Here is a 63,563-nt window from a genome sequence, read left to right as displayed (position 1 = left end):
CAACATAGGTACAATCATGAAGAAACAGAATATCTGAATAGACCAAGTGTTACTAAGCAGATTGAATCAGTAATCAAACATCTCCCAACAAAGAAAAGCCCAGGACTAGGTGGCTTCACTGGTGAATTCTACAAAACATTTAATAAGGAATTAAAACCAATCCTTCTCAAACTCTTCCAAAAAAACAGAAGTGGAAGAAACACTCATTTTATGAGGCCTGCATTATTCTGATGGCAAATAAAATTAGAGGTCCAAATCCTTGAAAAACACAGACACAAAAAAATCCTCAACAAAATATTAGCAAACCAAACTCAACAATACATTAAAAAAAGATCATATACCAGGGCACCTGGGTGGCTCAGTGGGTTAAAGCCTCTGCCTTCAGCTCAGGTCATGATCCCAGAGTCCTGGGATCGAGCCCCGCATCAGGCTCTCTGCTCAGCGGGAAGCCTGCTTCCCTTCCTCTCTCTCTGCCTGCTTCTCTGCCTACTTGTGATCTCTGTCTGTCAAATAAATAAATAAAAATCTTAAAAAAAAAAAAATCATATACCATGACCAGGGACCCAAGGATGATTCAACATTTGCAAATAACTCAATGTGACACCCAACTTTAAGAAAATGAAGGTTAAAAATTATACAGTCATCTGAATAGATGCAGAAAAGCCATCTGACAAAATCTGTCATTCATTCATGATAAAAACTCTCAACAAAGTAGGGACATAGGGAACGTACTTCCACATAATAAAGGCCATTCATGAGAAGCCCACAGCTAATATCCCACTCAGTGGTAACAGGCTGAAAGCTTTCCATCTAAAATCAGGAACAAGATAAGGGTGTCCATTCTTACCACTCCTATACAACATATTAGAAGTCCTAGCTAAAGCAGTCAGGCAAGAAAAAGGAATAAAAGGTATCAGCAGGTGCATGAGTGGCTCAGGTCATGATCCTAGGGTCCAGGGATGGAGCTGTACACTAGGCTCCCTACTCAGTGGGAAGTCTGCTGCTCCCTCTGCCCCTTCCCTTGCTTATATTCTCTCTCTCAAATAAATAAAATCTTAAAAAAAAAAAAAAGAGCATCAGAATTGGAAAGGAAGAAGTAAAATCGTCTCTATTTGTAGACAACATAAGTTTATAAAAAAATACTAAAGACTCAACCAAAAAATGATTACAACTAATCAATGAATTTGGTAAAACTACCGGATACAAAACAAAATTAACTTACAAAAATCAGTAGCATTTCTATACAGTAGAAAAAATTTTCTGAAAAATAAAGAAGTAGATCCCATTTGAAATGACACCAAAACCAAAATACCTAGGAACAAATTTAAGGAGGTAAAAGAGCTCTACTATGAAAACTACAAAACACCAATGACAGAAATAGAAGATACAAACAGAAGAGTATCCTTTGTTTATGGACTAGAAGAATTAATATTGTTAAATGTCAATACTATTAAAAGGCATCTACAGATTCAACGTAATCCCTATCAAGATTCCAATGGAAGCTTTTAGAGAAACAGAAAAAGAATTTCTAAAATTTGTATGGAACCACAAAAGACCTAAAATAGCCCAAAAAATCCTGAGAAAGTACAAAGCAGTAGGAACCCCATTTCCTTATTTCAAGCTTTACTATAAAGCTATAGTCTGGGGGGCGCATGGGTGGCTCAGTGGGTTAAGCCTTTGCCTTCGGCTCAGGTCATGATCTCAGGGTCCTGGGATTGTGCCCCGCATCAGGCTCTCTGCTTAGCGGGGAGCCTGTTTCCCCCTCTCTCTTTCTCTCTGCCTGCCTCTCTGCCTACCTGAGATCTCTGTCAAATAAATAAATAAAATCTTAAAAAAAAAAAACAAAAAAAACAACAATAAAGCTATAGTCTGGATCTAGGAGGGGCAAGATGGTAGAGAAGTAGGAGACTCTGTTTCAACCAGTCCCCTAAAGTGAGCTAATTATCTACCAGAACACTCTGAACACCTATGAAATCAGCCTGAGATGTAAGGTTATACACTTCTGGATCTCTACGAGGGTAGAAGACATCAGTGGAGAGGGTGCACCTTGCCTGGATTGTGGTTGGTATTTCAGCTATACATCCGCTCAACTGCCTCTTACCAAAATGACTAGGAGAACACCAGAGGAAAAATTCAGAGACTGTGCCCTCTGCCACAGAACTACTAGATATGGACATAAAGAGTATGTTGGAAAGGGAATTCAGGGTTACAATTATCCAGGCAATGGCCAGGCTGGAGAAGACCATTAGTGACAACATAGAATCTCTAAGAGCAGATCTGGCAGAAGTTAAATATGCTATCAGTGAGATCCAATCTAATCTAAAAACTCTAACAACTAGGGTAACCAAGGCAGACGACAGAATTAGTGATCCAGAAGAGAAACTGATAGAAAAGAAGGATCAGGAAGAAGCCTGGAACAAACAGCTTAGAAGCCATGAAAACAGGATCAGGAAATGAAACGTTCCAAAGTCAGAATTATTCGGATCCCTGAGGGAGTGGAGAAAGAGAGAAGATATAGTTGAACAAAATCTGGGTGAAAATTTCCCTACTCTGGGAAATGGAACAAGTGTTCGTGTCCTAGAGGCAGAAAGGACACCCCCCAAGATCGAGTCTAGAAAGACATCCAAACACTTAATTGTGAAATTCACAAATCATAATTTCAGACAGGAGGTCCTAAGGGCAGCTAGGGGGAAGAGATTCCTTATGTAGAAAGGAAGCACCGTCAGAATAATGTCAGACCTGTCCACAGACACCTGGCAAGCCAGAAAGGGTTGGCAAGACATATTCAGGGCACTAAATGAGAAGAACATGCAGCCAAGAATACTTTATCCAGCAAGGCTGACATTCAAAATAGATGGAGAGCTTCCAAGACTGGCAAGGTTTAAAAGGGTATGTGACCACCAAACCAGCACTACAAGAAATATTAAGGGGGGGGGGGGTTCTATAAAGGAAGAAAGAACCCAAGAGTGACATAGAAAAGAAATTTGCAGAGACAATCTGTAGAAACAAGGACTTCATAAGCAACATGATGTCAATAAAAACTTACCTTTCAATAATCACTCTCAATGTGTATGGCCTAAATGCTCCCATAAAACGGCAAAGGGTGGCAGACTGGATAAAACGTCAGGACCCGTCCATATGCTATCTACAAGAGACATATCTGGAACCTAAAGATACATCCAGACTGAAAGAGAAGGGATGGAGAAGCATCTTTCATGCCAACGGGCCTCAAAAGAAAGTTGAGGTAGTGATTCTCATATCAGATAAATTAGATTTTAAGCTAAAGACTGTAGTCAGAGAAATAGAAGGACACTACATCATTCTTAAAGGGTCTATCCAACAAGAAGATCTAACAATTTTAAGTATTTATGCCCCAAATATGGGAGAAGCCAACTACATAAGTCAACTGTTAATCAAAATAGTCATGCTGATATGAATACATTAATAGTAGGGGAGCTTAACATGTCACTCTCAGTAATAGCTCATCCAAGCAGAAAATCAATAAAGAAACAAGAGCTTTGAATGACACACCGGACTAGATGGACCTCACAGATACATACAGAACATTTCACCCTAAAACAACAGAATACTCATTCTTCTTGAGTGCACATGGAACTTTCTCCAGTATAGAACACATACTGAGTCACAAATCAGGGCTCAATCGATACCAAAAGACTGAGATTATTCCCTGTATATTCTCAGACCACAATGCTTTGAAACTGGAACTCAAACACAAGAAAAGTTTGGAAGGAATTCAAACAGTTGGAAGCTAAAGACCATCCTGCTCAAGAATGTCTGGATCAACCAGGAAATCAAAGAAGAACTTAAATAATTCATGGAAACCAATGAGAATGAAAACACATCAGTCCAAAACCTAAGGGATATGGCAAAGGCGGTCCTAAGGGGGAAATACATAGCCATTCAAATCTCACTCAAAAAAAACTGAAAAATCCTGAATACACCAACTCTCTTTACACCTTAAATAATTGGAAAATCAACAACAAATTAAGACAACCCCACGCACAAGAAGGGAAATAATCAAGATTAGAGCAGAAATCAATGAGTTAGAAACTAGAGATATAGTAGAACACATCAACAAAACTAGAAGCTGGTTCTTTGAAAGAATCAATAAGAACCGAACTAATCCAAAAGAAAAGAGAGAGGACCCAAATTAATAAAATTATGAATGAAAGGGGAGAGATCACTACTAATACCAAGGAAATAGAAATAATCATCAGAAATTATTATCAACAGTTATATGCCATTAAGTTAAGCAACCTAGGAGAAATGGAAGCATTCCTGGAAACCTACAAACTTCCAAGACTGAAACAGGAAGAAACTGACAACCTGAATAGACCAATATCTAGTAACAAGATTGAAGAAGTGATCAAAAATCTCCCAAAAAACAAGAGCCCGGGACCTGATGGATTCCCTTGGGAATTCCACCAAACATTCAAAGAAATAATACCTATTTCTCCTGAAGTTGTTTTTCAAAAAACAGAAACAGAAGGAAAACTTCCAGACTCTTTCTATGAAGCCAGCAGTACCCTGATCCCCAAACCAGGCAAAGACCCCATCAAAAAGGAGAATTTCAGACCAAGATCCCTGATTAACATGGATGCCAAGATTCTCAACAAGATCCTAGCTAATAGGATCCAACAGTACATTAAAAAGGTTATCCACCATGACCAGGTGAGATTTATCCCTGGGATGCAAGGGTGGTTCCACATTCACAAATCAATCAATGTGACAGAACAAATCAATAAGAGAGAAGAACCGCATGGTCCTCTCAATTGATCGAGAAAAAGCATTTGACAAAATACGGCATCCTTTCCTGATTAAAATTCTTCAAAGTATATGAATAGAGGGAACATTCTTCAACTTTGTTTAAGATCCATCTATGAAAAACCCACAGTGAATAGCATTCTCAATGGGGAAAAGCTGACAGCCTTCCCATTGAGATCAGGAACACAAGGATGACCACTCTTGCCACTGTTGTTCAACATAGTACTAGAAGTCTTAGCAACAGCAATCAGACAAACAACAACAACAACAAAAGATATTCAAATTGGCAAATTAAGAAGTCAAACTCTCTCCACAGATGACATGATACTTTATGTGGAAAACCCAAAAGATTCCACCCCCAATTTACTAGAACTCATATAGCAATTCAGTAATGTGGCAGGATACAAAAATCAATGCACAGAAATCCGTTTTCTTGTACTCTAACAACGAAACTGTATAAAGAGAAATTAGAGAATCGGTTCCATTTACAATAGCACCAAAAGCCGTAAGATACCTTGGGATAAACCTAATCAAAGAGATAAAGGATCCATATTCTAGAAACTATAGAACCTTCATGAAACAAAGAAGACACAAAATGATGGAAAAACATTCATACTCGTGGATTGGAAGAATAAATATTGTTAAAGTGTCTACGCTGCCCAGAGCAATCTACACTTTTAATGTCATCCTGATCAAAACACCAGCGGCATTTTTCAAAGTGCTGGAACCAACAATCCTAAAATTTGTATGGAACCAGAAAAGACCCCGAATTGCTAAGGAAATGCTGAAAAAGAAAAACAAAACTGGGGCATCACACTGCCTGATTTCAAGCTTTATTACAAAGCTGTGGTCACCAAGACAGCATGGTACTGGCACAAAAACAGACACATAGACCAATGGAAGAGAGTAGAGAGCCTAGATATGGACCCTCAACTCTATGGTCAAATAATCTTCAACAAATCAGGAAAAAATATCCAGTGGAAAAAAGATAGTCTCTTCAATAAATGGTGCTAAGAAAATTGGACAGCTATGTATAGAAGAACGAAGCTCAACCATTCTCTTACACCATACACAAAGATAAACTCTAAATGGATGAAAGACCTCAATGTGAGACAGGAATCCCATCAAAAATCCTAGAGGAAAACATAGACAGTAACCTCTTCGTCATTAGCCACAGCAACTTCTTTCAAGACATGTCTCCAAAGGCAAAGAACAAAAGCGAAAATGAACTTTTGGGACTTCATCAAGATCAAAAGCTTCTGCACAGCAAACAGTCAAAAAAAAAAAAAAAAAAAAAAGAGGCAACCCACGGAATGGGAGAAGATATTCGCAAATGACGCTACAGACAAAGGGCTGATATCCAAGATCTCCTCAAACCCAACACAAAAAACAGATAATCACGTCAAAAATGCCAGACAATTCTCCAAAGAAGACATACAAATGGCTAACAAACACATGAAAAAATGTTCATCATCATTAGCCATCAGGGAGATTCAAATCAAAACCACATTGAGATACCACCTTACACCAGTCAGAATGGCCAAAATTAACAAGAAACAACAAGAGTTGGAGAGGATGTGGAGAAAGGGGAACCCTCTTACACTGTTGGTGGGAATGCAAGTTGGTGCAGCCACTTTGGAAAACAGTGTGGAGATTCCTTACGAAATTAAAAATAGAGCTACCCTATGACCCTGCAATTGTACTACTGAGTCATTTACCCCAAAGATACAGATGTAGTGAACAGAAGGGCCATATGTACCCCAATGTTCACAGCAGCAATGGCCAAAATCGCCAAACTGTGGAAAAAGCCAAGATGCCCTTCAACAGACGAATGGATAAAGGAGATATGGTCCATATACACAATGGAGTATTACTGAGCCATCAGAAAGAAAGGATGAATAACCAACTTTTCCATCAACACAGATGGGACTGGAGGAGATTATGCTGAGTGAAATAAGCAGAGAAAGTCAATTATCATATAGTTTCACTTACTTGTGAAGCATAAGGAATAACATGGAGGACATTAGAAGAAGGAAAGGAAAAGTGAATTGAGGGAAATGGGAGGGGGAGAGGAACCATGAGAGACTGTAGATTCTGAGAAACAAATTAAAGGTTTTGGAAGGAAAGGGGTGGGAGGTTGAGTGAGCTTGATGATGGGTATTAAGGAGGGCATGCATTGCATGGAACACTGGATGTGGTGCATAAACAATGAACTTGGAACACTGAAAAAATAAAAATAAATAAATAAAGCTATAGTCCGCAGAACTGGTACTGGCATAAAAACAAGTACACCAAGACAAATACAGAATTGAAAGCCCCAAAATAAAACCAAGTGTATATCGCCAGCTAGTAATTACCAAAGATACTCAATGGAGGAGTCTCTTCAATAAAATGTGCTGGAATAATCGGATATTCACATGTGAAAAAATAAAGCTGGTCCCATTAAGAAAATTCTGAATGACCCAAACAGTGTTGAGAAAGAACAAAGCTGGAGGCATCATACTTCTTGATTTCACACAGCTATATTAATCCAAACTATTTGGTACTGGCATAAAAAGACACATAGAGGAACTGAACAGATAAAGAGCCCAGAAATAAAGTCACGTTTATGGTCAATTAATTTTTGACAAAGGATACGTGAGTACACAACAGGGAAAAGATAGTCTCTTCGTAAATGGTTGCAGGAAAACTGAACAGCCACATGCAGAAGAATGAAACTGGACCACTATCTTGTCCCATACACAAAAAGAAAAACAACTAAAAATGGATTAAAGACTAAAATGTAAGACCTAAAACTATGAAATTCTTAGAAGAAAACATAGGAGATAAGCTTCTTGACATCAGTCATGACAATGATTTTTTTTTTTTAATTTGGTACCAAAAGCAAAATCAACGAAATAAAAAATAAACAAGTGGAACTACATCAAACTAAAAAGCTTCCATACGTCAAAGGCAGCAATCAACCAAACAAAAAGACAACCTATGGAATGGGAGAAAATATATGCATATTAAATATATCTGATAAAGGGTTAATATTCAAAATATATAAAGAACTCCTATAATTCAACAGCAAAAAAAAAAAAAAAAAAAATCTAATTTAAAAAAAGGGCAGAGGAGCTGAAGAGACCTTTTCCCCAAAGATACAAATGGCCAACAAGCACGTGAAAAGGTGTTCAACATCAATAATCTTCTGTGAGGATCTAGCAACAATACATACTAAATTACAATATAAGTCTTCATGCTAGCCTATCTCTAACAACCTAAAATGCTTAGCTCATTAGGGTGGCAGAACCCACATGAGACCATGAATATTTCATGTATAGATTTGAGTACAAAAAGCTTGTTCTACTTCCCAGAACTTAATGCATCAGTCCTTAAGAGTTGATAAAAAGTCTACTATACTTCTCATATACAGCCAAGTTGTCTACATTACAAAATTTGAAAAAAGACATTTTTTTCTTACCATCTTCCTTTAACAAAAACAACAATCTTAATTTCTATTTTTCAGATAGGAAAACCAGAACTAGTTCAAGAGATACACACCCAGCTCAGTAAGACCACCAAATAAGTCTTCCCATTCTAGTAAAATCCAACCACAAGCTTGATGAAGTCTTCCATACTGTCTTTTCTAGTACTAGAATAGGTGGGTGACATCTACACCCCTGAAATCCATTTCACTTGGGTTACTTCAGCGTAAGGAAGACTATGGTATAATGGGGGAAAAAATGTATGCTCTGATATGTGTATGATCTATGATCTTCCAATCGATTCGGCAAAAAGGAGCAAGGTGCAGAATACTGTGTATGTTACGCTATCATTTTTGTAGGAGATTACTGGAAAATAATATGCATACAAATTTTAAGAGGCAACAAAAATCTCTATAAAGACTCATAAGAAATGAGTATCATGGATTTTATCAGAGGAGGGGAACCACAAAGCTAGACCAGTGTTAGAAGGGAGATTTTTTCATTTCTTATCCTTCTAAACTTTTAGAATTTTGAACTGTGACTGTATTAAATATTCAGTAAATAAAAAGCCACATTTAGAAATGAAAAAATTACCATAAGAGATGAGATGACAAAGACTGAAAACTCAATAATACTGTCACATACAAAAGAAATGGCGTTTTGTGCATTTTATTCAACAAATTTAGGTCATAAAACCTTTGTAATTTAAATCCCCTCTATATACTTAATGAATGTATCCCAGAGGAAACTTGATGTAAATACTTGATAGGAAATATTTCTCTGTGAGCGGCTCCTTTATGAAATCCTCAATTATCGTCTCCTTTTTACATTAGGATTGTATCTGCAAAGAAAGAAATAAAGTTAAAGGGCTTTTAAAACATAGTCACACCTTGGCAAACACAATGAGAATGCCAATTTTATCCTTAGGATCCAGTATTAAGCACTGACGTTTTTACTTTCATTTACCGTTTTGATGTTGGTTTGGTGAATATTTGGTAAAAATAAAATATCAACAATAGAAAAAGTCCAGTAAAAGCATCAAAATAATTAATAAAAATGGTTTAAAAATACATGTTTACACCTATCCCAATACAGATTCAAACTGCTTCCATTCCCAACTACAGTATAACATTTGCATAAGATGATCCTAAAATAGACATACTTTATAAAATTTTCTCATATAATAATTAACAAATTTAACTAGCAACCAGATATTCTTAACTACTTATGAAAAATGAGCACCATTTGTCAACATTTTCACCAATGATATACTGTCAATAATGAAATTAAAGAATCAAATTGGCAGCAAAACAGATTAAAAAATACAGTACTTCTTGGTTCTGCCTTTACATAAACTTGGGAAAATGTTATTCTCTCCTAGTCAATACCTACCTATAAGTAGATAAATTAATTTTATTTTATACTATTTGTATTTGAGAGCTAATTATTGTAAGGTTTGGGGCCTGCAGGAATGTTGGATATGTGTTAAATCAGAATTAAATTGTACCCACCCAGTATAACTCCTCTAAAACCTCCCACAAAAACCTGGTGTGAAACTCTAATCCAGCCTCTTCTTTTTACTCTTGTGCCAACTAAAACTGAGCAAATGCTTCGGTATTTTATTTGTCTTAATTCAAAACCCATTCATTCATAATTTAACGCAGAACTGGAAATCTCACAAATGTATCAGCTAAATTCACCAGTCCCAAACCTCGAAGATACATGCAGCACACCCCACTGAGAGGTACTCAGGTCGTAAAAAAACAAAACAACAACAAAACAACAGCATTAAAAATAAAATATTCTTTAGATGAAGGGACTAAGTGTCTATTTTTTTTTTTTTAAGATTTTATTTTATTTATTTGAGGGAAAGAGAGAGCTCATATGTGTCACGGGAGGCACAGAGGAAGAAGGACATGCAGCAGACTCCACACTCAGGGCTCGATCCCACCACCCTGAGATCATGTCCTGAGCTGAAATCAAGAGTCAGCTGCTTAACCAACTGAGCCACCCAGGCATCCTGCTGTGTCTATTTCTAAAGAAAGAAGACATGAATATTTAATCTCTAAGAATAAAAGAAGGATGAAATTAAACTTTACCTGAAGAGATCATCAGCAAGAGACTCTTCTTTCGCATGCTGATTTTGCACCTGTCAAAATTTACATAATTTCAAACATGTGTTCAATGATGAATGTATGGTTAATCAACTGCTATACTGGGTGGTCAGTCATCCTGGAGATTTCCACATCCAGGAATTCACCAGGTCTATGAGTTCTTGCCTCTACGGTATTTCCATCATTCACCAAATCCTCTCCATTTTCACTTCATGCCAAGATTACTGCAAAAGTCCTCTAATTAAACACTTTCTTCAGCCAATCCCCTCTCCATCAAAGGTAATCAATATATGTATAAACTGCCAGCTTGTTGAGTTTTTAAATATATTTTCCAGAAGAACCCTTTTACTAAATGAAGTATCATTGTTTTGAGGGAAGGGGCTGAGAGGGCAAATACTACCCCACTTTCAACTACAGCAGCTCTACAGGTGAAGTGGTTCTCTTCTCCAAGGTCCCAAATCAAGGCTCTGAAGGTGCTGCTTAACTACTGCCCTGACAAAGTAATTTTAAACACAAACCAAACTCTTAATGCATGTCTGAGTGTTAAGACGAGAAAAACTCTGTGCTGGGTGCATCCTTCTAAAGTCTAGATCCTATCATGCCATTTAAAACCCTTCAATGATTTTTTTTAACCTACCAAAGAAAACGAAGTCTTCAGTTTGACCTCTAACATGGGAAAGGCTCTTCATAACCTGGCTCCATTCCACCACCTTCTCAATCACTTCTCATGCCCCTCTCCATGAATACTGGATGCCAGTTAAAACTGAATCACCAACACACCAACCAACCAACCACACACACCTCTTAATAAATACCATTTTCCTCTGCTTGTGTTCACGTTTTTCCCTCTGCCCAGAAAATTACCTTTTTTCTCCTTTTCCCATTTCTGACTATCTTTCAGTGCACCTTCATTTCAATAATAATTGTGCCTACTATGTGTCCAGCAACATGTTCTTCACCTCTTTACCAATAGTTTTTCAATCCTCTTCATTTAAAAATATAAAAACAGCATCTGCTATGAAGAACTCCCATAAAACTTCAGCTATACAACTCATAGATACATATCGATTTCCCTCTGTTATAATTCTGTATCTTTGCTAAAAGACCATTAAGTCCCTTGAATGTACATACTATTTATTTTTACTGTTAATAGCTTACATTTGTCTATTTCCAGATATTATCTTAAAACTCCTTCTAAATATATCTCACTTAATCTTCATGTAACTTCATTATTACTATTAGACTATTATCCCAGCTTTAACCACCAAGGAAGCAAAAACTTAAGTAACTTGCGGAAGATCAAAAGGTTGTCATACAGAAGAAATGGGATTTGACCTGGTCTCCCTGAGTAAGAAGACCCCCACCAGGTCTTAACACCTGGTCTTAACCAGGCTTTTACATGGACTTTGAGTCTTCGGAAAGGGCTGAGAAGAACGACTTGCAGGGATTAGTACATGATTTTCTACTCATATGGTGAAGTATCAAAATGACATTTTATCTTTCTACACTAATAGGTATAAGCAGAACATAAATGGGAAGACAATGATTTTCAAAAAGCAGCTGTCAAAAAAGCAGCTGGTATTATTATCGTAATTACTTTGAAATGCTTCCCAGCAGGGGATGCTAATTTTAAAGTTATAATACAGTAAAGAAAAACCAGTAAGGAAAAGTCAGCTTTATTTTATGTGTCTTAGTAAAAAATGTTAAGTAAAATAGTTTTAAGAAATAGAAATCCTCATATTACTGGCATTTTTTAAGGGTTGGGAAGAATTACATATCCAGTCTTTCAAAATTCAAATCAGGTTGGATACTGTCTCAAAGAATTATTATGTTTAATGCACAAAATGAAAATACCCTAAATTGAAGAAAACTTCAGGAATGGATTTGGTGATTATCAAAATGAAGACTGGTCTGCAACAGACGTAAAGAAAGAAAAACTGAAAAAGAATGAAAGGCAAAAACTTAAGAATAGCTGGCATAAGCCTAGGGAAACAGGACATCGAGGCAATAGCAAACTTATATACAGACACTGTGTGCATGAGAAAGTCAACTCTATTTTTATTTTTTTAAGATTTTTATTTATTTATTTGAGACAGACAGAGATCACAAGTAGGCAGAGAGGTAGGCAGAGAGAAAGGGGGAAACAGGCTCCCCGCTGAGCAGAGAGCCTGATGTGGGGCTCGATCCCAGGACCCTGAGATCATGACCTGAACTAAAGGCAGAGGCTTAAAACACTGAGCCACCCAGATGCCTCAGGTCAACTCTATTATCTGAAAGAGTAAATCCTACCTTGTGCACCTAAAATTGCTCTAGCAAAAAGAGAGATTTGGTGGAATAAATCTAGAACCCAGGCTCTCAACTAATTCTAATCAAATAAACAAAAAACAGAAAAAAGTCATTAGCGATACTTGTCATTCTCTCAACTCCTCTCTAGCCAAAAACAAACAAAACCTTACAGCCATGATAATCAAGAAGCCACCTACTTGAGAAGAGTAGCCTGCAGAGAACCACAAGATTGCTGCAACACGTTCCTCACACTGCCCCAGCCCATTAAACAAACTAAAACCAAACGTGAGAATGCTTAGTAATACTACAAATTTGGGGAAAAGTATCCTGAGCAGAAAAGAGAAAACATGCTGGTGGACTACTGGAAAGGGACAAATACACAGGGAAGTGAGTGGGACAGACACTGACCAAAGGCACAGGCTGCATACGGTCTTGACAAATGAGGTAAACAACTTAAAATGGCAGGTTGTTGTCTTCTGGGATAAGATACACCCCCGGTATACATTTCATACCAGTTCCAGGAAGGAGCAGCACACAGCTCCAGCTGAGCCCTTCCTTTCCTGCATTCAAGGTCTAGGGACAACAGAAATTAAATGGGATATGCATATTGCCTCTGATTCAGCACACTGCCATACTAATGATATAGAGCCACCAAGACAATTCTGTTCTCTACCAGAACACTAAGAGCTTGGGTAGTAGTAATTTTGACTACAGTCACTTTCGCCTCAAACTGTCTTTATTTTTTTTTTTTAATTTTTTATTTAAATTCAACTTAGTTAACATAGTATATTACTAGTTTCAGAGGTAGAATTTAGAGATTCATCAGTTGCATATAAAACCCAGTGCTCATTACATCAAGTGCCCTCCTTAATGCCCATCATCCAATTACCCCAGTCACCCTGCCCTCCCCTCTAGCAAGCCTCAGTTTGTGTCCTATAATTAAGAGTCTCTTCTGGTTTCCCTCTCTCTCTGATTCATCTTATTTTATTTTTCCTTCCCTTCCCCTACGTTCATCAGTTTTGTTTCTTAAATTCTACATATTAGTGAAATCATATGGTATGTGTCTTTCTCTGACTGACTTATGTCGCTTAGCATAACACACTCTAGCTCCATCCATGTCATTGCAAATGGCAAAATTTCATTCTTTAATGGCTGAGTAATATTTCATTGTGTATATATACCACATCTTTATCCATTCATCTGGTTTTTTAAAAATTTAAATTCAATTAGCCAACATATAGTACATCATTAGTTTCAGATGCAGAGTTCACTAATTCATCAATTGTACAAGTCGTCTTTATATTGTAATCCCTGCACAAGATAGCATACGATGATTCACAAGCAAACAGTACCTGGACATGGTATTTTGCTCTAAACAGCTTCAAGATGAAAGAAAACCCCAAACTATTTCACATACCAGAGGGGGGAAAGAAAAGGCAGCAACTGGAATAGAACATGCAAGACAGATGAAAAACCTAGTCCATAAGAAATAATAACCGAAGGACAAAAAAATGAAGTTACTGAGAACATGAAAGCAATAAAATAAAAACCAAAAAGTCAGATGACAAAAACCACAATTGACAATGAAAAGGGAACAAATGCTAAGTACACAAACTGAGACTTATAACACCACTTCAGAATCAAATTAGAAATACCTAAATAGTGACTGTTTCCACTGTTATAAATGCAGTTTACAAGTAGCATCTTATTTAATCCTCACAAAACTTCTGGGAAACAGAGGTATTATTATTATTATTATTGTTCCCATTCTACAGGCATTCTACAAGGAAGAAATACAAGCATAAGAAAGTAATTTGTCCAAGATCACACAGCTGATGAGGTAACAGAACAGACACAAATGAAATCTGAATTTCTGACATAGTGAAAGAGCTCAGGAAAACCACAGTGAATGCAGAAGAAATGGATGTGGAAGGCAAAGGTGATCTAATAAAAGGACAGTTACATCTTAAATGTAGAGAACTGAACAGACATAAAAATGCTTTCAAAGATGTACTGAAGAGTTCCTTGAAATAAAAAGACCTGCATCTGCAAATCAAAGTAACATACTGCATTCCAGGAAAAATGAATGGAAAGTTGATCAACACTGAGACATACTCTCAACTTTACTGACTTGCAAGCCTAAGAAGGAACTGGGCAGGCATGCAAGGGAGAAAAGAAAGGACTGCCATAAGATGGTGGCATGTGGAAGGAGGGGGAACAGGGAAGGGAGGAAGTACAAATATTCTCACTATTTACAGCAGGGAGCCAAAAAATTTATCTAAAATCAAAGTAGGCAGTTTGAAACAAATACTGACTCTAACCTGACAGTGGTTTTTGTTTTGGTCTTACTTATCACCGCTTGGTCTTAGAGGGATCTCAGGAAATAAAATACCGTGAAAAGAAGAAACATGTCCAAAAATTCAGCAATGCTTTCAGCTTTACTTCCTTCTATCAATCTCTCTCCCTCTCTTCCTACTCTGTCCTGGGCTATTACTCCTCTTCAATAAAGAGAAATCTGGAATAATTCACTTCATGTTTAAATGGGTAATTTCTGGACTTCAGGATTTTAACTTCATCATTCTTTCATGTAGTATCATAATTCTTTGAAATGCACATTTTAAATAGGGCCATTTAGTCTTCCAAAAAAAAAAAAAGTGGAGGAAAGGATGTGACTTCCATTCTTTCATTTTTTTGACACTAAGTATCGTGAGTGACCTTAACAACCCTACTTTTTTTGGTGCCCTTCCTAACAAGTTTTTGATTAAAAAGCATTTTTAAACACAAATTGCTGAAGACTACATTAACCCAAAATGAGGCAAAGTAAAAGCCCTGAGAAGTGAACAAGTACCACGGCCAGCTTTTGCCTTGCCCTCTGGATTTCTGCAAAGCATAAAAAAACTGGGCTCTGCTTTGATGTCTATACGGGGGATGAGAAATATGAAAGAAAATCAAAGATGGGGAAATCTAAGAAAAGACCCCAGCATTAAAGAGAGAAAGAGGAATAAACTGTACAACACAAAAAGAAGGCAGACACTTGCCTGCCTCAACCCCAACACAGGGTGAAGGAAAAATAAAAAAAACTCAAGTTTATAGTGACCAGCTGGCCTTCACTCAAGCTTCTGGTCCAAATACATATTAACTACCTAGGTGATCCAAAAAAAAAATCACAAGTGGAGGCTAAAGTGGTCTCGTATTGGTAGAACAAGACAGGCAGACACAAAAGTATTTTTTCTAGAGGAAAGAAATTTAAACTTAGGACTCAATGAATTCCCACAGATCAAATTCCAAGGGAAATGAGCAGTTCACATTCAACTATCACAGAACATACACTTGGAAACAAGATTCCGTAAGAGAAGAGTAGCAGAAACTTATCAACACTTTAGGCAAAGAATACAGGAGGAGCTTAAAAATATCATCAGGGAACAGTAAGACCTAGAGATGAATGAAACAGACAACCAGAACTGAAAAAATACAATAGGATGAATGAAAACTCAGTGGATGGGTGGGAATACCAACCAGAAAGAACAGAAAGGAAAAGTACCAAACTAGAAGATAATCTGGAAAAGTTACCAAAGAATACAATCCAGAGAAAAAAAGGGATAAAATGTATAGAAAATAAGATAGAGAAGAAAGTGAAATTTGACTTCTGTCAAACCAGAGTTCAAGAAAGAGGTAAGACCCCTAACTGCCCATTACTGAACAGTTCTACTTCCAATAGCCTGCTGAGAGGACCTATCTGAAGCCCACCTCTGGGTTCTAGGAGCACTGGATAATCACACAACACAAAGGCTAAGAAGAAAACTTACTAATCTTGGACAAGACCTTGGTTATCTCTCAATTCAACTGTCATGTGAAATCTTAACTTTCATGCAGTAATTTCCTCTACAGAAAAAAGGTGACACTTTACTGAATTTTATTAAATTCTCCAGTTAAAAATAAGTAAGAGGTAGAAAGAATTATGAATCAGGTAGATGGCTGTTTTGCATAATAATGACTAGGACTCAAAACACCCAAGAAGAAAGTAAAAAAAGAGAAGCATATTTGTATAATCTTCCCTGGGAATTTTCATTACAGAGTAGATGAATATATTTAGCTAATACATGTAAATAATGTATTCTTAAAAATCACATTCTAACATGGAGAGCTATAAAGCAGGTCGTATCTTCCCAGAACAATGTTATAACTGAGATCTGGTTTCCTGAGACTTAGGCAACATATTACTTATAGATATGATTAAAGACATGCCATAAAGCAAGTAAACAAAATTATAAAACTCTAAAGCAATCTCAAGTGTCAAAATTATGATGCCGGTCCTAGTCTAGGATTTAAATCAACATGAACTGATTATATAAGTATCCTACTATAAAAGTACACAGAAAAGCACACTCTGACATAATACATACAATACATACTTGATCAGAAATCTGTTTATGTTTGAACATATAAATATAAATGAAATGATAAAATGACAAGAATTTGCTTTAAAATACTCCAGAAAGAAAAAAAGTTGGGAAAGAGAACAGAAAGCAAGATGTGCAAATGCTAATATTTGCTAAAGCTGTGTTTTGGGTTTGTTTCACTACTCTATTTTGTATATGTTTGGAAAGTTTTCATAATAAAAAGGTTAAGAATTTGAATTAAATAGAAATAGTTACTACTTAATAATTTAGCAACATTATTTAATAATTTCTCTTACTTTCTTAAAACTTAAAAAGACTCTGGGAAAAAATGAGATAGATCAGTAACTGCCCATGGGAGGAGGCATTATGGCAAGTTTCCCACAGCAAGCAGTTGTCAATAGTGTAACTGACTTTAGACTCCGCCATCCCCCCACTTTGAGATGGTGTGCTCATGAATCATTAAACCAAAGTGTAAAAGTATACCACAGAGAATGAAGTCAAACTCTAACCTTATAACACCTATGGAAATTAACTCAAAATCAATTCAAGATCTAAATATAAGAGCTAAAACTATAAAACTCTTAGAAGAAAAAAGGAAAAACTTTCTGACACTGGATCTGGCAATGATATTTTGGGTATGATGCCAAAAGCACAGGTATCAACAACAAAACTGATAAACTGAACTACACCAAAATTTAAAGTTTCTGTGCATCTGTAAAATACACAAACAACGGAGTGATAGGCAACCCAGAGAAAGCGAGAAAACATCTGCAAATTATATATCTGATACGGGACTATTATCCAGACTACATAAATAACACCTCTAATTCAACAACAAAAAATAAACAATCTGAATAATAATGGGAAGAAATTTTTGAATGGGTGTGTCTCCAAAAAAGATACACAAATGGCCAACAAGTGTATGAGAAGATGCATGACCTCACTAATCATTAGGAGAGTGCAAATCAAAACCACAATAAAGTTCACACCAGTTAGATGCCCCTATTACAAACAATAGAATAACAAGTGCTGGAGAGCATATGGAGAAGTTGGAACCCTTGCGCACTATTAGTGGGAATGTAAAATGGTGCAGTTACTTTGGATAACAATATGTCAGTTGTTTAAAAAACTAAACATAGGAAAAAAAAGATACAAGAGAACAGGAGAAGGTAATAACTCAATAAAATAATGACTGAGAAATTCTCAGGACCACTAAAAGATAATTTCCAGATCTGGAAAGCCCAGTACATTCATATACTATGTAGCTGATATTATTTGCAATAACCCCCATATGTCTGTATAACCATCTTTTGATTGTTATCCTTTAGCTTTCTTTTACATTTTTGTAGGTTAAGTCTCTTTTCTCCCCTTTATATTAGGATACAAACTTAATTCATTTGTTTAACAAATTTAAAAGCCTCTTTAATAACTTTAATAAGCTTAAAAGCCTCTTAAGCGTTAACAGAAAGGTACAAATTAATATTAATTCTCTGTAACTTAGGATTCTTCCTGAATGAATGACCTCAGGTCAATTATCTTAAAATTTGGTTTTAAGGATTTGCTCTAAGGAAACCATGAGGGACAAAATGTAAACCAAGCAAATTACCAGCCCTTAGTTCCTACTAACCTCCATCTCCTGCCTTAACCATTCTTCTAATTCAGTATTCTTCTGAGAATGATGAGCTATTAGATCTGATCCTCCAATGATGTGTGGAAGTTTTCCTGCTCCAAGAAATGTGACCTGTTATATAGTAAAAACAGTAAGGTTAAATGCATTAACAAATTAAGACCGTCTCATTTTTTTAAAAAAGAGAGAGTGTGTGAACATGGAGGCTGGGGTGCAGAGGGAGAGGAAGAGAATCTTAAGCAGACTTGCCACGAAGGCAGAATCCGACATGAGGTTCAATCTCATGACCCTGAGATTATAGCCTGAGCTGAAATCAAGAGTCAGATGCCTAACCAACTGAGTCAACCAGGTACCCTCAAAACCATCATTTTCTAAAAAAGCTTAATAAAAAAGCACAATATAAATCATGTATTACATAAGTGCCAAAGATGTTTATTCCTACAAATAGAAGTGAGAGAGTAGTAACTATGCTAGCCCCATGTTTCTGCCCTATTTATTTTTGGCTGTTGCTATACCCAGATTTAGATGTCACTGTACCAAGAATTTATTTGAGATTTTTAATTGGGAGTTTTTATTAAAAAATGGCCTTACCTCATCAGTTAGCAGTTAAAGCAACTTAAGGTAAATACAGAGACTGTAAAGTATCATATTTTGTTCTAAAGATTTCAAAGTTTAAGTCTTGTCTAGTACTCATGAAAATTTATGTCCTCAAAACTTTCTAATTTATAATCTCTAGCAATATTGGAGATAGCAATAGTTTATATTTTAATTAAAATTTTAATGGGTTATAGGGGCGCCTGGGTGGCTCAGTCATTGGGTGTCTGCCTTTGGCTCAGGTCATGGTCCCAGGGCCCTGGATTGAGGCCCGCATCGACCTCCCTGCTCAGCAGGAAGCCTGCTTCTCCTTCTTCCACTCCCCCCTGCTTGTGTTCCTTCTCTCACTGTGTTTCCCTCTGTCAAATAAATCTTTTTAAAAAATAAATAAATAATAAAATGTAATGGCTTATAAATAAAGAGGTGCTAAAAATATTGTGAAAATGCAAATCAAGCCACTGTTAATATTGTATTTAGGAAATAATAAACCCTTAACATCTATGGGACATATATTTAAAATGTCAATATATGAAGTGGAAAGGGAATTTTAAGACTTTTAAATTAAATTTATTTATGAGAGAGAGAGAGGAGAGAGAGAGAGAGAGAGAGTGAGCACGCACGAGCAGGGGGAGGGGCAGAGGGAGAAGCAGGCTCCCTGGTCAGGGATGTGAGCCAATTACCCTCTTAATCATGACCTCAAAATCATGACCCTAGCTGAAAGCAGACACTTAACACACTGAACCACCCAGGTGCCCTGGAAAGGGAATTTTAAAATAGTTTTCATCGTTGAATACAATTTTAAAAGCACAAATAGAGCCACGTCATTAGATCTGGGCATATAAAGAAAAACACAAACTCTTTAATTAGAGCCAATTTAGTTAAATCATTCTGCCACATAAATTTTGGTTTGAATTTCTTTTACAGTCTCAAATAAAATTCCTTAATCAAAGATATTAATATTTTTAAGAATTTTAAATTTTTTCAAGTTACTTTCCAGAAGTTTGTATAACTCTATGCTCCTTCACCATGCCTGGGTCAACAGTGAGTATTACATCACTTTATCTTTGGTAAATTCATTAATAACAAAAAATACTATGTCTTTTGAATTTTGATTTAACAATGAGACTCAGTAACATGATCCTCAACATGAAGTAACCATATGGTTAAGAATGACCCTGTGGTATTCATGAGCCACACCTTTCAGATGGAAAAGAGAAAGTGGGTGCCATCTAAGTGGAAGATATCTCCATCTTTCACTCCAAGTACAAGAGATGGGGTTTAGAACCTTTTACACATTGTCATAGTATGCAAAAAATTAACTGACAAATGTTAATAGTAGCTCACATTAGAGAGAAAAACTACAACACCTCACAGTACAGCAAGAATCACACAGATTATACTCTAGTGAAAAGCAGTCTACCACAGAAATCACCTTGGACAAAATTACTGTATTCTGATCAAATGCTTAAGCAAAAGGCAGCAATCAGTAATAAAAATGGGATAAGAAGCAAATATTCCATAAAAGACAACAAAAGAATACAGAGTAGATCAGAAATATTCTTTTAACCATACTGATAAATTAAACATCTTCCCAGTTCCTAAGAAGAACAAACTCAGGTCTGATGATAATACTCAGCGTACATATTTATATTTTTTATATATACATGTAATAGTAAAATGCCTACTTTTCATTATTTAATGTGCTCAGCTATTTTCAACAAAACTCTCATCTTCATAAAGCCTTGAGTTAAGGAACTCCTTCAGGTAGACATAGATGATTATTAGAAATAGAAGACCCTATCAGTATAACCCAAAGCCTGCTGTTTAAGGTGGTGAAGGCCAGGTAAACAGCACCCTTTAAGGAATTCAGTCTTTTTTTTTTCCTTTTTAAAGATTTTATTTATTTATTTGCCAGAGAGAGAGAAATCACAAGTAGGCAGAAAAGCAGGCAGAGCGGGAGGGAGAAGCAGGCTCCCTGCTGAGCAGAGAGCCCGATGCAGGGCTCGATCCCAGAACTCTGGGATCATGACCTGAGCTGAAGGCAGAGGCTTAACCCACTGAGCCACACAGGCGTCCCAGGAATTCAGTCTTAATGAAGTTTGTTTCCAAGTATTCATTATATATTCATCATACATTTACTCACATATTCACTACTTGTCAATTCATGCCCTTCCTAGAGTAATTTTAACTGTTTTAAGCAGAAGAAATAAGAGTTTTCAATATGAACTGCTTTTACTATTTAGCACCAGTGGTATTTCTAAAAACATTTCAAACACTACCCTCTTGTGATATTTTAGTTAAAGGAATACCATACCTTTTTGAATTTCTTGAAATTCTTCAGTTGACCATAATCATTATTTACACTGGATGCATTTCTGGAGGGAGAGTTACTAACCACCAGTGATCTAAATTCAGTTAATAACACCTTCCTTGGAAGCATATCACTGTCATCCTGAAGTCCATCTTTGATCTTAAATAGGGTTAAGATGGATACATAAGCAGAAAAAAATAAGGAAAAAGAAAATTACTCGTCATTTGTGAGGCTACAAACAAAAGTTCAAATACATGAAAAAAATAGTAAAAAGGGTTTATTTCTGGCACCTGAATTTTGTATTTGGAATCAAATCATATCTATGCCAAATAAGAAAATTACTCAAATATTAACTGTAGAAACATTTATAACTTCTTGCTAGATGACTAAAAGCATATAGCATTTTAATTTAGTAGTTTATTCTAATACATATCATCTCAATATATAATTTATCTTCTTGCATATATTTTCTTAGCAAAAAAATCTCAGTATTCTTTACTTTTCATTAAAACCATAAACTAGCATTATTACAACAATCTATTTTATAAGTTCTCATCTAATATATTTAAGCTTTCTTGGATTTTCAGTAATTTGTGTTTTATTATTTTTGACACCTCCAAAAATTTATTAATTCTGGATACACTACTTCATTAACTGAAAGCCACTTTTTAATCACAGATTAATAGTTATTAATAGTTATTAAATCAGCCTCAAGATTCCTTCTTGTTGCTGGGTAAGTTTCTTTATGTCATTCACTACCAACTGGTTAGTTACATATCAACATTGCTACAGCTGCTCAAAGCTGACCATCTTAGTTTTTTAAACTCTTTTACTATATATTAAATGGCAAGTGGCAACAGGACTAAAATGAAGATGGAAACAAAGGAAAAAAGTGAAAAGTCAAAAGACGGTTCATCTACTAGTGAGAGAATGTAATTAGGAACTCTTAGTTAGCAACGACCTAATGCTTTTGCATTGTGTTTTATCCATTCCAAATATTTTACATTCATTACTCTATTTGATATAAACAGCCACTCTGCTGGAACAGTGTCTACTTGATTTCATAAAGACTTGAGGTTCAGAAATGTGAAAGTGACTTGTTCAGGATCACACATCTATGCAGTGGAAGGAAGGAAATTACACTTTGGCTTTTTTCCATACTCTTTCTGTTGTATCATGGTTTTTTTTTGTTATATCATGGGTTTGATTTACCCATTTCCAGAGGAGGCATAATTATGAAACAGATAAAGATTACAGATAGGGAAATAATCCTAAGAATGTAAACTGACAGAAATTGATGAGATGTTAGTTCTTAAGTCAAATCTTTATAAAAATTAAAATTTCCTCACAGATAGTTCTTCTTTAGTTGACCATAGTGAATCTTTCTTGAGTTCACTTTTCTTCCCAATTTCATTTTCTTGCTAAAGAAATAAAAATAAAAAGAAATTACAAAATGATACCTTTAAAGATATTTATGTTCTTGACCCTGTTAATTGATTTTCAAGTATCTTTCCTAGAGAAGCTATGAGATGAGAATAGAAATATACAGAGAAAAAGACATTGTAGTATGAGATACAAAAATAAAGATTTGGAAACAATCTAAGTTCATGTAAGTCATTTTACAATATGAGAAATAATCATAAGCGAATATAAAATAGTACAGAATAGCATTAACAGTTGATTCTAAGTTTGCAAAATAAGATTTAAAAAAGAAAATACCAAAATATTATGGTTATCCACAGACTGTAGGATTATCAACAAATTGTTAAGTTGTCTTCTATATTTCTACACAATTACGTATTACTGTATTTTTTAGGATTTTATTTATTTGACAGAGAGAGAGAGATCTCAAGTAGGCAGAGAGACAGGCAGAGAGAGATGAGGAAGCAGGATCCCTGCTGAGCAGAGAGCCTGATGCAGGGCTTGATCCCAGGATGCTCGGATCATGACCTGAGCCAAAGGCACAGGCTCAATCCACTGAGCCACCCAGGCACCCCTATGTATTACTTCTATAGTCCAAAATAAAAAATTATTAAAAGATTCTATCTAAACTTATGTTTAGTATTTAATTTTGAATCACCCTTAATCCAGGAAAAAGGAAACAGGGTTACTTTAATTGCTCAAGATATTTTTCTGCAGTAAAATGGAAACTGCTTTGTATACAGTCATACTATCCCTCACATTCATATATCCAGACCAGGTTCCAGGTGAAAGCATAGTACATAGATAGCTTTCTGATACTTCTGATACTTTCAGTAAAAAATACAATCCCTAGGGTTTGTAGGTAAGCTTATTGTTTTACATCAAATTTTCAATGATTCAGTAAGAAAAATTGTAGTAAGAAAATTAGAAAGAAAAGGGCAGAAAAATCAATGTAAATACTTTGTGTTTGCCTAGGGACTAAGGAGAATTAATGTTTTCCTTTTTCAACAGTAAGATTAGGAGAATAAATGAAACAAGATGGGAGTGGGAGGGAGACAAACCATAAGTGACTCTTAATCTCACAAAACAAACTGAGGGTTGCTGGGGGGGAGGGGGGTTGGGAGAGGGGGGTGGGGTTATGGACATTGGGGAGGGTATGTGCTATGGTGAGTGCTGTGAAGTGTGTAAACCTGGCGATTCACAGACCTGTACGCCTGGGGATAAAAATACATTATATGTTTATAAAAAAAAAAATTTATAGTCCAAGCCTATCATGTGCTCTTTCACTACTTTCATATACATCATCCTACAATCAGAACAGTTTACTCCCCACACCTTGTCCCCAACCTGCCCTACTCCCTCGAACTTGCTCATCCTCTTGAGCAAGTGATTTCCTATCTCAGAGAATCATATCATAACCTACCAGGCCCTCAGACTCTAAGCCTGGGAATTATCCTTCTACTCTTCCCTCTCTATTTCTCATGCTGAGCAATCACCAAGTCCTGGACAGTCTACCTTTTAAAGGCCTATCCTACTTACCCTCTCAGACTGCCTTTCATGTCAGCACGCCCACTGCGTAGAGTAACTGACTATATGACGCTCTGAGAAAGCTGACAAAAGGAACAGCCAAAAGAGCAGAGCAGTCCTTTGTTTTCATCCCAGTTCAAAACCCAGCTAAGTGACATTGCCAAGTTACTGAATACCTCCTACCGTCAGTTTCTTTTTTTTCTTTTTTCTTTTCTTTATTTTTTTTTTACTGTCAGTTCCTTAACCGGTTCAATACATACAGTACTGCTGCTTCACTGCAGGGCTGCTGTAAAGAGAATGATGGTATCCAGTTAAGTGGTAGGTATTACTACTAGGCTTTGGAAGATGCTATAGTTAAGAGAGAGGAGGAAACCTTTAGAATAGGAGGGTGTAGAATGAGGTGAAGAAAAGATGCTCTGTGGACAGTGGGTGCATTTAAGAAGAGGAATATAAACAAAGATGATGAGTCAGGTTTACATTTTATGGAGACTAGGAAATTTTAAGGCCAAGATTCAGGCACAGGGGTCATATTTTTTAGAAATCTATATATATATCATTTATAACATTTAATTTATATATATAATTATATTATATACAGATATATCATTTTTAATATATTTAATATATATATATGGATATATACCTAGCAGGGGTATCTAGCAAACAGCTTTCAATTTCAGCTTATAGGGGTTCCTGGGTGGCACAGTAGGTTAAGCGTCTGATTCTTGGTTTCAGCTCAGGTGATGATGTCAGGGTTCTGAGATCAGGCCTCATGATGAGCTCCATGCTCAGAGCAGGGAGTCTGCTTGTGATTCTCTCCCTCTTCCTCTGCCCTCTAGCCCCCACTCTCTCTAAAATAAATAAATCTTTAAAAAAAAGAAAAAATTTACAGATGTGCTAAAATCTATATTAAATCCCAAAATAGAAAAAGAGTAGTTCTACCATCAACATATTTTAGAAATTACTTTTCTGAAATATATGTAAGGAATCCAATGTTAAAGGGAAGTATCACATTTTTGACTTAAAATTGCAAAAATGTTTTTTAAATAAAAGGACTGAGAATTTTTTTCTGATCACTTACAAAGCTAGAAAAATTAAGTGCAATTTCTTTAATTCATGAACATCTAGAAGGACTTTCCAACAAAATGATAAAAATGAATTAAAAATAATCTCCCAGGGACGCCTGGGTGGCTCAGTGGGTTAAGCCGCTGCCTTTGGCTCAGGTCATCATCCGAGGGTCCTGGGATCGAGTCCCACATTGGGCTCCTTGCTCAGCAGGGAGCCTGCCTCTCTCTCCACCTCTGCCTGCCTCTCTGCCTGCTTGTGGGCTTGCTCTCTCTCTCTTTCTGACAAATAAATAAATAAATAAATAAAATATTTAAAAATAATAATAATAATAATCTCCCATTGTTTGAGTAAGATTGATGAACTGCAACAAGGTCAATTTCCTGGCTGTGATACTGTACTGTGCTTACATAAGCTGTTACAATTAGGGCAAACAAAATGAAAGGTATATTGGATCTCGCTATATAATTTCTCACAACTGCATGTGAATCAACAATTATCTCAAAATACAAAGTTGTTGAAAATTATCTTACACTGAAAGCAAAAATACTTTTGTAACAGGTTCTTACTAAAAATGTACGGTGCTAGAACAGTGATTTAACTTTTAGCATACCCAAAGTGTCTCACAATCAAATCACTATTCACTCTCCATTCTTCTGCAACACTATTTTTACTCAGAATGTTATTAATTCTAAAATCGTAAAATAAGGACAAAGGAAATTTATGCTTCAGAACCAGAGAGCAAAATAAAATGGCTGTATTCCCTGGTATCATTACAAAGCATGTAAACCTTGGCTATTATGAAAGGTCTTTTTAGATGACAAAAGACTGTTTAATGGTTTCTGTATCACTGGTGTATAACGCTCACTTCCTGGCTCTTCCACTCTGGGATCTAATGCCCAGTTGCTTGGGTGACCATGAGCCCTGGGAAAATGTATAATCAATGTAGAGTATTCAGGAAGATTAATCAGCAGTCATACAGGAGGTATCAAAGAGTTCTGTTATTAAAGTCACAGTCATTTCCAGATAGAGCTGTAGCCACTGTGCGCAAGGGACCAATCCGGAATAGAACTTAAAAAAAAAACAAAAAAGGCTATTAAAAGTTAAAGCAGGTAGTAGGACAAGAAAACTAGAGAAAGAAAAGAAGAACATGTCAGAAAAAACTAGAATTAATGCATTTGCAAAGGTATAAGCAAAATAATATAAATAGAGTCTAACTCTCTGAAGATTAAATGCTTGTAACATTAAGTGGTCTCAACACAGATTCTGGAATAGTCCAGACCTAAAATAACACCATCAAGTTGTAATACAAGCAGAGTAAACACAACTTTAAAAAGAGATAAATAAATTTATTAAATTTATTAAATAAATAAATAAATTTACTAAAGATAGGAAATCAACCCTTGGATTTCACTAAATCTCACATTAACTTCCACTATAGTAGAAACCACTAAACTTATAGGATAGTAACTTGTAAGATATATAAACCCACTTAACTCCGTTTACCTCTTCTGTAAAGTGCCAGCTAATCTTTGATAATAAAGAATACTTCTTTCTCTGAAGTTCTCAATTGACTTAAAGATATCTCAGTATCCGATCTTTCTTACTTATCTAATGCTTAGCTTGCTACAGACAGCAATGTGCCAAGCCTGAAACATTTCCCATACTCTCTTGTAGACTGAGGGTGAGGGATGGGGAGTGGTGCGGGCCAGGACTAAATTCTGGCCAACGAGCGAAGTTATAAAGTGGGGTTTCTGACAGAGCTCCTTACAAAGTGAGGAGGAACTCAGTGGAAAGGTCTTTACCCTGTCCCCTCTCCACCGTTTTCCTCCCTGTAAAGCTGACATGATGGCTAGCGATGTAACCTTGTAGAGAGAAAAACAGATGCCTAAGAAACTTATACCACAGAACTTCCAAGCAGCTTTGGTTACCTACTTCCGGACTTCTTTTATAGGAACAAAATAATCCTATCTTCTTTAAGCCACTAATTTTAGAATTTTTAAAGACGGCAAAACGAATTATTAACCCATAAAATGAGGAAACTTTTTCTGGGAAAAAAAAACTGGATGTATTACATCAGGATCTTCTGGGGTTTTGGTCTGGGTATCTCTATTTTTAGATAAGCTCACCAGCTGATTCTGACACAGCTGGTCCACAGAAGGGCACTCAGGATTCACTCAAAAGAAATAATGAGGATTCTCTCCTTCACACAAAGATGCCAATATTTTGGCTAAACAGGACATATACTTTGTTTTTTCAACAGTAGTTATAGATTTATAGTGCTTGATACATACTCAATTCTCAACAAATACCTACTGAATCACTGTACTTTCCAATCACTTAATCCTTATCCTTCTACTTAGTCCTATCCTTATGCAGTAGCCATTTATAGGAGGGGATGACCACAATCATGAATGAGAGGGAAGCTAACGGACCTATATGAAAGATCAGAATATTACCTTTTAACTTCATGTGGTCAGTGCTCTCACCTAATGACCTAACTATTCTACAGAGAGTAGGCAACTTACTTACACATAAAATAGAAAATAATCTGAAATGGTAAAACAAATTATCAACATTCAGGAAAACAGGATAGGATATTATATATCAAAATGAAAATAAAAATTCCTGTGATATTATACCTATTTCATGCTAAAAATTTATTTAGTAGTTTGTTTTCCTAATTTTCTTCATTTTTCTGTGTTTGTTTTCCTCTATTAAGGCATCTCCTATACTTACCATCGAGGCCAAAGGTCTGATATAGTAGTACAATAATAGTACAGCCTGGAAATCTATTAAAACAATCATGAATAATAATAAGCATGAATTTATTTTTTGTTGATTATATACTCTAGAAGAAACACTATTTTTAACATTTACCTTATCAACCAACAAATTCTTATACTTAATACTAGATATTGAAGATATTAATTTTTTCCTCAAGGAAATAGAATGAATGCTTATACAGTCACAAATTTCTTTTTAACATTCTAAGTTTCTATTTGTAGTACTTCTCATTAAAAAATGTTACTTACAGATATTCTGTTATTTTCTGATATTGCTTCATTAAAAGTGCCATTTGTTTCTATATCCAATCTTGGCTTTTTTCTAATATTGACAACTTCCTCTTGTTTTTCAACTTTCACTCCAATTTCTAACTCTGATTTTGTGTTCTTGAATAACTGATCTAATACTTCATCTTCTATGGCTAAATCATCAATTTCTTTTCTTTTTTCTGATCTTAGTTTTTCTGTAGAAAGAGATTTATTGGCAAAATTTTTCACAGTGGATTTTAAATCTGTATCTGTAAGTAAATTATCTGGTTTCTTTTCCATAGGCTTATTCTGAGATAGATGCTGCTCCTTATTTTTCCATACTGAGGGTGCAGAAGGTTGTGTTTGTTCTAAAAGAGAACAAGACATTTCTATTCTTCCTGATTTGGGTGAAGAAATTTCTTGATTTTCTTCATCTCTTTCCCTTAGATTTAAAAAAGGAGAGAAGAAAGCAAAAACAAAATAAACACAGCTGAGTAATTTTTTGGTTTGACAATATTCACTCCTCACTGAATTCACAACATTCTTAATTTAATTAATTAGTATCACTGGAAATTAAAAAATGGGACATCTGAAAAAAAAGCAACATGTAGGGACACTAACGTTTTTGTAGGACTGTCAAACCAATGGCTAAAACAATAAGGAGAGGTCTATCTTCTCTGCCAAGGCAGCAGTAGCTGGTAAATCAATGCAGAGGAAAAGGTAGAAAGATATAAAAATACAAAGCACTTGTTGCCAGGAAACAATAGCTTACTTTACAATGTAGGTAACTTGTAGGCAGGGAAAAACTACCTTGGGAATAAAACCTGATGGATTAATGAGAGCTAGATTCAAGATAGTAAGTCAGAGTGGCTAAATCCAGAATACAGTACAGACTATGTATTGCAAGTAATATATGAATATATGACTAAGAATTTTCTGTACAATATTGTTTCATTCATTAAGTACTGAATAAGTACTTTACTCATTTAAATTGCACTAAGGTCCAAAGAGAACATCTCTGCTTCCAAGAAGTTAACCAAATTCATGTTAAAATGGAATAGTCAAGGTGGTATTTTAATAATACTAATCTACTATCAGTGTGCTGGACAGACTGATTAAGAAGATTCTGTAATAACTCAGGTGGTCAGAATGAGTCAGAGGTCTGGCAAAACAAACAGATGAAAAGGGAAGAATTTATAAAACAATGAAAATAAGAATCACAGTGCTGTTTTGGGGAGGTAAAAGAGAAAGAGTCCAAGATTTTGACAAAATGAACTCCTAACAAAAATAACACATATTCAGTGACAGAGGGGAAAAGGTTTAGGACTATTATTTGGGAAAACAGCAGAAAATTCCTGTAGAAAAGTAGAAGTGACACTTAAGAGGTAAGTTAGGACCAAATATATTGATCATCTGTAATAAAGTCATGAAACTCTAAAGGTACAGTATACAGCATATAAAAAGTAGTGGTAGAAAAAGGGAAAGTCCCCAGAGGGGGCAAAGGGGAAAGTGGGAGAGGCAAAACAACCAGAAGAGGCCCACACTACAAAAACTGAGGAGACACATACAGAGAAGAAAGGTTTAAAAGAACTGAATAGCACCGAAAGGCCACTAGAATTGTCAACTATGTCAATGGCTACTTTCAAGGACATCAAGTCAAGGCGAAATATTGCTGGTTAAGAAATATTTCATACAGAAATGGGAGCAGTAACAATAATCTCCTTTTCTGAGAAGTTTAACAATGATTGTGAAGAACAAGAGGCAATAGCTAGAGTTAAGAACCAAGTCAAGAGAAGGTTTTAAAAAATAAAAGTGAGATAGAGCTTCTGAATAGAGAAGGACCTAGAGTAATTAAAAGTGCTAGAAAAAGAAAAATTGAGGGAGCATGGTCCTAGAGGAAGTGAGAGAAGTTCAAAGAACTGAGGTGAGGGAAAGCTCTTCTTCAAAAGGAGTACAGCAAAGTGAAACAACAGAGAAGCTTAAGGTACACAGGAAAAAAGGGATGAGGGAGATTCTATCCATAATGACCTTGGTGAAGAAGGAGATACGGACGTTTCTGAGAGGGAATGAGGTCAAAGGGTCCGTTTTCTACAGAAAGCGTATCCAAGCAGAACACAGACTAAATGCCATTCTATTAATATTTTTCAGAGACACAGAGAGGTTTTATTTAAAAATATACCTTTTTTTGGTAGAAGGCTGAAAGTAGTTTTTGATGGAGTTGGTCTGCAGCCGCTGAAAAGGTTGATCTCTACTTTTATTTACACCTGAGAATTTAGTTGGTGAAAGCTGACAAGTTGGGATTTTCATCCTTTCCAGAGTATCTGATACTGCATTATTATCATCAGAGCTTATTTTGGGGAGCTCCTTCATAGTGGATGTTTCTTGTGAAGGCATTCTGAATTTCTGTTCCACTCTGGAGATTTTGATTTCTTTAGGTCTTTCACTAAAATCCATACTGTAACAAAAGAAAAATGCAATGTAAAAAATCAGATTGATAGCAATTTTTATCAAGAAAAAAAGCCTTCTGAATAGTACTAATGAGATACAGCTTTAGAACATAATTATCTTTAGACTATAATTAAGGGGAATGTATTTCACTATACCAAAAATGTCCCTCCTTTTTCATCAAAGCTCCGTAAAGACAAATGATAACTTTTTCTTCTTCATTCCCTATAGCATACAATGTCTGGCATACTCTGCTATAAGAAACTGTCATACATATATGGTGTATCAACCTAGTATTCTATAATAAATTAAACCGAGTGATAATCTTAGATAATTTTTGCTTTAAAATTTTACAATTATTTTCATGCAAAAAATTAATAAAAAAAGGAAAATCAAAAAAGAACAATCTCCTATAATTCCAGCATCATACATAATGAGATATTTAGATCCCATTTAGATCTAAATGAGATGATTTTAGATTCAGATGAATTGATATGGTTATATTCCAGCCAGATGGCAGGAATATAGATAAACTGATACGGTTACATTTCAGCCAGATGGCAGTCCTTAGAATAGAACATAACTCTCTACTACCAGAAAAATATTTAAAATAAACACACACATACACACACACAGTTCCACAATGTATGGTTACATAAACTGCCCTTAATATTCTTCATTTCACAAAAACCAAGTAAACTGGTGATATACATGACTCTCAAAACATTAATAGTTTCTCTCTAAAAACTTACATCTGAAAAAAAAAAAAAACCTTACATCTGGCCTCAATATAAAAAAAAAAGTATTAAAAATTTAAGTATGACCTAAAAGTGATATCACAAGTATTTTTCAATATGAGTAGCTCATTAATGTATTACTTAAAAATACAATATGCTCTCTTAAATGAAAAATACCACAGAATACAAATGACCTACCCTTGTTCCATGAAACCCTCAAAGAACAACAACAAAAAACCTCCTCGAACAGTGAAACACTAGAAAACCATCTTTATGAACAAATATTAGTTATTTAGATAGCCAGGTAGACACATAGAAAGTATCTCCAAAGTTATACTCAGATAAAGGCAATATTATAGTACAAATTTATTTCAAACTTGCTTCAACAATCACAAATAAAGTACTATAATTCTTTACAGTCTTCTATGTACATTTGTAAGGAACAAAAACAAAAAAGCTTTATCATCAGACAGGGGTTAGCAAACTATGGCTTACAGGCCAAATCTGGCTTGCCACTTGTTTTCATAAATTAAGTTTTATAGGAACACAGCCACACACATTCACTTACATGTTGTCTAAGGCAGCTTTCATGCTACAAAGGCAAAGCTGAGTAGCTGTAACACAGATCACTCACTCACAAAGCCAAAAAGATTTACTGTCCGGACTTTCACATAAAGTTTACTAATCCTTGACCTACTGTATTATTTTCCCTGGCACCCCATTCTCCCATGCTTTATCTCCTAAGAGCTGATCTGATAAAGACAATGACTTGACTTCTTGAGTATACTATTAATTTACTGATATTATGAATAACAATAGTTTGTTAACAATAAAGCTTTACCATGTATCTGCTTGTGATTCCGTGTCTGCTACGTATGTTGTGGTATTCAGTGGGGCACTTGGCACCAGGTTTTCATTGACTGACAAGCCTTGGGAAAGGCTTGGTCCTGGAGTCATCTTCAATGCTGTAAATCACACAAGTGAAAGGAAGAATCAAAACTGCTAGACACAAGATGGACATTCTGTCACTTAAAATGGCTAGACTGTGTCATGCTGAGGGAATTAAGTAGGCAACACAGAACACAGCGACCTTCACTCAGTGGAACCAAGAAATATTTAATGAAATGGCCCTATAAAAGCAGCCTGTTGGCATCTGTAATGTAATCATTTAAATCAAATCATTTTAAAGCTACATCAAATCCTTTGTGAAGTATTACCAACTCAAAAATAAAATCAACTTGTGTTATAATTCAAATTATGATTTGAGTTAGAAGACAAAAACTGCATTTCTTCCCCACAGAAAGAGTATCAACTCTACTGCTGACACAAATAAAAACTAATGTGAGTTTCACTTTCTGAAGGAATACTATTTGAAAAGAAGATATAAATAGTTTTAGGTATAAATTCTGTGGCCACTCCAGAAAACCATTAATGATTACTTCATCTTTTAATTTACTAGAATAGCAAGTCAAGTGATACTCTTCTGGCATACTTTCCTTGAACCTTCCACATTGAAACAGGTATCCTTCATTTCAGCTTCCATACTACCCTTTAAATCACTCTGCTAACTTTTAACACACTAATCATCAACTGCTTGCATTAAGTTATTTAACCTCTCCATACCTTAGCTTCCTCATCAGGACCATCTCGTTCTGAGGACAAAATGAACTGATACATGGACAGCACTTAGAAAAATGCTTGGAACACAGTAAGTACAATGCAAGTATTAGCTGTTATCGTCATCATCACTTTATACTACACTTGTTTACTGTTACTTTCCATTATTAGACTTGGAATCTCCTTGAGAATAGGACCTGGTTCTTGTTCATTTCTAAATCTGCAGTCCCTGAGCAAAGTTTGGGACATGAGAGATATAAATAAGTTAATGGAATTAAATTATTAAATGAAAAATTTAAAAAGTTGACATCTACTAAGTATCTAAGTTAAATCATCACTGGTTAGGTCCTCATGACATAGGTTGTGCTTAGTAAATGTTTATTACTGATTCCAAATTCTGCCACTTTCCTTATGTGATCTCATTAGAAGCTCACTGTCATTTCCTTAAACACACATATCCCTAGAATTCATTTCAGCTTACACAGAAGTCTGTAAAAAAAAAAATAGTAATTACAAATGCTTATATCGTCACTAAAAGAAACTGTAATTGGATCTAATGATCCCAGAATAAGGGATCTTTGTCAACAAAAGATTTACTATGTTCTCCTTGCTAAAAATACTACAGAGGCAGGGCTTTGATTTGCTCACCTCTTTATCCCAAGTATTTAAAATAATTACAGGTATGTAACAGATGTTCAATAAATGCTTGCTGAATTCATAAACAAACATAGACGGAAGAAAATAAGGAGGGGAGAAAGGGAGGGAGAGACACATGCATTTATCCTATTCCCGCCCAATGGGTTGTATTCTAAAACTGTTTATAAGTCACATGTCTAGGACTTGGAGCCTACACAGATCCATCTATAAGTATGTGCAAGAAGTAATACTACTAATTAAAATGTTGATTTTCACTCCTTATGACTCTGTTTCTATCTGAAATGATACAACAGAAAAGGTACTGGTCTAAATGTTCAGAAAACTCACATTTTAGGATTGGGTTGGCCATGAATCATTTATGGAATCTTAACTGTTCTCAGCCTTACGAGCTTGCTTACCTTTTAATAGAAAGACAGATTAGATGATCTCTAAGGCCCTTTTGGCCATATAACACATTTCCAACAGTGGATGATAAAACTTTGTTGCTCCACACTGGCAAAGATAATCCTGTGTGCCAATAATTTAGTTCAATAAAGCAAATATTCACACCCTGTACAAAAAAGTACTGTGCTTGGTGGTGCTGTCAGGGGATCCAAAATTAATTAGAGCTTGTAACTCATTTAGTGGCTAAAAAGGCATGGAACCAACCGCTTATATTTCAAAGTAGGAAGAAAGTCTAGCTAGAATGCAAAAACGTTATTGGGGTACAGAAAGTAATTCTGACTTGGAGAAGAATTATGGGAGAGAAAACAACTTAGAAAAACTTCACGAAAGAGGTGAGCATCTGCCAAATGAGTCAAGTTTTGAAGAGCAGTGTTAGCATTCTAGAACAGGGACCAGGATGAACAAGATTGAGGAGTGTGGAAATTATAAATAATATGGCACATATAAACTATAAGGAGATGTATTTTTAAAAAATAAAGACAGGAGGAGAAAGGCTAAACTGCTGAGGACTCAGAACTCTAGACGAAGGGCCTAGGGTTTTATTTCATAAATAATGAGCTACTAAAAGGTTTTAAGAAAAAGTAGATTCTACTGGCAAAGTGAAACATTAACTGTAGAGATGAGTATGGAGGCAGGACCATTACTGCCTGCAACTCTAACAGCCCTCAGGAAAGGAAGACAATGGAAAGTTCAAGTGCGGCAGTGGCTGTGAGAACAAATAGTGGCAGACCTCTTGAGCAGAAGCTATACAGGGAGAATTTCAGGTCTTGTTTTAGCTTTTCCTTGGTGGCTGGCTTTAACTGAACCTATCAGTTGTGTGTGCCTATTAATTGCTTGAAGCCTGACTTTTAGAATATAAAGTTCACAGTAACAGATATCTTGTTTTATTCACCACTGTATCTTCAGCACTTCTTTAGAAACAGTGCCCAGGAGTACATGGCAGCCACAAATGTTTATCAAGTAAATAAAATGGTAAATAGAGGAGTTTCAAAAGGTGGTGAAAATCGTTATCCCTAACAAGTACACAGTAATGTGCACAGAGCTTATCACCAAGTTACAATTAAAGCTGTTAAAAAAATCAATAAAATATTGTTTTCATTACCTGTATTGGGCTGGCCTTGAGGATCACAGTAATTCTCTGTAGTCATGAAAATGACTGCCAATCCAATTTCTGCTTCAGGAATAGGTCTAAGTCCCTGCCTATGAGAATAAAATAGTTTAAGCATGATAATATATTAAAACTAACAGCCTCTATTAACATGATGTCAAGTGAAATCTTTTTACTCCTTCCCCAAAGAGATAACACAATTTAATGGTAATGGAGAGAATTTCAAATACACAGAGTACTGGCCTACTCAGCTGGGGAAATATTATATTGGGCACTACCTTTAGCAAGTCAGTCATCTCACCTGTAAAATAAAGGCCTAGAGTAAAGGAGATAGAGCCTTCCATGTCCGAAATTCTTTCACTTTCAGAAAAAGAAAACAGTAATACCAGATGAAGCAATAAAATAAGTTTTTATAAGCACATCTATTACTAGGATCCAAAGATAAAACTTAAAAGATAGAAGAGGGCAGAAAGGGACAGAGGCAGAAAAGTTCAAAGAAATATCATAAGCTGCATCTCTACACGTTTTGTAATTTTAAGTTTAGTAAATAAAATCATTTTACCAAACTTACATGTATTAAGGAATCTTCTTAAAGGAATCTTAGAGTGAACCTACCTTCTGTTTTCTATTTTTTTTTAAATATTTTATTTATTTATTTGACTGACAGAGATCACAAGCAGGCAGAGAGGCAGGCAGAGAGAGAGGAGGAAGCAGGCTCCCCGCTGAGCAGAGAGCCCGATACGGGGCTCGATCCCAGAACCCTGGGACCATGACCTGAGCCGAAGGCAGAGGCCTTAACCCACTGAGCCACCCAGGCGCCCCCCCTTCTGTTTTCTATAATGTGAGCGAGACAAAGACAATTTAGTAACACTGCTATATAAAACTATACCTCAGAGTTTAAGAACTACAAAACTTTATTTTTTTTTTTATAAAGATTTTATTCATTTATTTGAGAGAAGGAGTGAGTGACAGAGAGGACAAGATGGGGAAGGCACATGGGAAGAGGGAGGAACAGGCTCCCTGCTTAGCAGGGTACCTGTTGCTGGGCTCCATCCCAGTACCCTGGGATGATGACCTGAGCTGAAGGCAGATGTTTAACCGACTCAGCCAACCAGGTGCCCCAAATCTACTTTAAATATTTATTGCAAAGATGCTTTAAGTGGTTGCAGTAGTTTAAAAGGTATTTTTCAAATGCCTATTGTTTGTTTTTTGTATGTCCTGGGTTAATCTAACAGAACTCAACTATATGTGCAGTTATAATATGAAAATATAGTTTTAAAGTATTATAATCAAGTGATCACATATATATACTTACAGTTCAGACAATTCAAAATTGACGTTTTATCACCTTTTTTAAACAATAAATATATTATGTAAATTAGAAAGATTGGCTCCATAAAATAAAAACATTTTAAATATATAATTAATAATAATGTTATACAGATAATTACATTATTCTAAATGGGAAAACATCCTAAATAGGGAAACACAACCTTTTAAAATCAATAGCGAGATAAATGTGGCTCCTAAGACTACCTCTATATAACAATGCTCTAAACGTCCTGGTAGGTACAAAACAGAGAAAAAGGAGAAGCATCAGAAGTATACGGCTTAAAAAAAAGGATAGAAACATTATAGATAATATGATTTTTACAAAAAAAAAAAGGACTACAGATACATTAGAAATAAAAGGGGAGTCTAACAAGGTGGCAGGATATGATTAATATCTAAATGTCTATTGAATTTATATACACTAGCAATAAACAACTAGAAAGTGTGATTAAAGGAATTAATATTATCTATTTATATTCTACCTATCAGATACATAATATCTACCACAGAGTATGTAGTACCTTGGAATAAATCTAATAAAAGATACTCAAGATCTTTACAGGGAAATTATAAAAATTGTTTAATTCTCACCAAATTGATTTGTGAATTCAATGGAATTCCTAATAAAAATCCCAACAGGAACTTTGAAAAGATGTTCTAAAATGTATATGCAAAAACAGAGAGCCAAGAATGATGCTTCTAAAGAAGACCAGAGACATTTGCCATACCAGATATGAGGACTCACTTGAAGTCACAGTAATTAAGACAATGTGGTAAATGTGGTGTTGGTATAAGGACGTACTGACCAATGGAACAGAGAAAAGCCAAAAACATTCCTATGTATGTATGGGACATTGGTATAAAGTAGAATCAATTCCAAATAGATTAAAAGCAAATTTCAAAAAGAAAGTATCAAAACACTAGCAACAAATTAGTAAAAAATTAGATGAATATCCTTTTGATCTATGAATAGAGATTTAAAATACAAAAAGCGCGAAGGAAAAAAAGGCTGTTAATTTTTAGTATGTTAAATTAAGAACTTTCATGTATCACACAGTAAAACATTATGAAATGGTAAAAATTCTGCAACATATATGAGTGAAAAAAAGATTAATATTGAGAAATAGAAAGAACTTCTACAAATAAAAAAGAATATACAAATATATAATTAACATATGATCCAGAAACTGCACTCTAGGGCATTTATTCCAAAGAAATGAAAACTTACATTCACAAAGAAACTTGTACATGTATGTTTACAGAGGTTTTATTTGTAACAAAAATTGGAAAAAATGTAAGAATGACTCAAAAACTAGTATATACACATCTATATATACTCAATACTACTCAGCAATTAAAAAGGATGAATGATACAAACAACTTAGATGATCTCCAAAAAACTTTGCTGAATGAGAAAAACCAGTCCTAAAGTGTATATAATATGATTTCATTTATATAACACTTTTTTAAAAGACAAAATTTTAGAAATGGAGAATGAATTAGTGGTTTTCCAGGATTTGGGGACATGGAGTGAGAGATGGGGAGGGAGGGAGGGAGGGAAGTGGGTATGGTTATAAAAGAATAGGACGGATCCTTGTGGGGATGGAACTGCTCTTTATCTTGACTAAGGTGGTGATATATGTACCAACAAGTGATAAAACTGGACAGAACTAAAACACATACATACACACACACGCACACAAACAGGGAAATCTGTATAAAAAACTACAATTAGAAAACTGGGTAAAAAACATGACAAGAGGGGTGCCTGGGTGACTCAGCGGGTTAAGCCTCTGCCTTGGGCTCGGGTCATGATCTCAGGGTCCTGGGATCAAGCCCCACACTGGGCTCTCTGCTCAGTGGGGAGCCTGCTTCCCCCTCTCTCTGCCTGCCTCTCTGCCTACTTGTGATCTCTGTCAAATCAACAAACCAAAATCTAAAAAACAAACAAACAAAAACAAAAACATGAGCAGATATTTCAGAACAGGAAAAACAGACATCTATTAAATATCAGAAAAAATGTTAAGCATCACTGGTGATGACAAAAACAGAAACAAAAAATCACAGGATATGATTATATATCCATTTAATTAGCAAACAATGTAAAGTCTAACAATACCAAGTGTGGAAAACAATGTGCATCTACTTGATCTCTTACATACTGTGGGCGGAAGTATAAAGCGGAAAACAAGTTTGAAACTCGAGAGGTTGAGTATTCACATAACCTGTGACCCAGAGGTTCTAACCCTAAGAATATTCTCCAAAGAATCTCCTGCAGAAGCACGACCATGAAATGTACAAAAATTATCTCAGTAGCAGTTTTTACACAATAAAATGTAGTTCTTGTATATCCTTCTACACTGTTAATTCAGTACAATAGAAAAGTTACAGATAAAAGGGCCTTTATTTTTTTTTATTAATAAAGATAATTCTGTACCTCTGGAGCTGATCCATAATTGAGTGAATCCATTTTTTCTGAGAGTCAGGAATTAGAGTCTGTGAACTTGTTATTCCTACATCAACGACACAAATTCCAGGAGCTGAAAAGAAACTATATTTTTCTTCATTTTCTTCTGTTATCAATCTGGCATTTCCTCCTCCAAAAACAACTGCTGAACTTAACTTTTTATGCTAAAAATAGAAATAGAAAAAATATAATGAACTAGCCACATTCAATTCCTTGAATACATTCGTTTAAATTTATTTTAATTCCAGTGCAGTTAACAGTGTTATATTAGTTTCAGGTATACAATATAGTAATTCTACATTTCCATATCACCCAGTGCTCATCACAAGTACACATCACAGTCCCCATCACCTATTTCACCCATACCCCCACCTCCTCCCCTCTGATAACCATCAGTTTGTGTCTAAGGTTAAGAATCTGTTCCTTGGGGCGCCTGGGTGGCTCAGTGGGTTAAGCCGCTGCCTTCGGCTCAGGTCATGATCTCAGGGTCCTGGGATCGAGCCCCGCATCGGGCTCTCTGCTCAGCAGGGAGTCTGCTTCCTCCTCTCTGCCTGCCTCTCTGCCTGCTTGTGATCTCTCTCTGTCAAATAAATAAATAAAATCTTTAAAAAAAAAAAAAAAAAAGAATCTGTTCCTTGGTTTGCCTCTCTTTTTCTTCTATTTCCTAGTTTGTTTTGTTTCTTAAATTCCACACATGAATGAAATCATGTGGTATTTGTCTTTCTCTGAATGACTTATTTAGCTTAGCATTATACTCTAGCTCCATCCCCATCATTGCAAATGGCAAGTTTCATTATTTTTTATGGCTGAGTAATATTCCATTGTATATATACATCTTTATCCATTCATTTGTATTAGAGAAATAAAATAAAAGTAGAACTGAGATAGAATTGGTTCTACTTTTTGAGAAGACAATCCCAGCTTCCACTCAGAAAATCCCCAGTTCACCAGATATCTCTGCAGCCTTGGAATTGTTACATTCTTTGCATTTCCTTATCATACTTAATTCACAGGACTCTGTAGGCTTGCTTACATTTTCCACCTACAACATAAACTCTTTGAATCCCCATTTCAGCACACTGAAGACATTCAAGAGCTATTTACTAACTGACCAAGTAAAGACTTAAATTAGTTTTCTATCCCCACCCTCTCACTTATATATTTATATAAACTTAATTGGCCAATTAACATATGTCAAAAAAAAAAATCTCATATACATGAATACCAGGCAAGTTCTGTTGCCTAGACAGTTTCACTTCACACTTCCATATAAAATTTCAAAAGAAAAAAAAAAAAAACTATTGATAACAGTAATAATTTATCTAGTTGATAATGTTTTCTTCAGCAAAATTTAGCTCATAAGATTACCTGTTTGGCATTCAAAAATACAAATGTTTTCCCTTTGAAGATTTGCTTTCTTTCTTGTCGTCCTGACAGATCAATGTTTTTATTTCCAATAGCTGGTTCATCAATAGGTGGGTAAAAGCTGTAAAAAAAAAAAAAAAAAAATTTACAGTACATTTTAAATATATATTATTCTCTATGTATACTGTTATACTGAACAGAGTGGCTATCTAGAAACCAGGAAGGTTTAATTTTCATAATATCATTAATTCATCATTAAACTATTATTTTTTTTTAAGATTTTATTTATTTATTTGATAGAGATCACAAGTAGACAGAGAGGCAGGCAGAGAGAGAGAGAGAGAGAGAGGGAAGCAGGCTCCCTGCCGAGCAGAGAGCCCGATGCGGGACTCGATCCCAGGACCCTGAGATCATGACCTGAGCCGAAGGCAGCGGCTTAACCCACTGAGCCACCCAGGTGCCCCAAACTATTATTTTTTTAAAGTAAGGGTTTTATCTGGGACAAAATGGTGACAGGGGACAGATGCCAAACAGAACAGCATAACTGTTCCTTATTTTTGAAAAAAATATAATCCAAGGGTAGACAATCCCGAAGTACAGTTTAATATACAAGACTCGGACACGTTTTGTGAATTACAAAAGGTTGAAAGAGACACTGTCCACAAAGATCAAATTCTATTCGCATCTTATGTTTCCCGGGAACCAACGTGTGTTAACAATGTTCACATCCAATTCTATGAACTACTATTTTAAGTGTTTTATTAGAGATCCTTTTAGAGAAGCTCAGGAAATTATAAAACTTAAAATATTTGTCAATTTAAATAAAATTTCCAAAGTGAGATTAGAAAACACAATCTTTGGGGGCACCTGGGTGGCTCAGTTCATTAAGCATCTGAACTCTTGATTTGAGCTCAGGTCATCATCTTGAGGTTGTGGGAGCAGCAGGCTATGCACTGGGTATGCAGCCTGCTTAGGATTCTCTCTCCCTCCTACGCCCCCCATCAAAAACACACTTTTAGCTCTTTAACATAATGCTATAAAATAAGAACATCTTAATCATCCATGACAATGAGGGAAAAGAAGAAAATACATAAAATCAACAGGTAATTCTTAAGCCTCACATCAGTTCAGTTTCAACTTTCTGTATAATCAAACCTTCTGCTACAGCAATCTATAATTGATCAGTCCTTCAGCTTAACTCTCTACCTTCAGGTAAAAATTACTAGTTACTAATGCTCATAGATAAGAAAATCCAGTATTGTCAAGATGTCAGTTCTTCCCAACTTGATCTATAGATTAAATGTAACCCCAGTAAACCCCCAGCAAGTTATTTTGTGGGTACTCACAAACAGATTCTGAAGTTTACATAGAGGCAAAAGACCTAGAATAGCCAACATAATATTAAGGAAGAACAAAGTTGGAGTACTAATATGATCCAAATTCAAGATTTACTATAAAGCTACAGTAATCAAGAGAGTCTGGTATTATGAAAAAAATAAAAGAGAACAGAGAGCCCAGAAATATACTGACATAAATTAGTCAACTGATCTTTAACAAAGGAACAAAGGCCGTTCAATGGAGCTCAGATAGTGTTTTCAACAAATGATGATGATACTGGGATGTTTCACATAAAAAAAAAAAGAATCTAGATGCAGACCTTACAGTGTTCACAAAAATTAACTCAAAATGGATCACAGACCTAAAGTAAAATGCTAATCTATAAAACTCCTAGAAGATAACATAAATAAGAGAAGAAAATCCAGATGACCTTTGTTATGGCAGTGACTTTTTAGATACACCAGTCATGATCTATGAATGAAGTAATTATAAGCTAGACTCACTAACATTTAAAACTTCTAAAAAAAATTTTTGAACTTCTGCTCCATGAGAGACGTCAAGAAAATGAGATGTACAAGAAAGTGTGAGAAAATACTTGCAAAACTCACATCTGATAAAGGTCTGTTACCCAAAATATACAAAGAATTCTCAAAATTCAACAGTAAGAAAACAAACAATCTGATTAAAAAATGGGACAAATCTTATAGCAACTTCTTGCTAGACATGTCTCCAGAGGCAAGGGAAACAAAAGCAAAAATCAACTACTGGGACTTCATCAGGATAAAAAGCTTTTGCACAGCAAAGAAAACAACAAAATCAAAAGGCAACCTAGAGAATGGAAGAAGATATTTGCAAATGTCTTATCAGGTAAAGGGCTAATCCAAAATCTATAAAGAATGTATCAAACTCAACAGCCCAAAAAACAAAAAATCCAATCAAGAAATGGGGAGCGCCTGGGTGGCTCAGTGGGTTAACCCACTGCCTTCGGCTCAGGTCATGATCTCAGGGTCCTGCGATCGAGTCCCGCATCGGGCTCTCTGCTCAGCGGGGAGCCCGCTTCTCTCTCTCTCTCTGCCTACTTGTGATCTCTGTCAAATGAATAAATAAAATCTTAAAAAAAAGAAATGGGCAGAAGACATGAACAAACAGATCTCCAAAGAAGACATACAAATGGCTATTAGACACATGAAAAAATGCTCAACATCACTCCTCATCAGGAAAACACAAATCAAAACAAAAACATCATCATCTCACACTAGTCAGAATGGCTAAAATTAACAACTCAGGAAACACCAGACACTGGCAAGGATGCAGAAAAAGGGGAACCCTCTTATACTCTTGGTGGAAATACAAATTGACGCAGTCACTCTGGAAAACAGCATGGAGGTTTCTCAAAAAGTTAAAAATAGAACTACCCCACAACCCACAATAGCACTACTGGGTACTCATCCAAAGGACACAAACAAAATGATTCAAAGGGGCACAGGCACCCCAATGTTTATAGTAGCAATGTCCATAATAGCTAAAATATGAAAAGAGCCCAGATGTCCATTGACGATAAGTGGATAAAGATGTGATACACACACACACACACACACGATGGGAGTATTACTCAGTCATCCAAAAGAATGAAATCTTGCCATTTGCAATAACATGGATCGAATTAGAGAGTATTATATTAAGTGACCTAAGTCAGTCAGAGAAAGACAAATACCATAGGATCTCACTCATATATGGAATTTAAGAAATAAAATAGATGAACATAGGGGAAGGGAAGGAAAAACAGAGGGGAAGGCAAACCATAAGAGACTCTTAGCTATAGGAAACAAACTAAGGGTTGCTGGAAGAAAGGAGGGTACCTAAGGGGATAAGGAAATTGGGTGATGGGCATTAAGGAGGGCACTTGATGTAATGAGCACTGGGTGTTATATGCAACTGATGAGTCACTAAATTCTAACCCTAAAACTAATAAGACACTATATGTTAACTAAATTGAATTTAAGAATTTTTCTTTTGAAAGGACCATAATCTTAACAGCTATGTGACCAAAGAAATATACTGATAACAAATAAGCACAAGATGCTCAACACATCATGTTATCAGGAAAATGGAAATTAGAATGAGACACTATTACACATATATTAGAATGGCCAAAATCCAGAACATAAATAACACCAAACGCTTGTGAGAATGTGGAGTGCCAGGAACTTTCATTCACTGCTGGTGAGAATGCAAAATCGTAAAGCCACTTTGGAAAACAATTTGGTACTTTCTCACAAAACTAACCACATTCTTACTGTATGATCCAGCAACTGCACTCCCTGGTATTTATCCAAAAGAGCTGAAAAAATTAAGTCCATACTAAAACCTGCACAGATGTGAATAGCAGCTTTATTCTTAACTGCCATAACTTGGAAGTAACCAAGATATCCTTCAGTAGGTGAACAGATAAACCATAGTATATTCAAACACTGCAATTATTACTCAGCACTAAAAAGAAATGAGCTACCAAGCCATGAAGACATGGAGAAAGTTTAAATGCATTTTACTAAGTGAAAAAAGCCATTCTGAAAAGGCTACCTACTATATTATTCCAACTATATGACATTCTGGAAAAGGCAAACTATGGAAACGGTAGAGTTGCTGGGAGTTGGGGGAGTGGCAACGATGAACAGGTAGGGTACAGAGGGTTTTCAGGGCAGTAAAAATACTCAGTATGATACTATAATGATTGCTATATGTCATATTTATCCAAACCCACAGAATGTACAATACCAAGAGTAAATCCTAATGTAAATTACGGAATTTGGGTGATTATGACGTCAATGCAGGCTCATGCTACTTTGATGGAGGTACCCCTATTGAGGGAGGCAATACATGTGTGGAAACAGGAAGTACTTGGGGAGCCTCTGTACCTTCCTCTCAATTTTGAAATGAACCTAAAACGGTTCTAAAAAGAAAATCTTAAATTAAAAAAGTTACTAACATATCATGGTGATGATAAGGAAGCAATGTAGGATAGGGAAAATACACAACCTGGACAATCAGTCACTAAACAATCTAGACTCAGCCATCTGCAGAGAGCAACAGCTAATATGGTAAAAATATTTAGGCCATGAGGATCACTCTCCCATATTTTAGAACTAATTTCCTTACATTTTTTCCCCTCGGATTTCTCCTTGGCAACATACGTATTTCACAAAGTTAGCTAAGTCATGATTAAACAACTACATTAATTTTTAATTCTTATAACTGATCAAACCACAAAATGTATGTGTTTTAACCTGCTACAATGGATACTGTACATTTATTCTAAGACAGTGATTCCTAGAACCTGCAATCTCAAATAAATGAGTTATCTGCAGGCAACAGCTGACCTAGCCAACAGAGGGAAATGCAACCTACTGCATTATTCTGATTTCTAAACACCTGACTTTACAATTCTATTTATTTACTTTTAAAGACACAGAGAATAGTGAAAACTATTTTAACCATTTAAGTTATATCTACAATAAGAAAAGTTAGTGCTAGAAAATTAGTAAATATTCAGGGCGCCTGGATGGGTCAGTGGGTTAAAGCCTCTGCCTTCGGTTCAGGTCATGATACCAGGTTCCTGGGATCAAGCCCCACATGGGGCTCTCTGCTCAGCAGGGAGCCTGCTTCCTCCTCTCTCTCTCTCTCTGCCTGCCTCTCTGCCTATTTGTGATCTCTGTCTGTCAAATAAATAAATAAAATCTTAAAAAAAAAAAGAAAATTAGTAAATATTCTAATTCATAAATAAGATAATTTTTACTATCTCTTTGAATGCCTTTTATCCTCTCCCTTTTAATAAGAATTCTCGCATATTTCACACTTCTTTCAGTGTGAAAGGCAACTATCACTTCACTTACACACAAATGGCTAGTTCACGAATTAGTGTACATAGTACTGTAACACCAGATGATGGAGCCAGTCCTAGGTAAAAATGGTGTGTAAATGTTTAGCACATACATAGAGCTGAGTAGATGTGAGTCTTACTGCCTTCCACTGACAATGAAATATGATTTTTAAATTAACTACACCACTGTTAATCACACTGTCATTCTTAATTTTATCCCAACTAATAGTTTACTATACCCAGAAAACAGTTCATTATAGTTTAGTTCAATGAAGACTGAACATTTGTTAAACCTTGAATCACGTTCCTAAAGATAGGAGCATCATATACCTTTAGTTTTTCTTGATGGCACTATCAGAGTTCTAACTTCAATGTGTGTCATTTTTAGTATTTGGCTCTTCTACCAAGTGCCATGAGGGCAGAAACTGCAATGCTTTTTGGCTCATCACTATATCCTCAGGTCTATATTGCTTAATTCATGATAGGCATTAAGAAATATTTGGTAGTAAACTGATAGTACAAAATATAAATTAAAAGTAGACCAAAAAAATGTAAACATCCCTTAACTGCCCCTATATATAGATTTGAGCATTAAAATTCTGGGACTGAAAAAATATGTTTTTGTTTTCTTTTTTCTAAAGATTTTATTTGACAGAGATCACAAGTAGGCAGAGAAGCAGGCAGACAGAGGTGGGGGAAGCAGGCTCCCTGCTGAGCAGAGAGCCCAATGCGGGGCTCGATCCCAGGACCCTGAGATCATGACCTGAGCCAAAAGCAGAGGCTTATTAGCCCACTGAGCCACCCAGGTGCCCCTTGATTTTCTTTTAAAAACAGTGGTAAATTTGAGCCACTCAGTAAGACTGATCTTGCAAAAAAAATACATCACTGTATTGTGAAGAATCTAACCAAACATTGGGGTCAAGAACACATGTGTATACATACATACATAATACATACATGTATGTATGTATATACATACATACATGTATGTATGTATATACATATATGAATATATATATCAAATTATTGATAATACAGCAAATACACTAAGCTCTGAACTTTATATACCTAGACAAGACTTCTTCTCTTTACTAGTGTAACAATGAGAACAAGAAAAGAAACTAATAATAAATGTGAGGAACATGATTAAAAATCAGTATTTCTAAAGCAGTATGTTCTAGAAGTTTTAAAGCATTTCTGAGGCTCTAGTGATTTGACAGTAAAAAAAATTTAGAAAAGAGTAAATTAACGTGGCAGAGACCAAGGTTAGAGGCACACTGCCTAAATAATTTCTGTAATTTATATAGAAACTTTGAGAGCTACAAATAATGTCTTATTATCTAGTAACTAGTACATATAATTCACAAATTCTAGAAAATATTAATCTAGAAATACTGACTTTTTCCTATGTACATTTTTATGGCTTTTAAATTCCTTAAATCATCTTCAATAAATTTCATTTAATTCAAAGAACATCATTTTAATATCTGTCCATAAATTTCATCTAATTCAAAGTACATCATCTTAATTTCTGTCCCCAAATTTCTCAAATACAGAATTTTTCTCAATTTATGTAAATTTTGGTCATGGAAACTGCATTTCAAGCCACAACATTCATTTGCCCAACATCTGGACAGCTGTTTATTTCATTAGTCAGTCCTATAGCCCCATGTTCATAATTTGTATAAGAACTTATTATACCACTTCCTTTTGGTGATCTCTGAAAGGCCCAAATTACAGTGACATTCAAACTTGTAAAAATATAAGGTTATATTGTCAGGAAAAAATTTGTGCTATATGTCAGACTTCTTTGCCTTGAATTTTGATTGATTATATACACTCAACTCCATAAACTAAGACTGTTTAAGACTAATGTGTCTCTTGGGTCTGATATTTGACTAAAAGCCAGTTAGTTAGCCTGTTGTTTCGTGGATGTGGGCAGAAGACATAAGACTCCTGGATCAGAGACAATGTGAGCAGCAAGCCTCAGCATATCTATGGTAGATCTCCTCCCTGACCAAGTCCTGTGGGGATGATATAAAAGGCACATACAGTAGGCTGTATTACAGGAGAGAGGAACAATGAAGTTCAGAATCCATGAGTTTCACAGCAAATTATACGCAGGCCTGTTCTCTGTCCCAAAAGGGACACTACCTCTTCCCTTAAGGCTTCTCACTGCAAACGGTAAGAAATGGCCTGGGTATATAGGGCAATCAGGGCCTTGCACTTTTGGCACATTCGACAAGTTGTATTACATGAATGCAAAGATTAACCTTCTCCCAACAGTGTTTTCCCGAAAACAATGACTGTTATTTGAAATACAGTAATTGAGAGAGCACTCCACAGTATGAAACTGTAAAAATTCAAACAAAAGTAACTCCTTCTCTTTTTTAAGGAATCATTTCTTTACGTTCAGAAAATATACAATATTTTAATGAGCTTCCTTTAATAAAGTACTGATTATCAAAATAAATATTTTGAGTGACATCTTCTAAAAATGACTTCATCTACATTGGTATTTTGATGACAGTTTAGACAAATGAGATATCACAAATCACGTCAGGTACATAAAGCTTAAACTCTGTCTTACCCTGTCTCTTGCTAATAGTGCAAGAGATGATGACACAACTGTACTAAATAGAACTAGACTTTTTGTTAGGTTAAAAATATCCCTTTTATTTTAAATACAGTGATAATGCTTTTCAGAACTAGAAGAGACTGTTAAATTTTATTATAGAGCCATCACATTTATTTCATCAACCTTTTGTAACCTATCCTACTATTTAATATTTAAATTGAATCTTTTCTATTTCATAGTTGAGTACATAGTCAAAAAAGACTTCAACATGGATATTAAAATGGGTCCCAGTAAGACGAAGGCAAAAACTAATTTTTCAATGTAATATAAAATGTGATCGATCATCAGTTGCCATTATCAAACACAGGCTAATGTAAATGCTTTTCATGGTTAAGACTGAATGAGAAGATATTAATCTTACAGCAAAGATGTTTTAATATAGTCATCTAAGTTAATACAGTCATAAACTGAAGCTAGAAAAAATTATGTTGAACCTAAAGTCAAAAACAGATCCTGGTTAAACATACCAGGGACTCTAAACAGTAAGTGGAAATCAATGACTAATTCTAAAACTTTCAAGACCATAAAACACATTATCATCATTAGTAGAAACCTATCAGACCCTCCACTTCCAAGTAATGTAGGATTAATAATCATTTATTTTCTGTAGCAAGAATCATTATTTATGGTATTTATTGGCTTCCATAGGGAGGATCATGAATAGGCTTCAGAGAAAGATGTGATTCTCCTGAAATACTATGCAAGTTGGTAGCATGAAAGTTAAGTTTCTGGAGGAAAGACTAGTGTTTTCATGTTCTCACAGGAGTCTAGCACTCAAAATTAAGTTTACAATCATCTATTTTAAAAATCTGAGGACCTCTTTCCAGAGTCTCAAAATATTACATTATACATTAGCCTGAATATAAAATATAAGAAACCTCCCAAATGAAAAAAATAAAAACAAGAAGAAAAATCTGACTTTCAGTAACTTTTAAAAACAGACACATATTAGGCATAAATAGTACCCTCTCCCCCCCCCAAAAAAAACCCAGCAATGGGCAAGACAGTTTATAATAGCTAATGATATTCTGAACTACTAACAGAATTCTTTTTTTTTTTTTAAAGATTTTATTTATTTATTTGACAGAGAGAGATCACAAGTAGACGGAGAGGCAGGCAGAGAGAGAGAGAGAGGGAAGCAGACTCCCTGCTGAGCAGAGAGCCCGATGTGGGACTCGATCCCAGGACCCCGAGATCATGACCTGAGCCGAAGGCAGCGGCTTAACCCACTGAGCCACCCAGGCGCCCCTACTAACAGAATTCTTAACTTGCATGACATTCAAGATTTTTAAAGCCTCAAATATTCAAAGTTGTCCTACAACCTCAAGATGAGCTTACAAATACACAATCTACCTATTAGGCCATATAGACTATAATCTATTAACATATTTTAGGCAAGCATGTTCTTGTGCAAAATTGACTAAAAACACCCATCATTTTATAGTCACCAGCAATTTAACCATGCAATCCGAAAATAAAAATCCAAACATATTCCTCTTCAACCATAGCTCATATTAAAGCATCACATATACTATACAGTAGATAGATCCCTTAGTCGGGTGGTTCACAAATTTAGTGAAGTATCTAAAATCATCATCACCATCATCATAAAGCTATTGTGAATCTTATTCCATACTTACTGCAATCAGCAGCACTTCTTTTAATAAGCACCTACTATAGTGCCAGGCAAAATGCTCAGACTTTGTATACTCTATTACTTAAAGTAACTAATACTATTAAATACTTAAATATAGGACAGGTATTAGTCTCATTTTTCAAAGGAGGTAACTGACGCTCAAAAGAAATAAGCTCCATTCCCAAAGCCACAGTGCTGTTAATATTCTGACCCAGGACTACGTGATTGCACAACAGTGTGGCTGCACCAATTGCAGGACCAACAATTTCAGGGGTCCTGCCTACATGATGCATGGCATTGGAACATGTGGCCTTTTGATTATACCTCTGTGCCATTTGCGGTCCTTTTTTTTGTATAAATATTGGCACAAATGGGGTCACTGGGTGGCTCAGTTGGTTAAGCATCTGCCTTCAGCTCAGGTAATGATCTCATAGTCCTGGGATCAAGCTCCTCGTCAGACTCCCTGCTCAGTAGGGAGTCTGCTTCTCCCTCTTCTTCTAACCCCCACTTTGTGCTAATAAATAAATAAAATCTTAAAAAAAAAAAATATTGGCACATATGTAACATTTCACTGAGATAAGGAACACCAACAAACCCTTTTACATACTAACAACAACAAAAAAACTTCATTAAACTGAGCACTACATCCTGAAACAGTCATTAAAGAGGAAATCAACCTAAATAAAATTAGTGCTATTGCATTCTGCATGTCGTATTTTATCTAAAATACACGATGCAGAACTTCCGGGTTGGTGAACACATGGAGGTGCGGGGAGAGGGGTGTGCCTGGAGTGAGCATGAAGCTCCATGCCCCTTTCCCATACCTTGCCTTATGTATCTCTCTATCAGGCTGTTGGTGAGCATCCTTTATCGTATCCTTTAATAAACTGGTATAGGTTAAAAAAAATACAGGATATACCTTTCAATTTGTGGCGGCTGTTTATTCGACTTAACCGCTTTAAGAAATTCAGCAAAATATTCTGGCTTTACAATCGGACGTCCACAAATGAGTGCACATATTGTCTGGAAAGAAGAAAACACATGTGAATACAAATAATCACGCGATAGCTTTTCTTTAAAGAAAAGTTTTAGGTTAGAGACTACAAAGGGGCTGTTCTGTTCATTAGGTTTTTCCTTTCACTTCTCTAAATTTATAAAGGAGCCACAATCTACAAAACTAAAGTATTTGGTCACTGTTTAATTTTGGTATACAACTCTCTGTATCATCACTTAATTTTAAGGAGCCACATATTACAATATTAATTTAATAATAGCTTTGGGGAGGGCAGAACAATATAACATAAAATAAGTGAATTTTAAAATGTATTCCAATTTAAAAGTTCTTACAATGTTAAAAAGTAGACCTGAGAATTAAGAAAATGTAACAACTACCCTAGAGAAGACAAGATCAAGAGATACACTTGAGCTATAAGATCTTTTCTGCCTAAATGACCTTTGAACGGATTGTAACTATGGAATAAAGTATTTTCAAGAAAGTAAATAAAGGAATAACTGTTTGGGGCGGCATAAAAGCTCAAAATAAATACATGGAGATTGGGGTTAGATAAGGGTGGAGAAACTTCAACTAGCAAGTGAACTAAGCTATAAACGTCAAATAAAAAGGTACCACAAAATCTGAAAAAGATTAGAAACCACCACCACTGGAGATGAAAATAAGGATTCAGCATAATTTTAGGAAATAATCCAACTGAAGAATGTCTAAGTATGCTTCCGATAACATAGGGTATTACTTAAACATGAGCAAGCAATGTAGGGTGTCTCTCAAAACTGGAATCTGAATACAACAACCGCGAATGATGAGTGAAATAACTGGCCTCTGGCAGAGGGCAGGCTCCAATACATGTGATTCTGGGCAAAGGATTTAAGTCCTCCATACCTCAGTTTCCTCTTCAGAAAATAAAAATTTAACTGAATGTTCCGTAAACTTCCTTTTGGTTCTAACATTTAATGATTTTAAAAATATAAGGTAACCTGTACTTTCGGAAAATTTTCCAAAACAAATAATATAGTAAGTAGGTTTTCTTTTTTGGCACATGGCTGATCAAAAATACTGAAAAAGGATTACTCTGCACGTTCGTTGCTGGTGTATATACAGTGACATTCAAATACCAGTGCTGTTCGCATCTCAGTTGCTGGAATAGTGTGTACTTTGGTGAATGGATGCTAGCTCCAAGTCTGTCATGGACTCAGTAAAGTATCTCTCAAGACCGTTTAACTGCCTTTGCTCTTATTTCATAACCACCAAGCAAGTGTATGATTATCTAAATTTCACTTCTCAGGTACCTTAGTACCTTTAAGGGGATTGTGTTGAAGTCTATACATAAATATACAGTCACTATGAGGTTGCATCCCTACTATAAACTAATAAATGGAAGTTTTGATTTATTAGCATAAATTAGTACTCAGGAGGCCAATCACTCTGCTGAATTTATAACCTTCATAAGCTTGCAAACGATCCTTGATCAGTGATAACCCCACCAATATACAAGTTTAACTTGAGGTTCAATTGAGCAGCAAGTCTTTCTCTCTGACACTTGTTCAGCTGTAATATACATATTCTAATTATGTATTAAAAGATTTTTGTACGATCTAATAAGGGAACCTAAATATTTGTTGCTTTTTACTATAGATATTAACCTAAAACAATCTCACATATCTATAGTCAACCTGTTTAAAAGGAGACGAATCACCTCCCAATGTCATTCTTCAATTAGCTTTGGATATAACCAAATCTGATGAAGACGTAAAATCTGAAAACATACCAAAATATATCACTGTTTTAATGAGAGTTGGCATCCTCTAATGATACATATCTACATATCTCTAGATGGTGAAGATACAGTACGGTAATAATAAACTATAAAGTTAAAAGTCTTTTAAGGGCATTATACCAAATAAAAACTTAGTAAAGAGAGGATGAGACCATGAGTTGAGCTGGAGGAAGACAACTTGACAGAAGGGACTAGAGATGCTAACTCTGGAGACTGGCAGTGGACTCCCAGTCTCTAAAAGCTAACTTTTAGACTGGAGATACCAACTACACATTGTAATAAACTTATTGGTGAAAATATAACATAAATCATTTTTAAAATGCTAAATTTTTTAAATGCTAAATATAATTTTATATGCTTTTGCTTGTCTCAAATAATAAACAGGTTATCTTAAACATTATAGCCTAAAGGGTACATGAAGGCACGGACTGACACTATATAAACCCACAACAGTTCTGATAGTTTTAAAATAAATGGCTTTAAAAATGTCTTGTGTATAGTTGGTGAGTAAGCTTAAATTCACAGAACTTATTTTAATATAATATCATGGCATTCAACCTACTTTAATGGTAACTTTGACTGATAACATGACAAGATGAGTACATTCTTCTGTCCAATTGTTTACAGTAAGTCCTCCAAGTTGCAATATAGCTTGATTTAAAGCAGTTTTCCCAGAAACATCTAAACAAGAAGAGCATGCAACCAAAGGCTCATATTCTACTCTGCAAATGAAAATAAGTTACATAAAGTTATATTATCATAGCTCCAGAGATGGCAACTTATAGTACTTTAAGCTCACATCACATGCTACTATTTTAATTTTTATGTATTTTTTTAACTTTCTAATTTATGAAATTATCACTTTCTAAGTCTTGAGTTGCACTTAAGAAAAAACAATGATCTAAGTTAACGTTAAACTTTGACTTATGTGGAATCAAACAAATGTAGCTCCCAACAAGGATCTCTGAGACCATTCCAACTCTTAACTACTCTTGGCACTGACTGACAAAATTCACTAACCACATGCGATGCAAAGTGCACTAATGTAATAAGCAGGAACTAAATTAAATGGTTTTAAATTCATTATCCATAAATATCATGTCCTTTGAAATTTGATCAGTGCAAAACAAAGCCATCCATTTTTAATACCAATTTAAAAAAATCTTACCTGAATTTACTTTCAAACACTCCAAAAGTAACTCTATCCCCTGTCTTCAAACCTTGGGAAAGGCCATTCTGCATTTTTTCCTCATTAACAAAGGTACCATACTTAGAATTATCTTTTATTGTCAATATAGGAGTCTCACCAGTTTGACTCTGAAGCAAATGAACAAAAAAATCAATACAATTAAAGTCTTTTACCACTCTGTAAATACAATTCCCAGGGGGAAAAGGTTTCAAAACAAAAAGCGGATAACTTTTTGAATAGGTAACTGAATAGATGGCCAACCTCCCAACATAGAAGGCAACAGTTACTGTTTCAGTTGCAGGCACAGAACTTGAAATTAATGGCAAGTGTCTGAATTCCAGCATCACTCCTCTTAGAACATGCATTTTCTTTATTTTTGTAAGTCAGTGCAGAGTTTTCTAACCCCTTAATTTCACACATTTGAGAATTTCTTTGCTTTTGTGTGGTCTGTTTTATGCGTAACAGCTTCATCCCTAAGGTTTTTTTTTTCTTTAATTAACTAAATAAAACAGTTAAAAAAAAAAAAGTCCAATGAGAAAAGGCTAGAATGTCTGACTTAAAGTAATAATTTTATTTTTCCTTTAGGAATTTCAATAATAATCTTCTCTTATACCTAAAAAATACAGACCCCAAAGCTAAATATTACTGAACAGATCCCGCATTTGTTGGTATGCAGTCTTTGCTCAAAATAATGGCTTTTATTATCACCAGTATTATCAAGAGCACAGCCATTTATATACACTAGTATTTTTACCACCCACTGTTGTGATTAAAACAACTAACCAACCAAAACAAACTCAAAGCCATTCAAAGAACTGTGAGACATAAGCAACAGGTGTTTTTCCTACTAAAATGAACCAATTCCCACTGTGAAAAACTACATTACATGGGAAATGCCTGTGTTCACATGGCTATAAGAACTCTTTAAAGCAGGAATGTGACTTGGGTCTGTTCACTGCTCTATTGCCAGGGTTGGCACAATGATGGATACAGAGTTAAGCACTTAATGTTCATTCAGTAAGTATAAATGTATTCTACTTCCTTTGAGTTTCTAAATCACTACAAAAGAATAAGACACTGGAACAGAAACTTCAAATATCAAAACAAACACCATTGTTACAACCACCAAAATTAGTATTTAATTTTAACATAAAACACTAACACCTTTATGGAATTAAAAATCCTACAAACTCCCTCATACACACCAAAGTAATCTTGTAATTTCAACCCCCTCACTTTAAACTAGTGAAATAAAATTAGTGACATACCTGGTTGGTTACAGAAAAGTTAGCAGTTAACACAGCATGATTTCGACTGATTGACTGATCACCTTCAATTAGAATGCCACAGTTTTTCCTTCCAACAACGTATTCAACACCAGTCAAAAGTCTGAATGGTTCTAAAAATTTAAAAAAAAAAAAAGTAAATGCATAGACACACATATTTGCTGTACATAGGTACAGCAAATATTTACATAAAATATTTTTATTTTGCTTTTAAGCTTTAATAATCAACTTCAGATAAATCAAAACTTGTAATTTCTATAAAGCCTCACTGAAAGATGCAAAAGATTAGATGGAAAGCTCTAGCATTTTCTAAAGAGAAAACAGTACTGAAAAGTGTTGGCAGTAACTGACTGGCTCAGTCCGTTAAGCCTCTGACCTTTGGTTTCAGCTCAGATCAGGATCTCAGGGTCATGAGACTGAACCCCATATTGGGCTCCGCGCTCAGTGCAGGGTCCTCGAATTCTCTCCCCTCCCCTGCCTCCACCTCCTACGCATGTGTCCGCTGGCTCTCACACATGCTCTCACCCCCTTTCAAATAAATAAAACTTAAAAAAAAGTCTTGCCCAGATCAACATACATAAATATACATTACCAAACAAATCACAATACTATGTTTGGAATCTGATTCAAGAATCCACTGGGAAAAATATAATTTTAAAAAACTGTAAAGAAAAATTTAAAACTTACAAGAACTTTCCCTACCAGATGGTAAACTACACCCTAATGCTACAGTAACTAAAACATATGGTACTGAATCCTGAGTAAACAACATAGGTCAATGCAGTTCAGACCTGATTTAAGTGTGCATTTTGGGGAATTTTGTTTTGTTTTTTTTTTTTCGTTAAAGGTACCATTTCAAGTACATGTTTAGTTTCTAAAAAAAATGTTTAAAATCACAAATTGTTAGGTAATAGCACATTTCTTGGAGACTAGCAGTTTAGTATGGGAGCCTGGGACTCCATCTTCAGAGTGGTAGGGTAATTAGGGCAGATAAACTAGAGAAGTAGAAAGCCAAGCCACGTTTGGATATTTTGTTATTCAGGAACTCTTAGCCTAGAGTGCGCTGTTTCGAGGAAAAAACATTGTGCCTTGGTTTACTTACATTTTTTTCCTAGAGGAAAAATGCCCATAATGTCTGTTAGATTCTGAAAAGAGGTCACAATCTCCTAGAAGTTAAGAATGCTGGCCACTGATGATGGATGCATTTTTCTACTGTTACCTGCCTCTCTCTCTCTGTAGGAACCCAGAGCCAGCCACAGACAACTGTTCCTGGAAAGGAACTAAGTCCTGCTTCCCAGCAACAGCTTCTGTTCTACCTCGGCACTGCTCCAAGTCCACAGGGATGCCTTGATCTTTAGTCTTTTTACTACTTATTTTCCTAACGTCATACGCCGTTTGTAAATTTAGCTCTTTTGCCTATCAGAATAAACTTCCTGGGGGCAGGACCTAATCGTACGCTACCATCTGCTTATCAACCAAAAAGGACTTTGACCAGGCAACCAATTAACAGGAGATAACCATCTGCCCCTGCTGAAAAGTGAACAGAAACAACAACAAAACCCTACTTTTTCAGTTGTTCGGATGACCAAAAAAGGCTCTAAAACAAAACTGAAATCATGACTCTCCTGTGGCTGCCATTTACCCAATTCATCTCTGTGGCTTTTCACAAAATTAAACAATGTGCTCAAAACAAAGTCATCTGCTGCCATCGTGCGCCTAGCCTGGGATAACTTATTCTAAGTGTTTGGCCAAAAGCTTAAAACGCTAAAGGAGAGAGCAGGTGGCCGGCCAAGACTCAATTCCGCGCGGCCTGTAAGCCGGGTCAATGCGGCCAGAGGAGCTGGTCCCAAGTACCGAGAACCTGGCGGTAGGCTGGATGAGGGATGCCACCGCCAAGGACCCGCCGGGCGCTGCCCGGGAAGACAGCGCGGTCCCCACCGCAGTCGTACGGTGCGCGTATCCCCCTCCCGCCGCCTCCCGGGGCGGGGACGACGGAGGCGCCGGAAGGTGGAGAGAGGAACGGGAACCGACCGGAAGCATCACTCCTCAGACCCTCTGCACAACGCAGCTGCTCCCTGGAACACGGTGCCGGGGCCTCTCCCCTCCGCCCTTACCTCGGGCTGGGCCCGCGATGGGGAGCAGCTTCCACATGGGCCTGGGTCCCCCGACTCTCGGCCAACTCGCGGAGGCGTAACCGCGGCTGACCGACGTGCGCGGCCGCAGCTGCCTCAAGCGGCGTGGGCTCCGGAACGTGCGCGCTCCCGGGAGCTGGGCGGCCTAGGAAGAGGAGGGATAAGCAGGAGTGAGACGTGGGCTCGTCGTCGCCACCTGGTGGTTAAGGAGAGGAACAGTGCGATCTGTATTGAAATGTATTGGGTTATGAAGTGTGGATCCCATTGAAAGGTGTTCAACGAATATACATACTTTGAATTATGTTTTCTGGTCGTGAATAGAAATAATTTTTAAAATCAGCTACAAAGCAACGTAAGATTTTCTAATTAAAGGCATTAACATACTAGCCAAGTTTGTAATTCCATGCATTTGTGATTTCTAAAAAAATTGCAGTTACTCCTTTGTATGCACCCTACTGGTGGTGACAGTTAGGATGAAGATAAAGATTTTACAAGTCCATCTTCATTCATCATTTGGTTCCCTTATACCTCTACCCTACTTGGGGACCATAATAATACTCAGAGTTCCTAGGTATCAGTAATGACTGTGTCCAACAATATTAAAAATGTTTAGGCATTCTCTTTTCTGAAGTGTATGGTTTACCAAGGGGATGGCCATAGGTCCCTTTGGGGAAGATTTGGAGGTGGGGTTTGTGTAGGAGAAGTTATTACCATATATTCTCATTACTGTGTTTCAGGGTCCTCCCTCCCGGCATTCCCGCCTCTCCTTTAGCCACTGGGTTATGGACTGATGAACTGGCACAAGTCAGGAAACTGGGGAAGAGACTGAAACTTTTTACTGAGGGTGCTGCTCTCAGCCTTGTGTTCATCCATCCTTCATTTTTTTTTTTTCATTGAGCACGCTCTTATCGGCTAGCTTTTATCTTTTCTCCTAGGGGTTCCATTTTCTATTAATCATCTCCACAGCTTTACAGCTCTCTCTAGGTCAAGATCGTGGACGGCCACTACAATCTTGCCACTCAGTAGGACCGTTGTACCCTTCTGATGGTTAAGTACTGCCACCTGGCCTCTATTGTTTTGGGATTCTATTATCCTTGTTGCTGTCTTTGAACCTAGTTTGGTGACAGTATCTCTTATCATCAGGCATAATCCACAGGGAAAAGCCACAGCTGAGCTTCTCAGTGATGGGGTACCCCTCTCACCAGAAAATTCCTAGTCACTTTGATAAATGGAGCATCTGAATCAGAACTTTGTCATCTAGTTGAATTCCCAGCTTTCCATAGGATAGCCACTCTAGCATGTCCCCTTCCCTGAGCATTTTGCTCCCCTGCTTCCACTATCTGCCATGACAATTCTATTTCTACTTCTCTTAATGTCGGCCACCACTTTCTTCAAGTTTCTATGAGCCATCATGGAAATATGATAGTCATATTTTCTGGGATCCTTACCAGGGAATTCATTCTTCTCTTCCGGATGAGTGCTCCCAAATCAATAAACTCTCCCTTATCCAAATTCATTTTCCATGTCCTCTTGTTCAGCATCCTCAGAATACAGTCCCAAAAGTAGTCTCCTTGCTCCTGCTGACACATGTTGATGAGCCTGCAGCTCCTTTACTATAAAGTCACATCTTCCCTCATCAGTCCTTCCCCAGCTGGGTTACCATATCTTAGCCCTTTATTTTTTGGTTGCAAGAAGAGGAGATGGGGCAATGTCAAAGTAATAAAGGAATATTTATTTGTTGCTTACCAATAGCATAGGTCTGATAATCAGAGGTTAGAAAATTTTGAAAGAGGGAGCACAATGCAGATAGAGTTTTAGATTGGTAGCAAGTTGCTTACTATTCCATGCCCCCTGCTTCCTGTAACTTACTGGCATCTTCTCTCACCTGCTGTTTTGTTGTAAACAAACCCTGCTAGATTGTTTAAGTCTTCATGAAAACTTCCCTCTATGTTTTGCTTTAAATTAAACATGGCTCTCACTCTAGAACAGTCTTTCTCTACTGGTTCTAAGATAGTTGCCCCAATGCCTCTGCCATAGTTACTGACCAGTAGGATATCCACCATATTTTTTGGCCAGGAGGATTATTCTTTCTCCCTAAACCTATACCTTCACTTTCCATTTCAGTGTCTTACTCTTCCCAGACTGGCAAAATATCTCCTAGATAGAACCATTATGTGTGAGTAGCTACCCTTTATGAATCCTGTTCCTGCTGCCTATTGCAGATAAATCCATGTTACTTATCCATATTCATTGAGAACATTGCCACCTGTGTGAGAGCTTTCTTCTCCATCCCAACTCCTGCCATTATTCTCAAGCAACTGTAAGACACAAGTGGAAAACTTGTTTTACCCATTAGGCTCACATTTTTTTGATTTTCTCAAATCCTGTGATTTTCACCTCTACTACACACGTACAACCTCTTTGATGGCCACCCTTTAGAATTTTCTATCACCAGAAACTTCCCCATCTTTAATATCCTACTTTCTGACTGGAGCTGCCTAGCCCTCTACGTTTCTTATATACTCATTCCATAATACCTGCTTTTTAGCTTTATCCAGGTCTCTTACCACTTGATCCCTCCACTTTACGTAGGTGATCAGTCTCCTCTCCTTCAAGATATTCAGGCTGCATACCAGGATTGGAGCTTGAACTACTATTACAGCTCTGCTTTCAGTACTTGGAGCAGCTCTCAGAACTACTTTTAGTCTCAGAGCTCTCACCTCTATAGCTAACTTGTCTATGAGCCCTAAGAAACCCCAACTATGAGCCAATTAATTATACAACCACCTTCTGTACTAAAGCTTCTGCATTAAACTGCCTATCTTTGAAAATGTGGAATCAATGAAAATTCATAACCCCTAATATTAGTTGAACTATAGAACATGACTCATCAGCCCCACTTCCTGCTTTAAAAAAGAAAAAAAAAAAAGTTTTCTTTTCTGGAGTGCCTGGATGGCTCAGTTGGTTATGCAGCTACCTTCGGCTCAGGTCATGATCCCAGGATCCTGGAATCCAGCCCTGCATTGGGTTCCTGGCTCAGTGTAGAATCTGCTTCTCCCTCTCCCTCTGCCTCTGCCTGCTGCTCCCCTTGCTTGTGCGCTCTCTCTCTCTCTCTCTGTCAAGTAAATAGATAAAATCTTAACAAAACAAAACTCATTCTCTGAAGTCCTGAAGAGCTATCCCATACCTTTGCTAATATCTACTCAAATCTGGTCATCTCCTGGCCTCCTTCAAAGAATATGGTGTTGTATGTTACTGAGGAAATTCCTGTAAGGACTTCTTTATAATTTCTATCCTACTCTGTCCTTCTCCCCATCATAAAAGAAACTTCTTTTCTTTTAAAATCTATACCTACACCTCATCCTTACCTTTTTCTCTCTGGTTTCAGGGTATAATTTGACCCTTCAATTTGGGACCAACTCCTCCACTTGTGCTCAATTTAAATCCATTCCTTCTCCTCATCTGTCCCAAGGCCTTGTTTTATCAGTTACCTCCTTCTCCTACATATTTTCCATTTTTCTCTTTGATTCCTTCACCTTATCTTAAAACTATTAAAAGGTCAAGTTGCAGATAAAACAATGGAACAGAATCGATAGAAAACCCGGAAATGAACACACAATGATGTGGTCAACTAATCTTTGACAAAGTAGGAAAGAACATACAACAGAGAGTCTCTCCAAAAAATGGTGTTTGAAGAACTGAACAGCAACATGCAAAAGAATGAAACTGGACCACTTTCTTATACCATACATAAAAATAAGTTCAAAATGGATGAAAGACCTAAATGTAAGACAGGAAACCATTAAAATCCTAGAGGAGAACACAGGCAGTAACCTCTTTGACATTGGCCATAGAAACTTCTTATTATATAGGTCTGCTAAAGGAAGGCAAACAAAAGCAAAAATAAACTATTGGAATTTCATCAGAATAAAAAGCTTCTGCATAGTGAAGAAGAAATCAATAAAACTAAAAGGCAACCTATAGGATGGGAGAAGATATTTGCAAATGACATATCTGATATAGGGTTAGTATCCAAAAATATATAAAGAACTTATCAAACTCAACACCCAAAAAACAAATAATCCAGTTAAAAAAATGGATAGAAGACATGAATAGACATTTGCCCAAAGAAGACATCCAGATGGCAATAGATACATGAAAAACTGTTCAACATCACTTGTCATCAGGGACATACAAATCAGAACTACAATGAGATATCACCTCACACCTGTCAGAATGGCTAAAATGAACATAGGAAATAACAGGTGTTGGCAAGGATTTGGAGTAAGGAGAACTCTCCTACACTGTTGGTGGGAATGCAAACTGGCACGACCACTCTGGAAAACAGTATGGAGTTTCCTCAAAAAGTCAAAAATAGAAATAACCTATGATGTTTACCCAGAAAATGTAAGAACACTAATTCAGCAGGAGATACCCAGCCCTATGTTTATTTATAACAGCCTTATTTACAACAGCCAAATTATGGAAGCAACACAAGTGTCCATCAATAGATGACTAAATAAGGAAGTGATATATATGTATGGAATATCATAGAATATAATGGAATATTATATGTGGTATATATATATACCTGCACATACGTGTGTGTGTGTGTATGGAATATCAAGGAATATTACTCAGTCATAAAAAGAATGAAATCTTGCTATTTGCAACAACAGGGAAAGAGCTAGAGACTATCATGCTAAGCAAAATCAAAGAAAGACAAATACCATATGGTTGTTTCATTCATATGTAGAATTTAAGAGACAAAACAAATGAGTATTGGGGGCGGGTAGAAAGGAAAACCAAGAAACAGACGCTTAACTTTAGAGCACAAACTAATGGTTACCAGAGAGGGGGTGAGCATGGGAATGGGTTAAACGGATGATGGGGATTAAGGAGTACACTTGTTGTGATGAGCACTGGAGATTTTTTTTTTTTTTTTAAATTTTTTTTTTTTTAATTTATTTGACAGACAGATCACAAGTAGGCAGAGAGGCAGGCAGAGAGAGCGAGGAGGAAGCAGGCTCCCTGCAGAGCAGAGAGCCCGATGTGGGACTCGATCCCAGGACCCTGAGATCATGACCTGAGCCGAAGGCAGAGGCTTAACCCACTGAGCCACCCAGGCGCCCCAGCACTGGAGATTTTATGTTAAGTGTTGAATCACTAAATTCTACACCTGAAACTAATATTGCACTGTGTGTTAACTAACTGGAATTTAAGTAAAAACTTGGGAAAAAAAGATAAAAGATTATCTTGTTTTCCCTCCAATTTCATTAATTTGACCATTAATTTCTAACTAATGTTATGCTAAAATATAGTCTTAAAAGAGTTAGGATTTGTTTCAGGGTCACACACAGGTAACAACAAAGGGAGCTCAGTCTCCTTTTATAAGTGGGCTTAAATTATATCTACTTTGCAGTATCATTGTTACCATTAATTGAGACACTACACCATACATCATGGATTTAAACAAATATTGGTTTCCTTTCCTTTCTTTCTAGGTCCTTAAGGGTAGGGGATGTGGCTAAATCATTTTTGGGTGCCTACTGTCTAAATCACTTTTAGAGCTCTAATATTTACCATAATAATGAACACCTGATGCAACTGTTTATTATTTAACTACTCATTGAAACACTTTTGCACCTGTGTTAGTACTTATGCTGAACTGTGAAAGTTGGTGTGGTTTGGAGAAATGAGACGCATGTGGAGAACCAGTGATGACTCAGCGTGCATCTTTTTTAGTCTAAAGATTATCAGGTAGTAAAGAACAAATGAGTTCTATTTTTGTAGCTCAACCCTAAGTCTATTTTACTAGAATTATTTTTACTGTAGTAATTCTATTTTATATTTTACTAGAATAAAAAAAT

The 63,563-nt window shown here is 36.1% G+C and overlaps 1 protein-coding gene across 3 annotated transcripts; it reads right to left on the bottom strand.

Annotated features, from left to right (window-relative positions):
- Positions 1–8,887: 8,887 nt before the first annotated feature.
- NBN (nibrin) lies at positions 8,888–57,800 on the bottom strand. Of its 3 annotated transcripts, XM_032869074.1 has the most exons (16): positions 57,676–57,800; positions 55,544–55,674; positions 54,255–54,403; positions 53,649–53,808; positions 51,214–51,317; positions 40,809–40,926; positions 39,411–39,604; positions 35,636–35,733; positions 32,657–32,780; positions 30,813–31,088; positions 28,634–29,075; positions 22,934–23,005; positions 21,588–21,743; positions 18,680–18,793; positions 10,352–10,401; positions 8,888–9,093 (listed from the first exon to the last, which is right to left on the bottom strand). In XM_032869074.1, the coding sequence occupies exons 1-16, from the start codon at positions 57,710–57,712 to the stop codon at positions 9,063–9,065; spliced, it is 2,256 nt and encodes a 751-aa protein (XP_032724965.1). In that variant the 5' UTR covers positions 57,713–57,800; the 3' UTR covers positions 8,888–9,062. The 3 variants fall into 3 exon arrangements, with proteins under 3 accessions (XP_032724965.1, XP_032724966.1, XP_032724967.1); XM_032869075.1 differs by lacking the exon at positions 55,544–55,674 and having other exon boundaries at positions 57,676–57,782; XM_032869076.1 differs by lacking the exons at positions 54,255–54,403; positions 55,544–55,674; positions 57,676–57,800 and adding an exon at positions 52,983–53,065 and having other exon boundaries at positions 53,649–53,749.
- Between the last annotated feature and the right edge of the window lie 5,763 nt (positions 57,801–63,563).

This window comes from Lontra canadensis, unplaced genomic scaffold (genome assembly GCF_010015895.1).
Source record: "Lontra canadensis isolate GAN:19392208 unplaced genomic scaffold, GSC_riverotter_1.0 scaffold37, whole genome shotgun sequence".
NCBI classification, from domain to species: domain Eukaryota; kingdom Metazoa; phylum Chordata; class Mammalia; order Carnivora; family Mustelidae; genus Lontra; species Lontra canadensis.
This window is presented reverse-complemented; position numbering and strand designations above follow the sequence as displayed.

Excerpts from the sequence above, each read along its gene's own strand:
- NBN (XM_032869074.1), bottom strand. The coding sequence starts at position 57,712 with ATGTGGAAGCTGCTCCCCATCGCGGGCCCAGCCCGAG. Across the intron at positions 55,675-57,675 it reads CATCGCGGGCCCAGCCCGAG|AACCATTCAGACTTTTGACT; the intron begins GTAAGGGCGGAG and ends TTAAATTTTTAG. Across the intron at positions 21,744-22,933 it reads CAACTAAAGAAGAACTATCT|ATCAAAGATGGACTTCAGGA; the intron begins GTGAGGAAATTT and ends ACCCTATTTAAG.